The 72,089-nt window shown below is 32.6% G+C and overlaps 7 protein-coding genes across 7 annotated transcripts in view; 2 read left to right on the top strand and 5 right to left on the bottom strand.

The window, feature by feature from the left end:
• Window positions 1-2,775, top strand: part of LOC131660405 (phosphatidylinositol/phosphatidylcholine transfer protein SFH8-like) — a 5,127-nt gene extending 2,352 nt beyond the window's left edge. Inside the window, exons 7-14 of the mRNA XM_058929650.1 lie at window positions 25-74; window positions 158-257; window positions 381-479; window positions 602-715; window positions 955-1,087; window positions 1,543-1,940; window positions 2,198-2,272; window positions 2,380-2,775. Of these exons, the coding sequence (XP_058785633.1) occupies window positions 25-74; window positions 158-257; window positions 381-479; window positions 602-715; window positions 955-1,087; window positions 1,543-1,940; window positions 2,198-2,272; window positions 2,380-2,400 (990 nt within the window). The 3' untranslated portion in view covers window positions 2,401-2,775. The remainder of the gene's footprint in view (window positions 1-24; window positions 75-157; window positions 258-380; window positions 480-601; window positions 716-954; window positions 1,088-1,542; window positions 1,941-2,197; window positions 2,273-2,379) is intronic.
• Window positions 2,776-3,087: 312 nt separating this feature from the next.
• Window positions 3,088-6,924, bottom strand: LOC131660406 (phosphatidylinositol/phosphatidylcholine transfer protein SFH3-like). The gene is made up of 13 exons (XM_058929651.1): window positions 6,807-6,924; window positions 6,538-6,688; window positions 6,202-6,454; window positions 5,696-5,795; window positions 5,341-5,607; window positions 5,179-5,256; window positions 4,844-4,945; window positions 4,596-4,745; window positions 4,344-4,508; window positions 4,102-4,216; window positions 3,659-4,017; window positions 3,511-3,585; window positions 3,088-3,405 (listed from the first exon to the last, which is right to left on the bottom strand). The coding sequence occupies exons 2-13, from the start codon at window positions 6,581-6,583 to the stop codon at window positions 3,391-3,393; spliced, it is 1,725 nt and encodes a 574-aa protein (XP_058785634.1). The 5' UTR covers window positions 6,584-6,688; window positions 6,807-6,924; the 3' UTR covers window positions 3,088-3,390.
• Window positions 6,925-22,839: 15,915 nt separating this feature from the next.
• LOC131660403 (bifunctional dihydrofolate reductase-thymidylate synthase-like) lies at window positions 22,840-27,834 on the top strand. Its single transcript, XM_058929648.1, has 12 exons — window positions 22,840-23,139; window positions 23,279-23,805; window positions 23,894-24,293; window positions 24,365-24,409; window positions 24,642-24,707; window positions 24,872-24,933; window positions 25,025-25,099; window positions 25,190-25,355; window positions 25,451-25,574; window positions 26,707-26,813; window positions 26,944-27,107; window positions 27,526-27,834. The coding sequence occupies exons 2-11, from the start codon at window positions 23,369-23,371 to the stop codon at window positions 27,052-27,054; spliced, it is 1,593 nt and encodes a 530-aa protein (XP_058785631.1). The 5' UTR covers window positions 22,840-23,139; window positions 23,279-23,368; the 3' UTR covers window positions 27,055-27,107; window positions 27,526-27,834.
• Window positions 27,835-29,310: 1,476 nt separating this feature from the next.
• Window positions 29,311-31,962, bottom strand: LOC131660404 (probable caffeine synthase MTL2). Its single transcript, XM_058929649.1, has 4 exons — window positions 31,864-31,962; window positions 31,385-31,789; window positions 30,079-30,336; window positions 29,311-29,828 (listed from the first exon to the last, which is right to left on the bottom strand). Exons 1-4 carry the CDS (start codon window positions 31,936-31,938, stop codon window positions 29,472-29,474), a joined length of 1,095 nt encoding a protein of 364 aa, XP_058785632.1. The 5' UTR covers window positions 31,939-31,962; the 3' UTR covers window positions 29,311-29,471.
• Window positions 31,963-52,686: 20,724 nt separating this feature from the next.
• LOC131654988 (uncharacterized) lies at window positions 52,687-53,620 on the bottom strand. The gene is made up of 5 exons (XM_058924902.1): window positions 53,495-53,620; window positions 53,299-53,403; window positions 53,135-53,201; window positions 52,963-53,058; window positions 52,687-52,866 (listed from the first exon to the last, which is right to left on the bottom strand). The coding sequence occupies exons 1-5, from the start codon at window positions 53,617-53,619 to the stop codon at window positions 52,774-52,776; spliced, it is 486 nt and encodes a 161-aa protein (XP_058780885.1). The 5' UTR covers window position 53,620; the 3' UTR covers window positions 52,687-52,773.
• Window positions 53,621-53,751: 131 nt separating this feature from the next.
• Window positions 53,752-58,046, bottom strand: LOC131657619 (uncharacterized). Its single transcript, XM_058926995.1, has 3 exons — window positions 56,034-58,046; window positions 54,486-55,932; window positions 53,752-54,292 (listed from the first exon to the last, which is right to left on the bottom strand). Exons 1-3 carry the CDS (start codon window positions 57,793-57,795, stop codon window positions 53,752-53,754), a joined length of 3,750 nt encoding a protein of 1,249 aa, XP_058782978.1. The 5' UTR covers window positions 57,796-58,046.
• An 8,276-nt stretch (window positions 58,047-66,322) lies between these two features.
• On the bottom strand, window positions 66,323-67,496 carry LOC131654987 (uncharacterized). The gene has a single exon (XM_058924901.1). The coding sequence runs from the start codon at window positions 67,257-67,259 to the stop codon at window positions 66,549-66,551; it is 711 nt and encodes a 236-aa protein (XP_058780884.1). The 5' UTR covers window positions 67,260-67,496; the 3' UTR covers window positions 66,323-66,548.
• Window positions 67,497-72,089: the final 4,593 nt, after the last annotated feature.

Below are 72,089 nucleotides of genomic sequence, written 5' to 3'. Positions count from 1 at the left end.
GATGCTTGGCTGGAAATTACTTAGGTTCTTGGAAACAAGTATCAAAGCAAACTACTTGAAGTAATTGATCCAAGGTACTTATGGCTTCATGACGTTTTTATTTTCTATTGACAAATGTATTCTTTAACAAGCCTAACTCATTGTGCACTTTGTAAAGTGAGTTGCCAGAATTTCTAGGAGGTACCTGTTCATGTGAATATGAGGGAGGCTGCCTTAGATCTGATAAAGGGCCATGGAAAAACCCTGAAATATTGAAGGTCATAGTCTATTCTTGGTTGATTTTTTTTGACAGATCTTTATATTGTACTTTTGCAGAAGTTATACTATACCGGTCTGACTTGTAATAAGCTGACAGTTGATTGTGTTTGCACATTTTGTAGATGGTTCTCAATGGTGAACCACGGCGTGCAAGGCAAGTAGTAAAGGTTCTCAACAGTGATGGGAAGGTTATTGCATATGCAAAGCCTCGATACCCAATGGTAACTCTTTGCATGACTGATTGTTACCTTGATCAAGTGGAGCTAATTTGGTGCTTAACACATTTTTCTCAATGGTCTATTTATCATATATCACTCTTACTTATGCTACTCCTGCCTAACAGGTAAAAGGCAGCGATACATCTACTGCTGAATCAGGGTCAGAAGCGGAAGATATAGCTTCTCCAAAAGCAAGGAAGAGCTATTCACACCTTAGACTGACCCCTGTTCGCGAGGAAGTGAGTCTTGATCTGTTATACAAATTTCTATTACTTAAAATATATATTACATAATATGTAATAGCTAATCTGACAAGATATTGTGGAAAAAGGCTTTGGCTGTTGTTTGTTGCAGTCCACAATATTTAAAGATATTGTGAGATGACATGTAATCAAAGTATAACATTAAGAAACCTGTTTTGAGAATTTTTCCTGTTCTGTTTTGGTTATAATTCTCGTTCATATTGTGTTTTTATCAGTCTAAGGTGGTAGGAAAGACAAGCTTTGCAAGTAATTTGTCTGGGTATGATGAATACGTTCCAATGGTAGACAAACCTGTTGATGCTGAATGGAAGAGGCAATTATCTCTACAGAGGACTCATACCTCAAAAGGTTGGTGACTTCTTGGCATTTATTGATGCACCCTTTTGATGTATCTTCTTATTTTTCTTATTCACTAAAGTTTCACCCAATTGCACAAATAGGGTTATGATGATTGTTTCTGGACTATGCCACTATAACTTAAGGTTTAGCATTTATGGTTGTATAAATTATTTATATTATATTTTGCTATAGCGTTTTTGGGGTTGGCCACCACACAATGTTAGCCAAGATTCCAGATTGACAACTACGGATCATTCATATAGCATTCAGGTTTCATTTGCATGTAAATTTCAAAAAAGGCTTTAGATGAGGGTGTCTGTTTGAGATCAGGACAACTCCTGGACTTATATTTAAGAGTTCTAGCTTTTAGGAGATTTAGTGATTGTAAGCATTGCTTATTTTCTTGATGTGCATTATTTAATATTATTTTCTCGAGCAAAGATTAAACAGGATTTTCAATACAGGAACGCGTCCTCTTCCTGACATACAGAATACTCCAGAAGGAGTTAAAGCTCGGATTTGGGTAGCACTGACTGCCTTTTTCTTGATGGTATTTGCTCTTTTCCGTCAATTTTCTTGCCGCATGACCAACAAACTTCCTGGAATATCATCTAATGACGATCAGAGAACTTCAGAACCAACTCTCGAGACAAGAAACATGGAAGTTCTTTCTCCATCAACCCAAGAAAATACAGAGGAAATTCTCCTTCCCTCCTTGCTAAAAAGGTTAGGTGAGCTTGAAGAGAAGGTTGACACACTCCAATCTAAGCCATCTGAAATGCCATATGAGAAGGAGGAATTGTTGAATGCTGCTGTATGCCGGGTGGATGCTTTGGAAGCAGAGTTAATTGCTACTAAAAAGGTAGGACGGGTATTTTGCTTAACACCAATAAAGTGCAGTCATGGGAAACAAATTTTATGATTGCCAAGTATATGTCTAAAGCATTGAGATACATCCCTTTCTCCTCCTTTTTTCTTATTCTTTGTTTGTTTTTGATTGCATGTTGCTTTCAATGTAGTAGAATAAGTTACTGCTTTCTTGGAACCTAATTTTGTGTTTTTAAAAATTGTCTTGCCTAAGTTAGGCCCTAATATTTGATATGTCTGGATTATGAATAGGCTCTCTATGAAGCGTTAATGAGGCAAGAAGAGCTGCTTGCTTACATTGACCGCCAAGAAGAAGCCAAGTTAAGGGTAAGTAGGCATCTGTATCTTCTTAGCAAAGTTAAAATATTTAAAAAAATGGACAATTTTCAGATTTCTGATATGTTTGTTTCCATCTTTTGTTGTGTTTCATTCAGAAAAAGAAGTTTTGCTGGTGAGGTATATGGCTCATAGAAAGATACTCCACAAATATACGCCGGTGAAGAGGATGTTTCTCAGAGCGCGGTTATACTTAACTTACGGAATGTTGTACCAATGATGTAACCCTATCCACTGTTTTTCAGTGTTCTATGAGTAAAACTAAAGAGATAATTACTTCACATGTGTGTATATCCATAATAGCATATTTGCTAGTTTGTTAAACACGAGCTCTTTCAGTTTTTGTTTGTAGCCATCTTTGTGTTACCCTTGTATCTGGTTTGTTTTCCTGCGTATAATGTCCTCTGGTTTTTGTATATCTGCTTTCTGCAGAAGTAAAACTTTGCTCAATTGTTTATTCTAATGCGAAACGTACAAAGGTACTCTGTTTTTAATTGTTTTTAATCCAGCAGAGCTTTTGAGGCACCTAAAAACAAACACAGGGTTTGGTAGTAGGTAGTGTCACTGTCAAAAGCCAATATCTTTTATAGAATCTATTTGCAGGGTTTGGTCAAAAGGAATATATTGGACACTAGGCTATGACATAGATGTGTTGGCTCATTATGAATTGCTGTTTCCAAAATGATGACTGCCAAAGCAGATGTGTCAGAAATCAGAATAAATAATTTATCTGTTATTTAGACACTTTAATATCTATCTTAACTGTTCAAGTATAAAGTAAAATCAATTGCTTATATTATTAAAAATACAGGTAAGAAAGTAGCATGAATGCATGAAATATACTTGGAGAAATCCTCCTTTTTACATTAAGTTTGAAGATTGCACATAGGCAAAGGTGTTACAATTACAATGATAATGAAAACCAAATGTTACTACGAATGGGCTTGAGACTCAATGATGTAACATATACACAATTGTCAAAATATAGCAAACTTAGAAGAATAACAATACTGTATGAAGAAGATAGGTGAATTCTGCATGCATTCAAGGGGGCTGATAATATAGATAGTCTCCAACTTTACAACTCGATCACATAGCAAATGAAGTTACTAACGGAAGCAGAACTGTAATCACACACAAACCCGATTAAGTTTGTGAACAAAAGCAAGCACTCAAGGAGAGTCTATAAAAGAAGAATCTTATGAAAATGCACAACAGATGTAACGTACCAACTTCTTCTTCTTTTTCTTCTTGTCAATTTGAGCTTGAAGACCATCTTGTCTAGCAAGAGCATCATCTAGTGCCTAAAAAAACCATATACATTGGTTATTCAATGAATTTTTCAGAGAAAGTAAACAAGTATTATCAAGAGCGTACCTTTTTGGTTGCACCCAAGACTTGTTCAAGACTAGTGACCCTGGTGAGAGCATTATTCAGCATTTCTTCTTTTTCTGGAGACATGACAGGTCTAGCACTGAGAACAGCAACCTTCTCTTCAAGTTCAGCCATGCGTTTCATTATGGTCATGTAGTCATTGTTTGAAATGGCAGGTGCTTTCAACATATTGTGTTCATAATACACTGAGTTGCCACCATAAAGTGCTGCTTCTGTGATTTTCCTTGGCATGCTACTTGTCATGCGAATCATGGTTACGATTCCCATGACAAGTGCCATTATTCCACCAACAAATTGACTGCTAAGTTTACCAGAATAATTTTTATTATTGTTGGAGAAATCTGCCAGCATAAGAAACAATAATCTATTAAGCGAGTTTATGTACTAAGTTGTTTATCCAAACATGACGTGAAATGATATAATACCTTTAGAAATTGCATATTTATCATTTTGCATTGTTTTCTTCCATGATGAATCAACTCCTTTGTCAAGTACTGGAACAAAGGAATCATACTTATAAACACCGCATTTCTTTGCAACCTGCAATATTAAAAAAACTTAGCAATTGAATTAGAGATTTTGAGTTTAATTTCATAAAGTAATGAAACTTGTTCTAATCCTGTTTGAAAAGATAAGCAAACTAGGAAGGTGATTTCCTAAAACTTACAGCATAGGATTTGGGTGTATCCGTGGATAAACAATGAACATCATGTGTCTCTGGATATGCTTCTTTGAATCCCTTCTGATATGCAGTTTCATCTTGGTTGACTGTTTTCTCCTCGATTCCGGCTAAGACCGTTCTTGCGCATTTCCCAACACCATTTTGAGCCAGCTAATTTATTGAAAGAAAATTATCACTATTGTTTTTCTTTGCTGTATTAATGTTATTAATATTAACCATGTCGCAAAGCAAAACTACCTTCAAGATCTCTGGATCATTCCATGGACCCTTGTCAGATAGCATGCAACCGCCTTTATCTGCACAAGTACAGGTACCTCCCAAGAACTCTGGAAGTTCACTGGCATCAATGATTTCTAGCAACTTGCTCTGGTACTTGTTACCTAGCACCTGGTGAAAAAATCATTAACATGTTCAGTTCCTTGCATAACAAGTTAACTAAAAATGAACCATTGGTCAGATTTTGTAAACAGCCTATAAATACTTACATGGATTTTTGAGGTGGTTTTGGGATCTAGGAATGATTTAACAGTGTTCCACAAGAGCCTAAATCCAGAACCAGCATTGATGATGAACATACGGTTCAACGACTGTATGAAGAAAAAAAAAAGGTTCGATTAGGGTACAATTAGAAGTCCATTTAAACTATTACCATGCTTATGATATATACGACTATCTGTGCAAGATGGACTATAGTGCAGAGCCTCAAATTTGCCACGGTTAAATTGTGGCTAAATAGGACTCCTAATTGTTTTGCCACGATTAACCGTGACTAACTTACACAGAACCTTCAAAAACTTAAGACGATTCTGATAGTAGTTACCTCAGGATAGTTGTCACCATCAATCTTCTGAAGCTTCTGGAGGAGATCCCTTGCAGCTTTGTTCATACTTTTAAGACCCTGAGTACCAAACATTTAGTCAGCAACTATGCGAAACCTATTTCAATATGAACAAAATAGTTTTAAGTAGAATTTTGTACACACCACTCCTTGCACATCCAAGATAGTTGTGCTTTGATCAATGTGCTTCTTTGCTGCAATTGAACATGCAGGCAACTTAATAGCAAAAGTCCTCTCAAACTCCCTGACATGGTACTTGAGATAACGTTCGACCGATGTTACTTGCAGCAGCTTGTTACAATCAACCTGACCCAATCTTTCAATGTAAACAGGTCTTCCTTCTTTATCAACTCCATGGTGCCCTTGAGGATAGTATTTTAGAACTTCATCAAGCTCCTTAAATTCAAAATCCTTATAACAGAATAAACAGTTTATGGTAAGATACATAAATGGAAAAAGTTATGTAAAAGTCCATGATTTCTTTTTCACTTGATTATACCTCCATGATAGTGTCAGCACCAAACTCCTTTTTCCACTTCAGCATATCTGACCACATTTGTTTTGTTTTCTCTATGTCATACTTTCTTGCCCTCAAAAATCTAAACCATAGTACATTAAAATTATAGGCTCATTAGAACATTGAAATCAAATCAAGACATTAAATAAAGCTATTCATGCTATAATCATACATATATAATACATGTATTTGATTTTGCATATGATTTTGAAATTGGAGTCAACTCTAAAATCGGAATCCAAACATAGAAATTTACAACCAAATCATGTCTGACTAATCCAAATGTGATTCTAGGCTATGAAGCCCTGACATAGACACCACACATGACACGAACATAAACACCATACTAATTTGAAATAATGAACGTAATCACGCGTGTTGATGTCAGGCACTCACACGTGTCTGACACCAAACCCATCTTTTAGATATTCTAGGAGGGACAAATGCCGAATTGAATAAACATATGCTAATTCAGATATGATAATTACCTTAGCATCATATGAGGATCATCATGCTTTGAGGGTAAGAGCTCTTCCAAGACGAGTGTTTGGCGAAAAGCGTCAACAATGGTTAACTCTTCTGCATCAAAATTATCTTCAATAGAAATTGACATAACCCTGCTATGCTTCCTCCCCTTCTTGGTGAAGGAGTTCTTGAACTTACTAGAGGCACTCAATGCCACCTTCTTAATAGACCCAACCCTTTTCTTCTTTTCATCCTCAGAATATTCCATTTCATAACCTATCAAGAAAATCCTCAAACTCATCATCCATATTCCAATCATTACAAAACATACAAAAATCGACGAATTCAATCAAACTCACCGAGTTTAATAGGCCGGTCAACAGGCGCAGACATGAGGTCACACATGATTGAATGAATGAATATTGCAAGATAACTCGAATGATATCAAGAATCAAGCACTAGCATACATATTGAGGATTATTCATGTGCACCTATTAATTATATATATACCTTTTCAACCAACATCATCAAAAACAAAAACAACAACATGCATGTTAGAAAAACTTAGAAAAAACAATCAAGAATGAAATGAATGGAGAATGTTAAGAGAAGAGATAGGGATAGATACCTTTGACAAACAAGAATGTAGCTAGGTAGGGGTTTGAAAAGGAAGAAGAAAATGCAAATATATCAACAGAAAAATCGGGTATATTGAAAGAGTCTTGTTAGGTTTGATTTGGTGTTTGCGAAATGCATGCCACTCCGTTCATTCATAATCTTATTTCCCACGTAATCTTACCAACTCATCATGTATAAATATTTGTTACAAGTTTATTTTAAGTTGTTAAATGTTGGAAAAAAAAAACAAGTTATAATATAAAAATAGTATAAGTATTGTGTGTGATTAATTGATCTCTTCAAATTTACTGCCAACAAAAGTCAGCTGTTATATGGTGCTCAACCACTATGTATATTTAACGTGCTTTACAGGAGGGATTGAAAACATTTATTAAAGAAAAAGGGACTTGTCATCCAAAATAGCTTTGAGAATAAATCACACATGTCCAATTTTTTATCATTATTAGACTTAGTAAATGTTAATAATTTACTGAATTTTTTTCACCAAGATATTTTTTTGAAATTGTTCCTGTTAAACTAAAAAATAAATAAATAAAAAATGGAAAGAAAAGTGAATTTGAATTTGAAAAATAAGAGGAGGAAGATGAATATTTTTCGCAGAGTTTCTCTCGGCTCACAAAGTGTAGAAAATCTTATTCACTTTGCAACTGATGGCTGACGTGTTTGATTCGACCATGTGCTATTGGGTTCTTTGCCAAATTGATAGCTGACATGTTGTCGATTTTTATGGTAATTGCTCCATGTTCTTCTAGTGTACTCTCTATGACCAGATTCACCATCCATGTTGCTTGACATTCACAAATAGAAGCAACTACGTACTCTGCTTGACATGATGAAAGTGCCACTACTGGTTCTTTTCTCGAACTCCAAGCAATTGATGCACCACCTAGCATAAACACATAACCGGATGTAAATTTTTGATCCTCAACATCACTACAGAAACTTGAGTCGGTGTAACCTACTAACTTGCATTCTTTTTCTTTATCAGCTGTAGGAAACAAAATGTCATAGTCGAGAGTTCCTTTCAGATGATACCTTAGTATCTTCTTCGTCACTCTTGCTTCTTCTTACATATACTCCATGTTTAGTTGTGTACTTCATAAATTTCTTCTTCCTTAGGAAACTGTCAATCTTCTTATACCCAACTCTTAGAGATTGCTCAAGTCCATATAGGCCTTTATGCAGCATGTACACCTTTCTCGCTTTGCCATGTTTCACAAACTCAACTCGTTCTGCAACATAAACTTCTTCGTCTAAGGGGCCATTCAGGAATGCACATTTAACATTCATATGACACATGTGTCGACATCTAATATAACTTGACACAAATTTAACTATTTCGACACAACCTTCCTTCTATCGAGCAACCCGCTTCGACACAAGAAATTACAATTTAACAAAAATGTTAAAAATATTTTCTATTTTCAGAAATACATATCCGAGTGCACGATTTCTTCATTTTATCTAAATTAAATTCGGAGATGTATCTGCAAAGGTGTTTTAAGGTATTTTCGCAGATACATCTCAAATTAACTTTTTTAAAATTCAAAAAATTCATTCGGAGACGCATTGTAAGAACAATAGTTGATTCTGCATCTGACCTTTAATTTTAATAGTAATAATACATTGCTTCTCAGAGAAGAATTTTTTACCCTAATGATTTTTGTTTAGTGTGCACCTTTTGCTTACAGGTTCTGACTCTAATAGTATGGCGTGTGATGTCATCCGTTTCTAGAATTATTAAATTCTAACCATAAAGAATTACAAAGTGTGCTTTACAAAGACAATTCAAATCTAGAAGGCTCTTTTACAATGCTTCTGATAGATTTCTCATCAAATTGCTTCTAACTCTGACTCTAATAATGGAGCTTCTATAGATTATCAAGCTCTTACATTTGGTATAAGTTCTGAAGACAAAGTTCTAGAGAACAAGTTCTGAAGATTTTGAAGATTAGGCTCTGAAGACTTTGATTCACCATTTGATCCTTCTAAGCATGCTTCATCAACTTAAATTATGAGGCTTATGAAGATTATAAGATAAGATCAAAGGTTTTATGTGAGATAAATAGTACATGTTACAAATAAAAAATTCCTTCCACTACGCTTGTTTTGTGGCGCAAGGACAATACTATAGTACCATTTTTTCTCCCATCTTCTGCTGACCGTTACGAAGAATACAACTAAGAATTGCGTAATTCCATCTTCACCCTTCAACGAATATTTTGATACCTATATAAAGAATACTTGGAAGAATGGAAAACAATACTTTACATACAAGAACTTTTGAATACGCTGAAACTCTGTTCATTTGAAAAGCTATAAATGTAAGGAACTTTTGTTCATATTCTTGTTCAAGAACACTTTTGTGTTATTATTTGTATTTCATTTGTGTAATCTGTTTATTTAGAAGCATTTTGTAAACACACCTTTGTATTTTAACTTATAAGTTGATTTTGTTCCTTGAGAGATTAGCGTATAGCCATAAGTCTCAAGAAGACATTGATAGTGGGCTTTTATGGTTATAATCAGTTTGGTTATAGTGGATTAAGTCCTTGTTGACAAGGCAAAATTACCTTGGTAGATGGACTGGAGGTAGCTTGGTTAACATCGAACCATGATAAAAATATTGTGTCATTATTTTTATTCCTTGCTCCTTATTTGTTTGTCTTGGTCGTCAAAAAAAAATTTAAATCTTGAAACCCAATCCAAACCCCTTTCTTATATTTCGTTTACCTGCAATTGACATTAGAACTCCGATTCTGGTATTGATTGTTATCATACACTTCACCGTGTCAGATAAAAATCCAAAAATTCTTTGAAACAAAATGGCAGGAAATGTCCCTCCAACAACTACACCCGCTGTCAATGAAAGAGATCACTGTAGTGTCAAACTTCCAGTTTTTGATGGAGAAAAGTTTGATTACTGGAAAGACATAATAAAATGTCTCTTTCTTGGCCATGATGTAACTATATAGGATATTAGTAGTTGTTGGCTATGTTCATCCGTTGATGCTAGTGGTAACAAGTTAGAAAGAAGAGTGATGACCGACCAACAAAATAAAGATTACAAGAATCATCACAAGGCTAGAACCATTCTGTTGAATGCTATTTCTTACATTGAGTATGAAAATATTACTAATAGAGATACAACCAAGACAATATTTAACTCATTGAGAATGACTCATGAAGGGAACACTCAAGAGAAAGAAACCAAAGGGATTTCCTTGATACAAAAGTATGAAGCCTTCAAAATGGAGGATGATGAAACGATAGAGAATATGTTTTCAAGGTTTCAGAATCTTGTCGTGGGACTGAAGGTTCTGAATAAAGGATACTCGATTACAAATCATGTTAAGAAGATTATCAGAGGTCTAACTAAGAGATGGAAACCTGTGGTAACTGCGTTGAAACTGTCTAAGGATCTGAACAACACCACTTTTGAAGAATTTGTTCGCTCTTTGAGAATTCATGAGATAGAGCTTTAAGAAGATGAGCCTCAAACAAGAGGAAAATCTATGGTTCTGAAGCCTATGGGAAAGTCTGAAAAGTCCATAGCCTTTAAAGCTGAGAAGAAAAAGAATCCGAAGAAGAAGATGAGTTGTCTCTTCTATCTAGAAGGTTGAACAAACTCTGGAAGAAAAGACAAAAGTTCAGTGGTTTAAAAAGGATAGATGGTCGCTTTGAATCGACTTTTGGATAGAAGAAAATCTAGTTCTGGAAAATAAATCACGTGCTTTGAATACAAGGAGCCAGGTCACTATAAGAATGAATGTCCCAAGCTAAAAAAGGACAAGCCCAAAGAAGAAAGTCGTCGGAGGGAAGAAGAAAGGGTTGAAATGAAGAAAATTTTATTTTGAAAAATGAGAATTCTTCCCGAAAAAGCAAGACCTTAAAACTTGAGGAAGAAATTATTTCAGAAGCTTGTGTGGATTTTGATAGTGTCATAAATAAGTATGACAAATGTTTTCAGATTATTTTTTCTAGAGGCTTAGGCAGAAGCATAATGACTTCAATGATCTATGGAGTTAGCATAAACAAAATAAGAGGAATTGGTTATGATTTTGATGATGAATCTACTTCAGAAAAAGATGATAAACTAAAAACTCTTTATTCTCATTTTGTTCCCAAGGGATCACAAAATGGATTGGCGCCTAAAGAAAAACTTATTTTAAAACCCAAGGCAAAACCAAAAGACTATTTTCATTATATATATATATATATATATATATATATATATATATATATATATATATATGATTATCTTGCACCTAAACCCAAGTTTGTTAGTTTTCTTAGACACAATGATGGGTCACATTCTGTGTTCTTAACCTTCTGCTCACAAATGCAAAATGAGAAGGATGCTAAGATTGTGAAAGTCAGAAGTGGCAGAGAGTTTGAAAATAAGCATTTTGAAAAACTCTTCGAAGAGAATAGCATTTTGAAAATTGCAGGAGCTTCATCATATTAGTATATTGTTTTATTAGTGAAAAGATGTAACTCATGTGGATTAGTTTGAAGGTATTCAACAGTGCATATGATGATGTTGGTGATGACACAAATGTAAACGCCTCTGCTAGTGACTCTGCTACTCTGTCCCTTTGATTCTCTTTGTTGTTTTGTGGTTTGATTTGGTTTGTTTCAGTTGTTCTCTGTTTGTTGATTAAAAGAGTTAATTGAATTTGCATTATTATAAGATTTGGTTTGCTGAAGATTTGATTTGAGCTCTATTTGTTTATATCCCATTGACTTTTAAAATGGACCGAGTCATTTATATAAAGAGATTATCCTCATTATTTGAAGACACGCGTTAAGAGAGAATATTTACTCGGTTGAAGAATTTTGTTGAGTTGAGTTTTTTTTTGGTAGTGTATTTCTTGTGTAAAACTTTATCCTTGCCAGCCTTTCACACATAAGAGAAATATAGAGGTTTTAGGCTGTAATTGTGATATTTGTCACATCATAAAGAATTGTTTCTTATAAGCACTTGCGCGAATGTTTGAGTGAAAGTGATAGATCTACGATTTAGGGGAGTCCAAGTTAAAATTCATGGATAATATTAAAAAAAAAGACATTGAGCTAGAAGAATTCTAATGAGATTGTCATGTATTATTGACTATATGATTAGTGAATTTCATTTCCTTTAGCCTAAACCCTCAAGAGACATGTGAAATTACATTGAATTAAGTTACTAGTTTTATGTGTTATTTTTTTATTGTTCATCTTTGTTATTGGTCGAGGAGAATTTGTAACTTGTCCATTTTTGTATATAAGTAAATTGACTTGTACTTTTTAGCTCTCATGATAGTTGAACAAGGAGACTTTGGCTGATTTTGACACCACATGAATTTGATGACATTTTAACATTTTGTCTTTCAGAAATCATATCGGTGAGCAGGGGTGGACAACGGGCCGGGCTGGGCGGGTTCGGGCCCAAAACCTCCACCCAGCCCAAACCGCGGGTAGCAATAACAGACTCATTTCCGCCCAATTTCAAAGTCGGTTTACACGGGTTCGGTTTAGACGGATTCGGGTTATTACGGACAAATATTCCGGGTTAATGGACTGATCCAATATTTAAGCCCAAAAACATTTAAACTAATATAGTACTGATTTAATTCATACCAATTTAATTTACACTAATTCAATATAGTGCCTCTAGATCCAAAACTATAGCATTGAAAAATAATAATAATAAACATTTAAACACTCCATCAACTTTAGATAAGAGTTGTTCTTCTTCAACTTTGCATTATTGGTTCTTCTACCTACCTGAAAAATGAAATAATGCATTTATGTCAATAGAGAAGGTTCAATTCAATTGTACAAAAACCACTTAAAATCTCATTAAACATTACTCTGCTGGGAATATTCTACATCAATCTTAAAATATTCACAATTATGTAGATCAAAATGTAAAATAAAATAATTGGTAGGATGGTGATTTAGATTCATTATGATTTAACAGAGTTATAAATGAGTTAGATTTAAGTAAACCTCTGCTAGAAATTATATTCAATTTTTTGTGAAAACTGAGTCCCTTATTCATCATTAAATGAAATTTTGTGCAATTATTTGTTTTTTAAACAAAAACATTAATGATGCAAGTATCTACAGCCAAATCATCAACAATTAGATTTCCATAAACTTGAATAGTAGTGTCAATTCCGCATATATATTTTAACTTCATTGAACCTTTAAGACCAAAAAAATAGATCAACAACCTGCTCACAATAAGACAATAAATGAATTGAAAATTGAATTTTCAGTAGTTAGTTTGAAAAAATAAAACAAAATATATTAAACTGGTTTATGCAGGATTAATTTACTATAATCATTGCTCAGCAGAGCCCTAAATCATCAAACTGGTTTATAATTATTGCAACTGCAGGATTAAAATCATCAAATTGTTTCAGACATGTAGAGATGGATCAAATGATTTGCAAATTGATTTATCTTAATTACGAAAATTGAGTCTATTATAAATTATTTACGCAAACATACAATACAATGAAATAATATTTAAAACTCCATAACAGAGTTAAATGAATGAAATGCTTATTCAAAGTTAAACAACAACCTTGTTCACTCATAACAGAGCAATGTCATCTCATAACAGCACTAACGTGCAATCTGAAGCTAAAACCTACATAGATAGGATGAGAAAACAGTAAAAATAAAAAATAAATCATTACTCATGAGAAATCTGAAGCTGAAGCTGAATTCCTAAAGTTTTACCTCCTCAAAAGGCCACTCATCGGCACGGTCATTGGTTTCACTACTCTTGGGAGACCATAAAAACCCCTCTAGCATACCAAACAACTTTTCCATTCTATCTCCCAAGACTGCTGATTCTTACCACCCTCTTAGGCCACACATCATCTCATCCATTTTGCCTAAAAATAAGGAAAATAAATATACTTAAAAAGGGCATAATATAGATAGAATGTCTAAACTCCAACTCACCAGTATGGGTCACCAAATATATACATAAAAAATGGAGGTAGCTTCAAATCTCGGTCCTTTTATCAAACACCACAACCTACAAAAAGACATACTAAGCATTTCAAGCATAAATCACTTAGAACCGTGTAAAACTCTAACTCAGTAAAGTAAAAAAAAAAACTTATATTCTTCAAAACAATAGAAAAGAGAAAGGGAACAAGAAAAAAAACCTAACTCTTTAAAGTTCCAAACCTTGATTTTTTCTTCTTCATAACATAGTGAGGGTGATTATAGATGAAGTTGGGTCCGGAAAAATCGTTTGATTCAAAACGAAAATGAATATGAAAAAATGCCTAATTCAAAACGAAAATGAAACAGAAAAAACAAGAAATGAGTAAAGGGACGATTGTTGAATATGTTGGAATATACAAATCAAATTAAGGTTTCTTTAATGGGGAAAATGATGAATTGAAGAAGATGAAGATTTAAAAGAATGAAAAGAAATAATAGAGAGAGAGAGTAATTGAGGGTGAGATAGTGAATTGGCATTAACCACAACATAGGAGTAGTGAGCTCCTTATATAGTACAAGTTACAAAATGATTGGAATGATTTAACACACCCTAAAACAAACAGAAAAACAGTTGGGCTTCAATGTAACCGGTTACTGCAAACAGCGTAACCGGTTACACAAACGCAACATCTACAGTGAATCTGTTTCACGGGTTCGTAACCGGTTACGGTAACAGGCGTAACCGGTTACGCCAACTGAAGTGTTAAAAATAGTAGTTTCAACACACCACCTCACTTCAGTTGGTCCAAGTCCACCATGCTCAGCTTCATTCTCAACCTCTTGAACACCTCATTGGTCACACCCTTGGTCAATAAGTCAGCTACTTGATCTTCGCTTCGACAATATCCCATTCGTAACTTTCTATCGCTCACTAACTCCCTCAAATAATGAAACCGCATCTCTATGTGCTTGCTTCTTCCATGTGCAATCAGATTCTTCGCAAGGTTGATCGCAGAGACATTATCAACAAGGAGAGTAATAGCCTCACCCTCACTACTATTAAGCTCCTTCAATAGATTCATAAGCCACATGGCTTGGCAAGCACACAACGATGCCGCAATATACTCGGCCTCACAAGATGAAAGTGCTACCACCGGTTCCTTTTTCGAACACCAAGAGATTGGGGTTCTACCTAGCATAAAGATGTATCTAGCCGTTGACTTTCTATCATCCTTATCACCACACCAATTGGAATCGGTGAAACCAAGTAAATCACACTTTCGGCCCGTATCCGATGCCGGAAAGAGAATTCCACAACCAAGAGTCCCTTTAATGTATCTAAGGATCCTCTTGACAGCTGCCATATGAGATACCTTTGGTCTCTCCATGAATCTACTCGCAATACCGACACTAAATGCCAAGTCCGGTCGCGTATTGCACAAGTACCGCAATGATCCAATCAATCTTCGATATTGAGTTGGATCAACATCTTGCTCATCCTCACTTTTGGACAGCTGTAGCCTTGCCTCACATGGTGTAATGGCAACATTGCAATGTTCCATTTCACACCTCTTCAAGATCTCAAGTGCATACCTCCTTTGGTGCATGAGCAGTCCCGTTTTTGACCTTTGGAACTCTATGCCAAGGAAATATTTCATGATTCCAAGGTCCGTCATCTCAAACTCACTCATGAGCTCCTTCTTGAACCTTGATATACTCTCCTCACAGCTGCCGGTAATCAAGAGATCGTCCACATATAAGCAAAGAATTATCACTCCATCCTTAGCATTCGATCTCACATATACACCATGTTCGGACACACACCGCTTGAAATCAATGTCAACAAGGAAGCCATCTATGCGTTTGTTCCAAGCTCTTGGAGCTTGTTTCAAACCATACAAGGCTTTATGCAACTTGTAGTATCTCATCTCTTGATTCTTTACTTCAAAGCCGGGGGGCTGTCCAACATAAACTTCCTCATCAAGTGGACCGTTCAAAAACGCAGATTTGACGTCCATTTGATAAACGCTCCAATTGTTGTTGTTTGCAATACCAACAACCAATCGGATGGTCTCAAGCCTAGCCACAGGAGCAAACACCTCCTCAAAGTCTATTCCTTCACGTTGCAAAAACCCTTTCGCTACTAATCGAGCCTTATACTTGATTATCTCGCCCTTCAGATTTGCTTTCACTTTATAGACCCAACGGACACCAATTGGCTTCTTACCATGAGGTAGATCAACTAACTCCCAAGTACCATTTTTCTCGATTGATTCCAGCTCTTCTTTCATTGCACAAATCCATTTTGGATCCCTTAGAGCCTCCTCCGTATTCACCGGTTCGGATTCGGCCATAAGCGCAAAATGAACTAAATCACCTTCATTATTAACTTCGTTATCTTGGAATATCTCGCATTCTTGGAGTCTAGAAGGCAACACCCTTTGCCTTGTTGATCTTCTACGGTGTTCTTCAGTTTGAACATCATTCAGAGGCTGCGGAACTGTTTCGGGACTGACTGGATCATCAAAAAATACAGCAGCTGGAGTTCTGTTCTGCTCGTAACCGGTTACGCTTGTATGTACTGGCTGGCCGTAACCGGTTACGCTGTTCTCTGCAGAATTCTTGCCCTGTTTTTCCTGTCTGTAACCGGTTACGCCAGTTTGTACTGGCTGGCCGTAACCGGTTACGCTGAGACTGCTGCTGTTATTTTCTTCAAAAATAACATCTCGACTAATTTGAATCTTCCGATTTCTCGCATCGAACAGTTTGTAACCGCCTGTAGAGTGATATCCAACGAATATCATTTCTTCTCCTTTGTCATCCAACTTCTTTCTCAATTGTCCCGGCACATGTTTATACGCCACCGAACCGAATACACACAAATGACTTAGATTCGGTTTGAATCCACACCAAGCCTCTTCCGGTGTAAGCTTCTCAAGCTTCTTTGTAGGACAACGATTCAATAAGTATGTGGCTGTAGAGACCGCTTCTCCCCATAGTTCCTTCGGTAGACCTTTACCGCTTAACATGCTTCGAACCATGTTCATAATCGAGCGATTTTTCCTCTCGGCAATACCATTTTGCTGCGGCGTATAGGGTGGTACAACCTCACGCACTATACCCTCATCATCACAATACTTCCCAAACGCGACCGAGGTGTACTCACCTCCACCATCCGTTTTGAGAATTTTCAACTTGCGACCGCATTGCCTCTCCGCCATGGACTTAAACCTCTTGAATACATCAAACACCTCATCCTTTCTCTTGATGACGTAAGTCCACAACTTTCTACTAAAATCGTCAATGAACGTGACAAAATATCGATTGCCACCAAATGTGTCCACTTGCATAGGTCCACAAACATCGGAATACACCACCTCAAGGTGTGCATTGGTCCTATGACCCGCATCCTTGCTAAAACTTCCTTTGTGTTGCTTTCCTTTCACACATTCTTCACACAACTCAGCTGGAACGTTAATGTGTGGCAGCCCGGTAACCATACCTTCTTGTTGCAACGCTTTGAGATCACGAAAATTCAAGTGACCGAGACGATAATGCCATAACCACTCCTCTCTACTTGCAGCTGTAGCTAAGCACCTATGCTCCAATACTTTCAGCTCAACTTTGAAAGTCCTATTGGTAGCCATGGGAGCCTTTAGGATCAACACTCCACTAGCATCAACAACCCGCAAGATCTTATCTTCCAACCGTATATTGTAACCTTTTTCGAGCAATTGACCAATACTCAAAAGATTACACTTAATACCTGGAATATATAGCACATCCTTGATCATAGAATGTCCACCATCCTTTTTCTCGATCAACACATCACCGACACCTTCGGCCATGAGAGTGGAATCGTCCGCAAACTTCACTTTGTTTTTCGCCACTTGATTGATTTGCACAAACCAATCTCTTCTTCCCGTCATATGCGTTGAACATCCGGAGTCTAAGTACCACTCCTCTTTGCCTTGAGTTCCATCACGAACCGAAATCATCACATTTTGTTCCGAACTTAAAACTGTCGCTTTTTCTGCACTGCTGCAGCTGCTGTCCCGTGACTTGCAGCTGCTGTCCAGCACCTCTGTCATGTCGTCACACTCATCGGTAATCATCATTAAGAGTGTGGCTTCATCATCCACCTCTTGCCTAGCAACCTTGGCTTCATCCCCTTTAGTTTCAAGCTGTTTAGCACCACACTTTGCTTGAAAATGCCCAAGTTTCTTACATTTCCAACATTGTATTTTGCTCATGTCTCTTGGTTTTCCACCTCTCGCGTTGCTCCGATCACCATAACCGTTTGAGTTGCTGCTCTCACCCTTTTGTCCCTTCGAATGTTTAGGTTCACCATCGCCTTGCTTCCCTTTCGAAGGCCATTTCCCTTTCGAACCTTTACTCCTTTCATTGAAACGAACTTGCAAAGCTAACTCCGCCTTTGCCTTATCGCTTCCTCTCTCGTCCATTCTTTGTTCATGTGCTTCTAGGGAACTTTGAAGCTCATCCTTGCTCAGCGACGTAAGGTCCTTCGACTCTTCAATAGCAACCACAATGTTGTCGAATCTTGACGTCAACGAACGTAAGATTTTTGACACAACATTCTGCTCTAAGATCGTTTCCCCACACGACTTGATTTGATTCACTAAGCGCGTAATGGCGTCACATAATCGTTGATCGTTTCCTTCTCTTCCATTTGCGTTAACTCGAATTGCCTCTTGTGAGTTTGTAACCTCACAATCTTCGCCTTCGCAGCCCCAGCATATGCTTTCTCAAGAATTAACCAAGCTTGCTTCGCGGACTCGCAATCACCGACCTTTTCGAAATTATCACCATCGACACAAGAGTGTATCAAGAAGAGAGCTTTGTAATCTTTCTTCTTCTCTTCCCTGAAAGTGGCTTGATGTGCAGCTGTAGGTTCAGCCCCAAGTGGTGTGACACCATTGTTGACGATATCGAGAACTTCTTGATATCCAAACAAGACCTTCATTTGTTTAGACCACTTGTCGTAATTCTTCGAATCAAGAATCGGTAAATTGGATGGGATTCGATCATTGGTACTCATTGTTGCAGCGGAATCGGATCAGAACCAGTGCTCTTGATGCCAAATGTTGGAATATACAAATCAAATTAAGGTTTCTTTAATGGGGAAAATGATGAATTGAAGAAGATGAAGATTTAAAAGAATGAAAAGAAATAATAAAAGAGAGAGAGTAATTGAGGGTGAGATAGTGAATTGGCATTAACCACAACATAGGAGTAGTGAGCTCCTTATATAGTACAAGTTACAAAATGATTGGAATGATTTAAGACACCCTAAAACAAACAGAAAAACAGTTGGGCTTCAGTGTAACCGGTTACGGCAAACAGCGTAACCGGTTACGCAAATGCAACATCTACAGTGAATCTGTTTCACGGGTTCGTAACCGGTTACGGTAACAGGCGTAACCGGTTACGCCAACTGAAGTGTTAAAAACAGTAGTTTCAACAGAATAGTAATATTCGCGGGATGACCATTAACCACCATGACCGAGATGGAAAATGAGACGACGATTGTTGATTGTTGATTGCGATTGACGGTGGGGCAAAATCGCAAGTTCGTATTTAGGGTTGGACTGAAACGAGTAAAGGGACATGAAGAGAGAGAAGGAATAGAATAAATGAGATGAATCTTGCTACAATAGTATTACACTGGCAAAATAATAATTACAGACGGGCGTGTATGGTTACCCGCGGTTTCAGTTAATTGAATCGGGCCCGCCCACTTGAACCCAAACAAAACCGTGTTTTGGGCCCGCAGAACCGCAAAACCGTGTAAAACCGGCCCAATTTAGTTTTTTAGTTTCAGTTGATGCGGGTTGGACCGTTTTTCGGGTCCTTGTCCAGCCCTACCGGTGAGCATTGAAGCCAAATATTTTCACTATTTATCTGTGAGTATTTTAATGTGTTAATTCTTTATAACTTACATGCATTTTTAATAGATTTTTCTTGGTGTCCGAGAACATGTCTTCCTATTGAGTTTATTTTAATCAAAATTACTTTTATAGTGTCATACTTTTTATATTATGAGCACATAATTATTAAATTTATATAAAAAATAACAATAAAATTCGAAATTCGATCAAAAAAAAATTATTTTTTAACAAAAATGGAAAATGTAAGAAAATATATTAAAAAACTATTTGTTTTACATGAATGTCACACAAACCAAAAGAAAATACCACATTGTCACATGTTGATAAAAAAACAAAATATCACCTTTTTCACTTTGGATTCGTCCAATGCATGGACGATCATGGGATATTTTTTTTCAGTTGAAGTTCGGTCGACCTTTAACTAGCTTTTTTTTCTTTCCGTTTTTTAATTTTAAATAATTAAATAATGTTTTTTATATTATTAATTAATTATTTAAATTTAATATAATATTTAAATATTAGTTTAATTATTATTTTTATTAAAAATATGTTAAATTAAATTAAATTATTATTTTATGATAAATTAATTAATAAGAAATTTAATTAAATAAAAGAATTTAATATAATAAAATATTGTCGGTGCTTCAATGACCGATCCGTTAAAATGAGTATACCAAAAAGACATAGGTTGGACAAACGTTTAATGTAGGCTAGACAATAGATGGTCCAACACATATATTATATTAATTTTTGTTGCCTATAAATAAGAATTTTTGCTCATTTGTTTTTAGGTGAGAACAAATGAACAAAACATTCTTATTTATAGGTAAAAAAAAATTAATAAAATATATATACTCGGCTATCTATTGGCCGAACCTACACACAACGCTCATACAACCTATATGTTTTTGGTATACTCGTTTCAACGGATCGACCACTGAAGCACCGATCATATTATATTATATTAAATTAATTTATTTAATAAAATTTCTCATTAATTAATTTATTATAAAATAATAATTCAATTAAATTTTAAAATATTTTTTTATAAAGAAATAATTAAAATAATATTTAACTATTATATTAAATTTAAATAATAGTTTAAATATTTAAGGGTTAAACCCTATTTTGCCCCCTGCCATATGCAGCGAATCTAAAAAACAACCCTGTAAAAAAAAAAACACAGATTCCGTCCCTGTCATTTGTAGATTCCCCTGTTTTGCCCCCTCACTGAATTTGGTGAACAAAAATGATGATGTGGCATGCTGTGTTGGATTTTTTTTATTTTTTAATTGCTGACGTGGCTGCCAACTGGATATTTTTTTATTTTTTAATTTAAATTTTTTCTTTTAAATTAAATTTTTTTCACACCTTTTTTATTTTTTATTTTTTTTCCACGTAATAATCTTTTATTATTTATTTAATTTAATTTTATTTATTTATTTATTATTACATTGCCAACATTCAAAATATATAATTATTCTTAAAAATAATTTGTCTCATGTAAGGTTTGAACTCAAGACCCACCTCTCACAACATTCAACATTACCTTTGCCAACTGAGCTATTTAAGTTTTCTATCAACTATCTGCATCAATATGTATATCATACAAAGTTATATTTTATTTTCATAATTAATTTTCTATAAGTATTATTCAACCATATATTAAACTGAAAGTATTCTTTATATAAATAAATATAATTTTCAAATATATCATATTTAAACGTTATTTAACAAATCATATTTTAATATTTAGTATTTAAATACTGAAAATAATAAAATAATAATAAATTGAAAATGATTGAAATATAATTTCAGTTTATTAATTAAAAGTAAATCTAATAAACTAAAATATTTAGATATAATACTTTTACGTTTAATATATTAAAATCAAAAGTTATAAATAAACTGAAAATAATTTATAATAAACTGAAAATATAAATTAAAGTAAAAGTATTAAACATTAATTATTTTAATTTTATTAATTTATTATTATTAAGTATTTTAATTTAGTTTATTTAATTTAGTTTAGTTTTTTAACATTAAAAAAATGAATATAACAATATTAATTTAGTTTATTTAATTTTGTTTAGTTTTTAACGTTAAAGTGTGTTAATTAAGTTAGTTTTATATATTCAACGTTAAAATGTGTTTTTTTACTCAATTTAGTTAAGTTAGTTTTAATTTATTCACTTTAATTTATATTAATTTTAGTTTAATATATTAATTTATTTTAAAATTAACGTTAGTATATATACTAAATCAAACTCAGTTTAGTTTAATTTATTTTTAATTTGTTTAGTTTTAATTAATTTAGTTTAGTATAGTTTTAATTAATTAAGTTTAATTATAATTTAATTTAATTAATTTAGTTTTAATTAACTTAGTCTTATTTTATTAGTCTTCTTCAGTTTTAAAAAACGTTTGCATGTTATAACAAAGGCTAAGTGCATTGATATTACAACTGAAATCATTCAGCCTAATGGTTAGGTTGTTGGTGTTGAAATGTCAAGGTGGTGGGTTCAACTCTCACCATGTGCAACTTTTGAGTACATTATCATATTTTATCATTTAAACCAATAATTCATAAAAAATAAATTATCATATTTTATCATTTAAACCAATAATTCATAAAAAATAAATTAAAAAGTGTGAATATAAAATTTTAATAAAATAATTTAACAAATAATAACTTTAAAAAAAATATGAATTTTTTTAAAAAAATTAATAAAAAAATCCAGATGGCAGCCACGTCAGCAATTAAAAAAATAAAAAATCCAACACAACACGCCACATCATCATTTTTGTTGAGCAAATTCAGTGAGGGGGCAAAACAGGGGAATCTACAAATGGCAGGGACGGAATCTGTGTTTTTTTTTTTACAGGGTTGTTTTTGAGATTCGCCCCAAATGGCAGGGGGCAAAATAACGTTTAACCCAATATTTAATTAATAATATTAATAAATTAAAAAACTTTATTTAAAATAAAAAAACAAAAATAGAGCTAGTTAAGGGTGGCGAACCTCTCTGTTCGACTCTAAACAGTAAAAATGACATTTTGGTATTTTTTTTTAACACGTGGCAATGTGGTATTTTCTTTTGGTTTGTGTGGCAGTTTTGTTTAATTTCCATTCTTAAATCAATTTTGTACTGTACCTAACAAAACGCACTTGTGTACTTGTGTTGTATAACACAAACTGTAGCAAACTTTCAACAAAACCCTATCGTCGCCGTCGTACCGGCGCCAGTTTCTCGCCGTCGTACCGGCGCCAGTTTCTCGCCGTCGTCATCTCTATCGTCGCCGTCGTACCGGCGCCAGTTTCTCGCCGTCGTCATCTCTACTCGTCATCTCCGTTTCATCTCTCCGCCCACAACTATCTCAAGTCAGAACACAAATCTCCATCTTCACTCACTCTCACCTCATCTCCATTTCAAAATTTCGCGCCTCAATTTCATATCGGTTAGTTTCGTCGTTCTTCAATTTCCTCTTCTTCAATTCATGCCGAAATCTTGAATTTTTTTGGGTTTGTTCTTGTGTATTCTAGCAACTAGCAAGTTATTGTTCATACATTTCATAATATTTACTTTTCGGGTTTCAGATTGCACTGCACTTCCAAAAGAATTGGTTGTGCAGTCCCTGTTTTCATCAAAAGCAATCTTTAAAATTATCACGGTTTCGAAGTTCTGCTATGGCTGCTGATTCCTCTGTAATGTTCAACGGAAATGGAAATGGTGGTATCAACCCAATGCCTAACCTACAGAGGACTTACCAAGTGGTAGTGGCTGCCACCAAAGATATGGGCATTGGTAAGGATGGAAAGTTGCCATGGAGATTATCTACCGATCTCAAGTTTTTCAAAGAGATAACTACGACGACTAACGAATCCGGGAAGAAGAATGCCGTTGTTATGGGAAGAAAAACATGGGAGAGTATCCCTCTTCGGTTCAGGCCTCTTCCTGGTCGTCTTAATGTTGTTTTGACTCGCTCGGGTAGTTTTGATGTTAAAGCAGCGGAAGATGTTGTTGTATGTGGAAGTATGTCTACTGCATTGGAACTTTTAGCTGCTTCTCCTTACTGCACTTCAATTGAGAAAATATTTGTTATTGGGGGTGGTGAAATATTTAGGTATTTCGGTGTTTTGTCTTTCCTTGTTTCTTTTCAAGTTTAGTATTTTCTCGGTTATAGACTTACATATCGTTATTTTGGTGTATAGAGATGCTCTCAATGCACCTGAATGTGAAGCTATCCATATCACAGAAATTCACACAAGCATTGAGTGTGACACTTTTATGCCGCCAATTGATTTCACTGTATTTCGGCCATGGTACTCATCTTTTCCTAAGGTGGAAAACAACATCCGATATTCTTTCACCACTTATGTGCGTGTAAGAAGTTCTGTAGCAGAGTCCTTGAGTCAGAATACTGATTCACCTATTGATAATAAACCGGCTTCTAAAAAATTTGAGGTTCAAAACTTTTCTTTTCTTCCGAAAATAGTCTTTGAGAGGCATGAGGAGTACGGGTATCTTAATCTGGTTCAAGAAATCATATCTCAAGGTACCTCCAAAGGTGATAGGACAGGGACTGGAACCTTGTCAAAATTTGGTTGCCAGGTAAACTTTCAGTTAGTGTACTGTGGGTTGATGCAATTTATATGCTTACGTTGTATGTAATAATTCCACAGATGAGGTTCAATCTGCGCAGAGGCTTTCCTCTTCTAACAACCAAGGTATGTCAAAGATTATGGTTTAAGTTGTGTTAAGCAACTGTGTAAAATAACATTCAATTTTAATGATAACTAATTTTTTTGTTCATTGATTTCCGGTCTTTATTGAGGAAGAGTTGCTTTTGTTATTTACTTATTTGTTTGCATAGCACTCTCGGTCTTTATTGGAGAAGAGGAATATCTATTTGTATATTTTGATAAAAAAGTTAAAGTGACATCTACATTTGATTGCTAGAGAGTATTTTGGCGTGGAGTTGTTGAAGAACTTCTTTGGTTTATCAGTAGCTCAACAAATGCCAAGGTATTATATCTTTTATCGAGCTTATCCATACACATATAAAATACTCAACTTTCTTAGTCACTATGGTGTATGGAACTGGGGTATTTTATGTTATCTGAGCTTTGGTTTGACAGAGGCAGAGCGCTATTGTGAGCATGCTATATAACCCATACTTATATTCACAGGTGTTACAGGAAAAAGGCATTCATATATGGGATGATAATGCATCCAGAGAATTCCTTGATAGGTGAACATGATTGTTAATTGTTGAAACTTTTAAATACAAAACTGTACACGTCTCTTCTTGTATTTATTGAGTGGCTTTACATTTATTACAGCATTGGTTTGTCAGAGAGGGAGGAGGGTGACTTAGGACCTGTTTATGGGTTTCAGTGGAGGCACTTTGGTGCCAGGTACTTGGATTTGTTATACATTTTTTCCAGTGGGTTAATAGACTACTTATGTTGTAATATGCTCTTTATTCCCCATCTTACCTTTTATAGGTATACTAACATGCATAATGACTATACCGGCCAAGGAGTTGATCAGCTTTTAGATGTTATCAACAAGATAAAGCATAATCCTAATGATAGACGGATCATTCTCTCTGCATGGAATCCAGCAGATCTTAAATTGATGGCACTTCCACCCTGCCACATGTCTGCACAGGTATGCAACTTTATTTGGGTTTCTGTTTGAAAATTCTCTCCATACCTCTAGTCTCCTATCCTATTAATTTACACTCTAAATTTTAATTTTTGCAGTTCTATGTATCAAATGGGGAGTTATCATGTCAAATGAATCAGCGATCTGCTGATATGGGCCTGGGTGTGCCATTCAACATTGCATCTTACGCCCTCTTGACATGCATGATTGCTCATATTTGTGGTATGCAAACTTATCTAAGCATCTGCTGTAAAGTAAACTATGGTATAATATGTATACACCATCTTAAATCTTGGGGTTTTGTGGGTGTAATAAGAGATAATTTATGTTATTTTATTTGGTTATAAGTGTCTTTACTTGGTGTTGGATAAAAAAGCTACGGATAAACAAATGAAAAGCTAAAAATATGGATTCACATTGTGGAAACACAGTTTTCGCCAATGTAAAAGTAGAGATGAGAATGTTAAAATGGATGAATAATTGCATAAGACAAGGTAAGTGTTGTGGGTGCTGCATTGGATAGGATATGGTTTGAAAATGTGTTATAAGTGGATGATACCTTTTACCTTACAAGTTGATTTTCTAGGTTGATTTAGCCATAACCCCAATTTTATGATGGTATTACAGTCTATCAAAGATCCGTTGGACTACCCGCTGTCACGCCACTTGGGTCATGCTCTATATGTCCTGGGCGTGATGAGTGTTGTGGGTCCCACATTGTTTTTTTGTCTTTAAAAATTAAATTGAGGAAGGGGTAAATTATTAATAGTTGAAGACTATATTATAACTGTCCTCGAGGGGATTTGAACTCTATTGCTTATGGTTACAAGGACCCACATTGGATGTAATATGACATGAAAATGTTTATAAGTGGGATGCATTCCTCACCTTACAAGCCGGTTTTATAGCATCGAGCTATAGACAATCCAAATTTTAAGAGTAAAGTTATAAGTGCAATAATTAGTAATAAGGTCGGAGTTCCCCCATTGTAGAATAGAAGATGGTAGTCTTGTCTTTGGTGGTTTGGGGGTATGTATGGAGAAGGCTTGTAGAAAAGGGGAGCTTAAAAGGTGGAGGATAGCTTAATACATAGAGGTAGATCAAAGAAAACTATGAGCCAAACCAATTAGAGAAATTGGGGCAAATGGTCTTTGGATCTAATACTTGTCAGAAGATTTAATGAAATCAATTGACTCAGTCTTTGGTGGTTTTAGTTGTTGTTGAATTAGGTTGGGTGTTGTTGGACTTGGGATTCAAAACTTTATTGGGTTGATATCATAATATCTCTGAAGGTATCAAGAATTAATTTGAAATTGAAACCATCAATTCTTATATTATATATTTTTCTTGTCAGACCTTGTTCCAGGTGATTTTATCCATGTTCTTGGGGATGCACATGTTTATCAAACTCATGTGAGGCCTTTGCAGGAGCAGCTTCATAACCTGCCAAAACCTTTTCCAGTATGTGTAATGTTTAAGAAAATAATTTGTTTTTATGTAGTTAGGCACACTATTTTTTTTATACCATTTATTACTATAAATTTGTGCTCTGTTACTAGTTTACATGCTGACTAAACTGACTCCAATGCAGACTTTGAAAATCAATTCAATGAAGAAAGATATAGATTCTTTTGTGGCTACTGACTTCAAGCTCATTGACTATGATCCTCACCAGAAGATTGAGATGAAGATGGCTGTTTAAAATAAGGGAGATCTTAGTCCCTACTTCAGGCTGTTTCTGCTGTTTGAAATGAGGCAAGTATGCAATTTAGTTTTGTTGGGTGTTTGTTTATCATTAAGGTGATTCAGTTATTATAGAATGTGGATCGGTGCTTTCTTTCTTATGGTCCATGAGCTCAGAGCCTTGTTGAGCATGCATGCTCAAGTGCTGCATGACATAAGAAATGCCACAACTGAGTTTGCCCCATAGAGCATGGTGCTAGTTTCATTATACCTGTTAATAGCTGGTGCTATCAAATATTGAAGATGTAATGCTAGTTTCACTATACCTGTTAATTGCTGGTTTTGAAATAATCATCTATAAGTACATTATTAATTATCATGTGTTTGAAATAATTGTAGAGAATGCTTAGGCATTTGTGGTTCACTTTTTGTCTTACCTGTAACTTAATTATCATGTCAATTTTAAAACCTTGCATATTCAATGTTTCAGGCACAACAAGTGGATTTATGGAGTAACAGAAGTCATGCCAATAATTTAACAGAAATTGTGTACACCAGAACCCATCTTGAGAATGGATTTAGATGTGCAACTGATTTGGAAGCTTAGGTAATTATTATTAGGAAGTGTTTCAAGGGGAGCTATAAAGCCATTTCTATTTCTCAAAAAGTACTAACTAGTAATTCATGAGCTTTAAAGCCATTTGCCAAATGCTTTAATTTTTATGCCAGTTCATCTAAAAGAGACAAAAATGTCGCCCAAACATCTCCATTTTACATATTTGTCTGTTAATTTTTATAATTTACTAGGCTATTTAAGTTAAAATTAAGGCAAATCATCTATCGTTTGCGGGACGTGTTACTTTGGCCAAAAGTGTAATGGAAGCAATGCCTATTTACACTGATGACAAGTATAATTCCCAAGACCTTAATCAAAGAGATTCACAGTTGACAACGGAGCTTCATCTGGGGCGATACAACCATTGGTAGGAAGTATCATGCGGTAGGATGAAATACAATTACAACTCCGAAGCCTGAAGGAGGTTTAGGGCTTCAGAAGCTTGACAAAATGAACAAGACTTGCATTATGAAGTTGGGCTGGAACCTTTATCACAATCAGGATGAGCTTTGGTGTAAAGTTTTAAGAACTAAATATGGGAATAATAGTGAGCAGGAGCAAACTACCTACAAAGGTACAGATTCTCAATTATGGAAAGACATACAGAGTCTCAATTATGGAACGACATACAAAGGATGAAGGTTCACCTCATCTCGGTGGACAATTGGAGTATAGGAAATGGTAGATCGATAGGTTCACCTCATCTCGGTGGACAATTAGAGTATAGGAAATGGTAGGTCAATCGATCTGTGGAAAGATATATGGTTGGAGGATGGGAGGACTATTGGGGATTTTCAAATTTCGATTCCTACTAACTTGTAGGGAGCTAAACTGTGCGACCTTGTGGGTTCCAATAGAGAGTGGCAATTCCAATTACTGCAGGGATGGCTGCCCATGGATATTTAGAGTAGAATCAAAGCCCATTTACCTCCAAATGATTTGTATTGGGAAGATGAGTTTATAGCGGTCAGAACGAGTGCAGGCAAATTTTCTGTCAAAGCCATTCACAACACGATTCGTGATGCTGATATCACCGGTACAAACATTTTGTAGAAGAATATTTGGAAGCTTAATGTGCCAGAACGTATCTGATATTTTACGTGGTTGTTGGCTCATGATAGATTACTTACAAAACACCAAATGAGCCAAATGAGAATCGGCGGAGATGTTTGACAAATGTGCGGGGAGGAGGTGGAAATTGAATTACATGTGTTCAAAGATTGTCCCTATGCAAGTTTGGTCCAATAGAAACCCTTCGGGTACAACTAATCACTTTTTGTTGGTAGGATTACAAGACTGGGTGAATAGTGAATCTCAATCTGGAAGCGAACGACACAGAGTCTACCAACTAGCAGGATTTTTGGGTGAATCGTCTGGAAGCGAAAGACACAGAGTCTACCAACTAGCAGGATTTTTGGGACGTGGAGAAATAAAGAAACGCATGATGAAGATTTTTTCTGCCCTATAAATGCGGCGTAACATATTTCACAGTTGGTTAAAGATTATTCTGCAGCAAAAGCTCAGGTTGCAGTCTCCTAGTTTTGTTTTTGGGTTATTAGAAGATGATTTGTTTGGAGACTCTGTTCTTCAAATCATCATTTCAAAAAGAAAATCAACTTAATTTGAGATTAATATATTCAAAATATGAGAGAATAAATATTTAAATTAATAGTTGATTCCAAACTTAAAACTTAATATTTCGAAATAACAAATTATACATCACATAAACCTTTATAGATATGATAATAACACATCATTTTATTGTATTAAAATAGTAAACATTTCAAATGGATTCAACTCTTTGGTGATGAATATTACCTTCAAATACGTTTAGTAATGTGCATGACTAAATTAGGCACTTCCAATTTCTCAACTCCTTCAAGTTGAATAATCTTGTTCTTGAACCTATTGAATAATTCATCCATGATTTCTTCTCCAAACTCTGACTTCAAAATTGGTTCAGCAACAGCCCTTATAAATGTTGCAACTCCCTCAGCTCTTGTATCTCCATCCTCATCATCAATCACATCAATGGTTTTCACCCAATCTGTTGTAATTGTCTCCAAACTTTGAACATCAAAAGAACCTTCTTCTTCAATCACTTTCCTAATCTCCTCACACGTAGGACAATAAGATGGTATGTTAAATGAGTCCAATTTTTTCTTCTCCATCAATTTCTGCATGTAAAAGTAATACATATATGTATAAGCTACAAATTCACATGCAAATTAATCATTAATCATGTATATAGTATCTTGATTGTCCGCAAATCTTAGTTCAAATCGTAGAAGCCGATTTATTAGGTTGGACGCTATCACCAGAGTTTGAACCTTGATACTCTCAGTTGTATACTTGATTTTTTAAGTAGTTATTAACACTTTGCGTACAAACCAAAACAAAAATATATAATATCTTGATAAAATATACCTCTGTGGCCATGTCATTGAGTGCCATGCCAATCACAACCCATGCATTTATCAGTTCATTTAGTTCATCTCTACCAATAAGTGTTAGGACCATAGCACCACCTGGAAGCAGTTCAAACGAACGTGACCTCAAAAATAATGTGAAGTCTTGTTGAAATTGTGCATGGTATGCTTTGTGCACTGCTGGAGGACTTGTCCTTGTTAGGTAGATAGCACCTTTGTTCAATGGTTCTAAAGCATCTTGCAACACTTCTGGAGTCTGTTACCAAACCATATAGTTGTGAATTTTTAGTTTTGAAATTAAAATGCTTTCAACAAAAATAGAGTTGATTCCATATTATATAGTAGTTGATTCAATTCCTCAAAAATGGGTATGGTGAAGAATCGAGATTGAAATTGTAAAACCGGTCGAAAATCGATCGAAAATCAGTCAAGAATAAAAAAATCAGTGGTCAAGAATTGAAACATGATAAATGATTTCGTTGTAAATCAAAAAGTTGCTCAATCTATTTTTTTTTTCTTTCTTCTTCAATCATTACCATAGAAAAATTAATTTGATGAATGAAAGTGGATTTTATATAATAATTCAAAATATACAGTAGGTTATTAAAATAAAAGTCTTGAACTTATATAACTTATAGACCAATTATTTTTAATTTTGAAATTTTGCTTATCTTCATTTATAAAAGTTAAAATTAATTAGTACTTTATCATAGAATAAACTGCATTTTCTGAACACAAGAAAGGGAGGTTCACAATTTTTTACATATTTTGTGTTTTTTTTTTTGTTTATTGATAATTTTTAAATATTTTTAACAATAAAACATAAAATTTTAAAATATAGAAGGTTATAAGAAATAAATAAACTATTAAATAATTATTACAATAATTTAATTAAAATATATTTACAGTGTAACGAAGTTTTACACCGTTAATGAATCACAATTATTAAACATCTATAGTTACATATAAAATAGTATTTATAAATGATTGTGATGTCTAGACTGTATAAAATATTTTACATTGGTAGTGCATAGTAATTATTTTATACGATTTAAGAATATAATTATTCTTGTGCATTACTATTCTTTTATATATATATATATATATATATATATATATATATATATATATATATATATATATATATATATATATATATATATATATATATTATCTATTTACTTATAACCGATTTAATCGAAGTCCAGTCTCAATCTAATCGTAAAACCATGAACCCGTGAGTATAATGATTTAATGTACATGATGATAAAATCATGCAGCCCTTGTCATCAAATGTAATGTACCTTAGAAAGCCAATGAAGACTATAGGAGGAATGAAAAAAGTGAATGGAGTTGTTAGGAAAGAGTCTTCCATAAAAAGACCCTGGTGTTCCACTAAAGAAACATGGACTAAACTTGTGTCCTTTCTCTTTTTCAAGTCTTTTATAAAAATCAGGTAGTGACTTAAAAGTAGTGTTGAAGTCATTTCCATATAAGTCATTGAGAAAAAACTGAAACATGGGTGTTTCATGACTCATGTTTTGGCTCACTGCATCAATGGTGTTTATGATATTAGATGCAACGAAAAGTGCATTTGGACCTGATGAACAACCTAAGTCAGCCACTTTCAAACAGTTTGGAAAAATGTCACAATATAGTCTCATTATACTTTCTTCAAGGATATGTTTGGCAGTCAGAATCACCTTTTTCTGCATGCAAAAATTAATCAGGACTTGTTGAATTAGGGCAAGATTAGATAGATTAATTAATTATTATTTATTACCTGAAATGTTGAGTTACTTGCGTAACTTGTTTCTCCTTCACCTCCATTCATATGAAGGACTTGTTCAATTGCCATTGCTAATGAAAATAAATGTTTGTGAATGTGTTTGAGAGGGTTATTGCATTCCTTTTATAATAGTAATACGTCGTATATGTACAAAGGTTACCCAGTACAAATGTCATTGTTGTTGGTTAACAAGTTAACGTCATGGTGGCAAATTGTAAACCAAATTCTATATATAATTTCTTGTTATGGTAGCAACCAAAGTAGTACTTGATGAAATTTTCTCTTCCCTCATATATGCTTCTTAATTAAATTCATGCATCTATTTAATTTTGTGAAAAACGTTCTGGCTCACAAATGATGTGGTGAATTAGTTTTTGATGACAGGATTAGATTTTGTTGAAATTGCTGCAAAATTTTAGAATATTCTTAAATATAATATGTATGACAATGATAGAAGAGGTTAGAATTATAGTGTGTATGAATATGACAGAAAAATCTAGAATTATAAGTGTATGGAAATGATAGAAGAACCTAGAACTATTATGATATTAATCTATCATAAAACATCTTAGAAAGAACTAAAGTAATGAGAAAACATTCACCACCTTTGAGAGGTTGACGACTTGAATCTATAAATAGACAATTGGTACTTTGTAAATCATCATCCAAGAAATCAATGACATAGCTTTCTTTCAAAACAATTTTCTAAAACTATCTTCTATCAACTAATCAACTCTCAACAGTGGCATCAGAGCTACGTTCGGTCATACATTGGACGTAGTTATATTACCTAGCTACTATTCTAGAATTCTCCCAACTACAAAATATTTCTCTTGTACTATTGAACCACTCAAATAATCTTTCTAAGCTACGGATAACACCACTCAATCATCAATTATTTCTGTCCTCATTTTTAATGGTGAAAATTATGATTATGGCGTGTTAGAATGGAGACTTTTTTTCATCTCAAAATTTATAGGACATAGTAGAAGAAGGCTTCACCGCTCCTACAGATACTTCAGCTCTTAATGCAGCTTAAGAAAAGGAGTTGAAGAAAAACAAAAAAAAAAAAATTCAATGGCGTTGCTCACCTTGCAACAAGCAGTGACTGATGCAATTTTCCCAAGAATTATAGGAGCTAATACTGCCAAAGAAGCATGTAACACGTTGCAAGAGGATTTTTAAGGAAGCGATAAGGTATGTGTTGTTAAACTTCAATCTCTAAGAAGAGATTTTGAACTATTGAAGATGAATGAGTTTGAGACAGTTAAAGATTACTATTCTAAATTAAAGAAATAATTAATCAAATGAGAGCTGTTGGGGAGGATATTCATGACAAGAAAATTGTTGAGAAAATTCTAATTACTATGCCCCCAAAATTTGACCTAATCATAACAACGATTGAGGAAACCAAAGATCGATCCACTATATCAGTGACAGAGCTAGTGGGCTTTCTTGAAGCATATGAGCAAAGACTGTATAGGCATAAAGGCACACTTGAAAATGCCTTTTAGTAAAATTTCAAATTTCAGACTCAAAATAAAGAAAATGGAGGAAAGAAAAATATGGAGAAACTTTTTGAAGAAGAGAAGTTTCTAGAAATTTTCTAAAGAATGAGGTCAGATAAAAATCCTCCATGCAGTATATGCAAAAATCCATTGTTGGAGGGCTTGTCCTTGTTAGGTAAATATCACCTTTGTTCAATGGTTCTAAATTTTGGTGAGCAAGGTTGAAGATAAAAGAGAGAGAGAAGAGAGATAAAATAGATCTGTAACTAACTTCTTTCTCAAATTGTAAGACTGTGAAATATATTACAAAGGAAACTATCAATGGGCTTATATACTAACACCCAAATGTAAATGCTAACCAAATGGAACTCAAATGCTAATTAAATGCAAATGCTTAAACTATATGTTGAATTTGGATTACACTTCAACACCATCCCTTAATCCATATTCAATACTAAAATCAACAACACTAATTTCATCCCTCAAGTGGATAAAGTGTTCAATCTTGATAGCTTTGGTCAGCACATCTGCAAGTTGCTTTTGAATGTTATAGTGAACAACTTCAAGCATTCCATTTTGAACCTGGATTCACAAAAAATAGAACTTTGTGTCAATGTGCTTGCTTATCCTATGGAGTACTGAGTTCTTGGGAAGGCTTATGGCATATTTTTTGTCTATCATCAGCTTCACAGACTTGCTCACCTTGATCTTCAGATCCTACGATAAATTCATTAGACAAACAGCTTGACACGCAGAGAAAGCACATACAATGTACTCAGCTTCATAGGTTGACAAGGCAACCACATGTTATTTCTTGGAGCACCAAGATAAGGGACTTCTCAGATACTTGAAGAAATATTCAGAAGTGCTTCTTCTATAACCTTTGTCTCCACACGTACCAGAGTCTGAATAACATATGAGTTATGAATTAGATTTAACACCATAAGGGAATAAAATTCCATACCTCAGAGTCCCCTTAATATACCCTTAGTATCTTGACAACAACTTAGTAACGTGACCACTTTGGTTTTTTCATAAACCTACTCACCATTCCAATTGCATAGCATATGTCAGGTCTGGTGTTACAGAGACATCTCAATGAGCCAACCAACTATTTAAAAGTTGTAGCATCTACATCATCGTCCTCAACATCAGAATACATCTTGCGATTTATTTCAGCAAGTGTGATTGCAGACTTGCAATTTGTTAACTTAAACCTTTTCACAATTTCAAGTTCATACTTCAACTGATGCAAAATTATATCCTTCTCAGAGTACAGAATCTCCATCCCTAGTGATCACGACTTTACGTGTCTATTAGTCGGGATAACTGCAAGTGCACAGTCGTGTCGTGTAGTTTTAAAATATATCGAATCCACAGGGACTATAAATCGATCTACCGTTATCTAAAGTTATTATGCAAATCTAAGGCTAATGATATTTGAGTTGTTTATAAAGGGAAACTAAAATCTTAAATCTAGATAAAATATAAATAAGCGGATATCAATATGTAGTTCGTCTAACTTAGGTGATCCAAAGTTCCATTGGTTATGGTTCTTATTTAATTAAAAATCTCCATTAACTATGTTGTTTAAAAGTCCTCCTCTCAAACTCTCGCTCTTTTGATTTAGACTACTATCCTTACTCATAATGTATGCTCTCGCCATCCCATTAGATTTAGAAAAGCTTTTTGAAAACATCACAATTGATAAAATGCTCATTTCATGAAGATGTTATCTACTTAAATCTCCTAGTCTCAAACTCTCGCTCTGTTGACTTGGATCATGCTAGTATTCCCTAACGTACGCTCTCGCTGTCCCGCGTCGAGTTTAAAAGTACTTTTTGAAAATAAATAAATTCTAATTAGCTTTAATACGCTTTCGCCGTCCTTAAAATTAATGTTCTATGTCTACTATCCAGTTAAAGATCTCAAACTCTCGCTCCATTGATGTTAACCTTTATCAGTTCTAAAATCTCAAACTCTCGCTCTGTTGATTTTAGAACTTTAGCAAATTAAATTAGACACAAAACCAGAAACGAGTGATTTTTAATAAAACATATTTAAGCCAATTTATTTCGGATCCCTGCTGTTAAATTACTTTACATATTGATATCTAAATAAATTAGCCAGACATATTAATATGGTTAAACATGCATAAATAGATTCGGTTCATAATTTTGGCCATATTAGTTGGCATACAATATATCTTGCAAAGGAATATAATTAAAGGAGTAAATAAGAAACCTGAATAATATAAATCTGAAATAAAATCTTGAATCTTGGAGTACTTGAACTTCCACCACAGGTTGGTTGGATTGTTCTTCAAATATTATTCACCACGAATTAAAACAAGGAAATAAAAACTAAATCTAACGTAAGGTTAGATCCGTTAAAGGTTCACAACAATTTCCGGTATAGAAATTGTTGTGAGAAAAGATGAACATAATAGAAAACAATTGTTGGAAAAGTAAAATACTGGAATGAAAATAATACTAAAAACTATGGCTGGAACAAAGCATGGTCCAACCCCTTTTACATGAATATTCAGCTCTTTTTATAGTGTTATTGTGGTAACTGCTCCTTCTAGCTGGTCCCCATATTTCTCCTCAAATGTTGCATATTAATTGACTTGGTTTATGGAGTTGAACATGTGAATTTGGCAAAAACGGATCTTCAAAAGTGGAGACGGGTGTCTCCTATGACAAATTAAACGGAGACTTGCACCTAAAATACAGGAGACGAGCGTCCCCAACTGAGACGTGGCCCCCTATTTTGTAGGAGACGGGCGTCTCCCCTTCACAAATCACATTATATATAAAAATTGACGTTGTCACAACTTCATATATATATATATATATATATATATATATATATATATATATATATATATATATATATATATATATATATATATATATATATATATATATATATATATATATATATATATATATATATATATATATATATATATATATATAAACCATGGGGCCCACTTCTATATATATATATATATTTATATATATTTATCCATTTCTTCTCCTTTTTACTCCTTTTCTTCACGGAGCCTCGAAAACATTAAATTCCTGAAACACATTAAAATACCACCGTAATTCCAACATAAAACAACATAATTAAAATAAAATAGGAAATAATCTATGTAAATCAAGTCAAATATGTGATACATTTTCGCGTTATAACCTAGAAAATAAACCATGGTTCGTAGATCAGTCATCTCCAACCCAATCATCAGTACCTTCTTCAACTTGACTATCTCGTTTGATTAGCTCCCTGCTAGCAATCTATCATCAATATAGAGACACACCAAAATCATATTGCTTTCAGAGATATTCTAAACATAAAACTCATATTCCATTTCACCTTTTCTGAATCCTTGAAGCATGAAAAATGAACCAATTTTCAGATTCCAAGCTCTAAGAGCTTGTTTCAGTCCATACAAGGCTTTATGCAATTTATACACTATCCCTTCCCGATTATTTTTCACAAATCCAGGAGGTTGTGACACATTAACTTCCTATTGTAAAGAATCATTCAAAAATTATATTTCACATCTAAATGCATCAGAGGCCAATTACTATTTACAGCTATAACAATCACCAATCTGATTGTTTCAAGTATAGCTACAGAAGAAAACACTTCAAAATAGTCTAAACCATGTTTATATAGAAATACTCTAATTAATAACCTTGCTATGTGTTTGCCAATTATCCATTTGGCTTTAGCTTTATCTTGAAAACCCATGTGACACTAATGGCTTTCTTGTTCTTTGGAAGCTCAGTTAATTTCCAAGTCTTATTTCTTTCTATATCCTCTCAAGTTATTCTTTCATGGCCTTCAGTCAAACTTTCTTCTTGATAACTTCTTCAGTATTAACTGGTTCAAATTCTATTAACATGGAACATTAAATGACTTTCCCTTCAAAGTCTATCTCAGTATCTTGAAACATGTCAAGCTTTGCAAATCTTCTTGGTATTTGTTTGATTCTTTGTGGCCTCTGAATTTTTTCGGAATCTTCTTCAGATGCTAGAACAGTATCAGATGCTGGACCATCTTCAGAAGTTCCACCTTCAGAGGTATGACCACCGTCAGAGGTTAGATTACCACCAGAGTTCGGATCATCATTAGAAATATGGATCAGAATGAAATTCACCTTCAGATTCAAACTTTCCTGCAGAGTCTTCTTCGGAATGTAACACGTCTTCTTACTCAACTTCAACTTCAGAGTCACCTTCAGACTCTAAATCATCTTCAGGGGCAAAATCCCCTTTAGTCAGGTGTCAACAATGCACCAAAATTGGATTGAGACTTGCTCTAGTCCCATACTTTTGCTTCCTTCATAATGACATCTCTACTGACTTCAGCTTTGTTAGTGACTGGACAATAAAGCTTATAAGCACATGTACTGTGGTACTTAATCATCAACATTACTTTACTTCTATCATCCAGCTTATTTCTAGTAGCACCTAGAACATGTTTGTAACAAACAAGACCAAATACTCTAAAATGAATCACACTTTGCTTATCTCTAATCTATTTCTTAAAAGTAACATTTTTCTCCAGCTTCTTGGTTGGACACATGTTGAGCACATATGTTACAGTGGCAACATCTTCACCCCATAAGGTGTGAGGGAGCTTATTTTCTTTCAGCATGCTCCTTGTCATATCAAGAAAATTCATATTTCTTCTTTTAGTGAGACCATTGTGTTGAGCAGTGTATGGAGAAGTAACCTCATGCTCAATTTCATTATCCTCACAGTACTTCTTGAACTCTATGGAGTTATACCCACCTCCACCATCAGTTCTGAGAACTTTCAGCTTCTGACCACTTTGTTTTTTAGCCTTCACTTTGATTTTTGAAACTCAGCAAACACCTCATGCTTAAACTTGATGAGTGTTACCCATGTCATTCTTGTGAACTCATCCATAAAAGACATAGAGTACTTTTTTCCTCCAAGTGAAGGTACTTCGAATGACCCACATACATTAGAATGCACCACTCTTAAACCATGCTTTTCTCTTGGAACCTGTTTTGATGCAAATGGCAATCTAGGATGTTTTCCTTTCATGCATATCTCTCACCACATCACCACCTCATAATTTCTATTAAAAAGAAAATTAATTTAAAATAAATTTAAAATTTTGCTCAAAAATAATGACATGTGTCAGTTCTTACATTTCTTCTCCAATTTATTTCGTAATAAATAGCATTACTCTTATGACAATCACTATAATTACATTAATATTTTTCTATATTAATACAATTAAGACAACATGTATCATGACTATATTAAAATATGTCATGCAAGGGCGTCACAATTTTTTGGAGGCCCTGTGTAGGTTAGTCATGGTTCAACCATGACAAAATAATTAGAGGCCCTATTTAACCTCATTTTAATAGTGGCAACAATTTATGAGGCCCTATTTAATAATAGTTTAACTTTAAAAATTTTGAGGCCCTGTGCGGTAGCCCGCTTTGCACGCCCTCAAAGACGGCCCTGATGTCATGATGAATAATTTTTAAATATAATTCAATTTTAACATTTTTTTTCTTTTTTGTTTTGAAAAAATTAAAAAATATATATTCGAGAAAAAAATTGCAGTACCATAAACCAACTACTAAAAATATTAAAATATAAAAATATAAAATTTATAAAAAATATAAGAAAAAATCAATACCATAAACCAACTACTTAATTTAAAGTCAGAAACAAAGTATTTTTCTTTAATTTTTTTAGTCAAAATCAAGAATTAAACTTGATATAACAATAAGTTGTTATCATATCATTCTATCATATATTTTTTATATCATCTATAATTTTATTTATATTCACTATTATATATGAACTCTTATAATTCTCACCTCTTAAGCATTATAGTATGTATGTTTTATAAATTTAGTAAAAATTAATTTAAGATTATCTACTTTATCATAAAAAATTGATTACCTAAATTTTATTTATAACTTATTTTGATATTATGTTAAATATATATATATATATATATATATATATATATATATATATATATATATATATATATATATATATATATATATATATATATATATATATATATATATATATATATATATATATATATATATATATATATATATATATGGTCATGCTAACATGTGACCTTAGGGCACATGTTAAGAATACTATAATTAGAAAAAACAAGTGCAATAAAGTCAAATTTAAAATTTCAAAACATTAAATGCACGCATTTCAAACAAATATTTCTACAAATAGTATATTAACTTGTGCCTTTGGGGCACACGTTAGCTTTTCCCATATATATATATATATATATATATATATATATATATATATATATATATATATATATATATATATATATATATATATATATATATATATATATATATATATATATATATATATATATATATATATATATATATATATATATATATATATATATATATATATATATATAGGACGTATCATATGAGAATGACATTTTTATGTAAGAATATATATATATATATATATATATATATATATATATATATATATATATTCTAAAATTTAAAATCTAATGATTCAGATTCATTCTCATTTAAATTACCCATTCTTAATATATATATATATATATATATATATATATATATATATATATATATATATATATATATATATATATATAGGGCATATCATATGAGAATGCCATATTTATATGAGAGTGTGAGAATGAATCTGAACCGTTGAATTTTAAAATAAATGGTGGAGATCATAGGTGAATCTTTTTTTTTCTCTCTTCTACATTTTGAAATAAATGATGTAGTAGAGAAAAAAAGATTCACCATAATCTCCACCATTTATTTTAAAATCCAATGGTTCAGATTCATTCTCATATAAATATGTCATTCTCATATGATATATATATTGACTCCAAGAGTAAGTGTTCAACACTTACTCCAAATCATAACCATTGATTTTCATTAGTCTAACGGTTTTAATTGATCATTTAATTTAATTATTTTTGAAAACCGTTGGATTAATGATAATCAATAGTTATGATACACTTACTCTTGGAGTCAATATAACCCTCCTCTATATATATGTGTGTGTGTGTGTGTGCGCGCGTGCGTGTGTGTGTGCGCGCGCGTGTGTGTGTTTGTGTTGAACACTTACTCCAAATCTTAACCATTGATTATCATTAATCTAACGGCTTTAATTAAATTTTTATATTGAAAAATATTTCCAAAATAAATGATCAATTAAAACTGTTAGATTAATGAAAATCAATGGTTAAGATTTGGAGTAAGTGTTCAACACTTACTCTTGGAGTAAATATATATATATATATATATATATATATATATATATATATATATATATATATATATATATATATATATATATATATATATATATAGGGATAGGATCAAATGACACCAAATCTCGATGGTTAAAATAATTGATCAAACGGTGATGCTAAATAGCCTATTTTTTGGAGAAAAATATGCTATGTATTTTTTTATTATTATTTTATTCATTTAGCATCATCATTTATCAATTATTTTAACGATCGAGATTTAGTGTCAAATTAAACTTTGACACCTTGGTGTCATTTGATCCTATCCCATATATATATTAACTGAATATTGCTGATAAAATATTTCATGATATTGATAAAAATATTACTGAATCTATTTCTTTGCTTGCTAATTTTTTTTAATTTTAAGCAATTCAAATTATTTTAATGTTTTTGTTTGGATGGAGTATTATAATTATTATTATTATTATTTACTCATTTTTATAAAATTTATAAATTTTTAGCTAAATGTTGACTTTAAAAAATATGGACTAATTTATAAATTTTGAAAATTTAAAAGACTTTTTTTATAAAATTTGAAATTTATTAAAGATTAATTTGCAGTTTTTGGAGGTCAAATTAATAAAGTTAAAATTATAGGTACCAACTTGAAAAATTGGAAAGATTGATAATAACCAATTTCACATCATATTGTACAGAGTGAAAAGAGGATTATCAAATTCTTTACTTTAAGGTCTCTTTTGAAATTTCTTAAATTTACTTAGACAAGATATTTGATAGATTTCTATTATTTAGAACTTATCATATTTCTTTAATCCAAACAATGGATTTTGAAAAAATCATTTTAAATTCACTCAAAAAATTGATTTCACTCATTAAAATTCACCATTCAAATACAGTCGTAAGTTTCATATATTGATATTGTGCTCTCATTCAAATACACTCGCAAGTTTCCTACATTGATATTGTGCTCTCATTTGCATTTTTTTATAATTATTGTAAATACCATTTCACCTAAATCTAATCTCAACCGCTTTATTTTGAAACCAACATAACAATTTCCTTACTCTAAAGACTAATTAAATGTGTACCCTATCATAGTATATGTTTTTCAATCAATTTTAGATCTTACACATACATAATTTTTGTACTACAAAATTCGCGACAAATAACTTAAAGAACAATGATACTAGACATCATTGATAATTGTTTTATTTTTTCATGTAATGAGATTCATAGATAAACAAAGGAAGAAATCATAAACATAAAACAACAAGACATATATTGATATAAAAAAAAGATTTATTCTAGCTTGATGCGAGAAGAAAGATATTAAGATTCAGTGAATGGAAATGAGACAACAGTCAATATCATAGGACTTGAGGCCACTAGAGGAGACATCAAAATCCCTCCAATCACCTCATGTGTGATGGTTGATAGGCTGACTTCAAGTTCTCCTGCACTTTCAAGTGTCGATGAAGGGGTGATTGTCCCAGAGATTGAGATTATATTAAAACTTCCTTGATGGGTTACAATTCTCCCAGTGGGTTGACGAAGCGTGACTTGCTCCACCACTCCTCTTCCATTATGGACACAAATTGATCTCCCTCGACGCTTAGCTAATTCAAAGAGAGCATTTGACAAATCGACCCCGACATCGATCTCAATGATGTGGGTCTTGTGTGCACTGGACACGTTGCAACGACTGACAATGAAGGAAGACATTAAATGGTCGTTTACTGTGGTAGTATTGGTGATTGTCTTTTGAGGTGAAGATTTGGGGTCTTAAATAGCAAAATCTCTTGAAATAAAAACAACGGCGCAATAAATTATGTTGGCCAAAGACATAGTTTATTATGTTACTTTCTATATATTTACATCGCCCACAGAATTCATTCATTTATTCTTAAACCACTATCATAATCTTTTTTTCATTATATTTACCTACTCCTTTTGGCCATTATTATAATTCACTCTCTCAAACAAATCAACTAAGTAAATGCATTTGTTTATTACAAGTTAATTTTATTTAGTTAATTAATATACTAGTTTATTCAATAAAAGATATAAAATTGATAATATCACGATAAATGATTTTTTTATCAAATATTTAAGATATGGTTTAAATAGTTAAATCGTTCATGTAAGTTAGCGAGTTTTTGGTTTCTTCACCTCTGTATCTTTTTTTAAAATAATATCTTGAATGTTAAAATCATTTTGGTATTTGTTCTTAAAGTTAAAATCCGCATGAAAAAAAAATTTAACATTCAGAAATTACTTTAAGAAAAACAAAAATACATGAACAAAAAGCAAAAGTTCACTAACATATTTAGACAATTTACCTATTTAACTTTTAATATATCTGTTTTTGAATTATCTACCATTTGTATTTGGATGATATAACACATGTTTATTTTAGTTTAGCCAATATGTAAACATTGTGCAAAAGAGCTTTATCTCATGTAATGGTACTTAACTCGAGTTAAAGTAGATTTATTAAAGGGAGAAACATGATATATTTTTAATTTTTTTGTTATAAAACGAGAAGATTTAGGATGCCCAGACTTGGTTAGCTTATTTAATAATACCTTCGTTCCATTATATAAGATAAAATTTATTTTTTAGGTTCACTGAATAATCAATGTATCTGGTATGTATATTGACTAGATACATTAAATATTCAGTGAATCTAGAAAAATGAATTGTCTCTTATATAAAGGAACGGAGGTAGTATTAAATATTGAGGGAGTTTTATATGAGCCAACTCATATGGTAAAAAGGTGCAAATATATTTGACTTATTTAAGAGTAAATTTGAACACACAATTTCACATAATTGTTGGAGCACAATAGAACAAGATGAAGATGGAAAAAGAGAAAGAAAAATTATAACCATTTTTACTCAATTAGAAAACGGTTACAAGAATGATTCTACATGCTACCATTATAAAGAAAAATACGATATATACTAAACCCATATTAGGCCAATCTAATTAAAGTTCAACTCAAGGCCCAAACAAAATAAAAGCTAACACACTCTGAATGGGCAATTACACTTTAGCATTATCCCTTAATTCACATTCAGAGCTAAAATCAAAAACATCAATATCATTCCTCAAATTGATAAAATGCTCATTCTTGACAGCCTTCTCCACTACATCTGCAGGTTGCTTCTGGGTGCTATAGTGCACAACTTCTAGCACTCCATTCTGGACTTGATTCCTCTGAAAATGGAAGTTTGTCAATGTGCTTGCTTCTTCCATGCAACACTGGGTTCTTAGCAAGGCTTATGGCAGATTTGCTGTCAATCATCAACTTCATAGACTTGCTTATCTTATCTTCAGATCCTGCAATAAATTCATCAGCAAAATAGCTTGACACGCAAATAAAGCACCTACAATGTATTCAGCTTCACAAGTTGCAACGCAACCACTGGTTGCTTCTTAGAGCACCAAGTAATGGGACTTCCTAGATATTTGAAAAAATATCCTGAAGTGCTTATTCTGTCAATTCTATCACAACACAGTCAGATTCTAAGTAGCACATCAATTATGACTCACTTTCAGCACCAGAAGGGAACAAAATTCCGAACTTCAGAGTCCCTTTAATATACCTCAGAATCCTAACTGCAGCTTGGTATTGTGACCACTTTGGTCTATTTATAAACCTACACATCATACTTCAGCTAATGCAAAATGATACACTTCTAATAGTACAAAATCGCCATCCCTAGAAAATATACCATATTTTCCATATTATTCATCTCAAACACATCCCTATCCATACACTGATGGATGTAGAACAACCCTTTTTTTATCCTTCTTCTTCGTGTCTCGTTGTATATTTCTTTGCACTTCTGTTGCATCTGCATTAACAGGCATGTAATGATCTTTGACAAGATCAAACACATCTTAAGTGCCAAACAACACATGCATTTGAATCACCACCAATTCCAATTATTTCCATCAAACACCTGAAGTTCTGTATTCAAACCAACGTTTCCACCATTCATCTTCGATATTGTGTAAGAAATCACTCAGATCTCACCAAACACTCGTGTTTCCCAATCCTTCGAAATCAAGAAATTTGATTCTGATACGATTTCGATCTTCAATTCACTATGAATTGTATGAATCCAAAATCAAAACAATCATACACCTTATGTACAATCGTGTTTCCCTTCCCGTGGATCTGAACCAGAGCTCTAGATACTAATTTTTAGAGCACAACTAAATAAGATGATAAAGATGAATATGGAAGAAGAGAGAGAAACATCGTAACCAACTTTTACTCAATTAGAAAATGGTTACAAGAATGATTCTATACAATTATAAATTAAAATGCAATATATACTAAACTCATATCGTGTCTAACAAATTAAAGCCCAACTCAAGGTCCAAACAAACTAAATGCTAACACACTATGAATGTGCAATTACACTTCAACAATAACCACAATTTGTATGGTAAAAGATGTAGATATATTTAATTTACATAAAGGGAATATTCAAACTTGAAATTTCTCACATTTTTGTATTTATTAGTAGGGAAGTTAACGAGACAGTGTAGTGGCGAGGATGCTTTGCATCCCCGTCCATGTACTTGAATCTATTCCTATCTCTGTCTAGATCTCTGCCACAAAGGGTTCCATCTCTTGTTCTTGTCCTTGGGTATCTCCATAGAATTCCCCGTATAAACCTATAAACATAAAAAATTAAAACAAAGTAATAGTAATATTTTTAAAACTAACAAAATAATTAAGGAACCAATCATCTTTGATAAATCTATTATTTTAGCAATACTTAATCCATTCTCATACATTAAATTTTCAAACTTAAAATAGCTATTTAAATCTCTCTCGTTTACTAACATTCCATATATGCTCTAAATTGTCTTTTTATAAATTTCTATATAAAATAAATTTAAAGGTAATATTAATTAAGGATATTGTGAGAATTGGATCAAACTCTATTGGGTCAAATAATAGCTCTTTTGGTTCGACAGGATTTATGCATGCCTTTGAAGTATGTTTACATGCGGGTGTCAAAGACCTACATAATGTATTTGAAGTGTGTTCTAGTATGTGAGTGTCGAAATGATATGGTTGTTAATATTTTGAATTGGATCTGTTTGTTATGTTCAATTATTTAAGTTAGCTTGTACCCTAAGTTAGCTTGTAATGAGTATTTGTGAAAAAAGCCCATTAGTTTAGTATGTTAGGTTTATTATAAATATCATACTAGCCTCTCATTATTGCATACTGCAAATCCTAATTTAGAGTGAGAGAGTTATTTGTTACTCTTGTAACACTTTTAATCTTGATTGAAAGAGAAAGTAAAGAATAGCAGTTATAACCAATTCTCTGTGTTCTTATTGCTCCCCTATTTTTTCTTACCTTTGTGGGTTTCTTGCCGAAAGAAACTTATTATATTTTATCCCTGGCATCGATTTTTGCAACAAATATAATGATAATTTAGACAGAAAGGAGACTCAACGAGGCGGAAGATATGTTTTTCGTCCCTTTTCACGAAGTGCCTTTGGAGAAAAAGTTCCCATCCCTATTTTTCAAAAGAAACTTCTTCATCTTTAGAGCCCTGAATAAAGCAATCCCTCAGCATCATATTAGTAACTGTAAATTGAAATTCATATTTACTATATGTGAATCTGCCACTAAATTGTTTACCGAAAAAATTATCGGTAGAATTTTTTATATACACATTTGCTAGAATTTAATTTTAACTGAATAATTTAAATTGTCATATTCCCTAATTTATTCACTAGTCAAGGGTAGGAAGGTATCATTATAATTTTTTGAATAAAATATTACAAAAAAGAATTATGATTTTTATTTCAAATATTAATAGTATGTTTGCTTCTTTTAAAAAAATTAAATTATATAGTATTACATATTTTTGCATAAAAATATTTGAAAATAATTCTTTTAAAATAAATTCTAATGAAAGATTAGTTTAAATAGTTTTTATAAAATGTTATTTTAGATATTTCATAATTTTATTATAAGTTGTTTTGAATATCATAATTTCAAATAATTACTTAAAATTGAAACTATTTTGAATAGTTTTTATAAAAATTATTTTTGAAATATATCTTTTTTAAAAGTCATGTGATTTGTTAATATTTTAATATTTAATAGTGTGTGTGTGAGTATATATATATATATATATATATATATATATATATATATATATATATATATATATATATATATATATATATATATATATATATATATATATATATATATATATATATATATATATTACAAAAATTAGTCTTTTAATTTATGAAAAATTAAAAAAAATTATAGTATTTCAAATTTTCAATAAAAATTATTTTTTTAAATACAAAGATCAAATCTAATTTGTTGGGTGAGAATATGGAATAAGAAAACAGTCTAGAGGGGGTGAATAAACTTAAAACAAAAAGTCAAATGATTCTTTTCAGAAATGAATTATATGAGGTTTTTAGAGTTTGCATGCGCGAAAGATTTTGAGGGAAAATATGAGAATTATACATTTATTGAAACTTGATTACGTCAACACTTAATGACTTCACAAATATCAAAGAGGATCTTATGATGATACACGAAGGTATTCAGTTGATACCAATTGTATACTTCACGAGAAGTGATTATATAATGATTCAATTTCAGTGAATTCTAAACTCAACAAGTTTCTCATATTGTAATCACCATTAAAGCTCGATTAGGTTCCAAATCTAACAAAATCTAACCTTAATTAATCAATCGCAACCAACTAGATAAACGATAAACTACTCTATGAATTTAAAATCCTAAGCATGTAATATCCTAAAAAATTAAATGTGTGTGTGTGAGAGAGAGAGAGAAACAGAGAGAGAGAGAGAGAGAGAGAGAGAGAGAAAGAGAGAGAGAGAGAGAGAGAGAGAGAGAGAGAGAGAGAGAGAGAGAGAGAGAGAAGACATCAAGACTTATAGTGCTTCGACTTTCATTCCCATTTTGCCTACATGCATTCATCAATAGTTTTCCATTGAAATCTACATTGTTCCTTTTTATTTTGACAAATATTGCAAGAGTTCATACAATCACTAGTCCATGATAATATTGAATAAAATAAATCTTCTATATGGATCTTGACTTGTATATAACTAAATGTCAAACTCTTTTGTGTAATCTTTACTAGATTCATGCTTCTGAGTCTTCCAATATCACCAGTATGCTCCAAGCCTTTGTGTGTAGCAACCAACCCATTGATCCTACCTATTCTTTGAGGGATAAATTGTCTGAATATTTGAGAAGAAAAAATAAATTTGATTTCAAGGGTTTTGAATTTTTTTAAAATGAGAGGTAGTTGATTTCACATAAATTACAAAATGATTATGAGATTCACACGTGAAAAGAGGTTCTAGGAGAGTTGACAAGCTACTTTGGGTACTAAGCTGAAGTTCAGTAATGCTTATCATCCTCAGACGGATGGTCAAACATATAGGATTATTACGTCTAAGGAGGATTTGCTGAAAGTTTATGGCTAGAACGAGGAGGTGCTCAGGATAGTTACTTGTCGTTGATTGATTTGACCTATAACAATAGTTTCCATTCTAGTAATGGGATGACACTATATGAGGAGTTGTATGGTAGGAGGTGTAGAACTTGTTTGTGTTGGTATGAGTCAGGCGAGAGTGTTGTGGTTGGACCTGAAATTGTTCAGCCGATGACGATTGAAAAGATCAAAATGATCCAAGAGAAAATGAAAGCCTCACAGAGTCGTCAGAAAATTTATCATGACAAAAGGAGGAAAACACTTGAGTTTCAGGAGGGAGATCATGTGTTTTTTTGAGTTATGCCTATAACTAGTTTTGATCGAGCCTTGAATTATCGAAAGCTCACGCCACATTTTGTTAGTCCATACCAGATCATGGAGAGGATGTGAGGAGTAACCTATCGAATTGCTTTGCCACCTCCGCTTGTGAATCTTCATGATGTGTTTCATGTGTCTTGGTTGAGAAGGTAAATTCTGGATCCTTCTCATGTGATCCAAGTGGATAATGTTCCAGTGAGAGATAACCTGACTATAGAGGTATCACTCATACGGATAGAGGACCGGGAAGTGAAGCAGTTGCATGGTAAAGAGATTTCCTTGGCGAAGGTAGTGTGGGGAGGAACAACTGATGGGAGCATGACTTGGGAGTGTGAGGAGCATATGAGAGAGTCGTATCCGACTTTGTTCTCCTCAGGTAATTTTCGGGGGAAAAGTTTTCTCAAGTGGGGGAGAGTTGTAACACCCCAATTTAGATTATCTTATTTAATTAAATTATTTATGAATTTTTGTGTGTTTATTTAATTATTATGCAATAATAATTAAATTAATTAGGGTGGTAGGGATGTGCGACCTTGAGAGGAGAGTGTGGAGAATAATTAGAGGTTGGTAGATTTATTTAGAATTATTTGATTAATTAAAATAATGTTTTGGTTTTATTAATTAAATAAAAGGCTTAATTGCACTTTTGGTCCCCCTATTATCCATTTTTTTCATTTTTGATCCCCCTATTTCAAAATCCGAAATTTTGATCCCTGAACTATGATTTTTCGAGGATTTTAGTCCCTCAACAAATCTCAGGCCAATTTTTAATGACATGGTGCATAATCTCCTTACGTGTCACATGCCAACTCATTTAATTTATTTCATATATATTTTAATGTTTTTTAAATTTACATATTACATTTTGTTTTTAGCATAATAAAGTAACCAATTATTTTCATTTTCCAAATTCCTTTAACTGTAACCTAATTACAATTCCTATTCATCTCTTCATTTCAATTCACTTTCAGTTCATGTTACGTTTCCCAGAAGCTCATTCGCCGCCATAGCTGTTTCACAGGTTCTTTGTCCTTCGTCTTCATCTCATGTTTTTCGTCTTCATCATTGATTCCATCTTCATCGCCGCCATAATCACTCTTCTTAAATCGGACTGGTTTGTTGAGGCAAAGGAAAATCTTGTTTCGGACATGGTTGGAGAAGAAGATAAAAGAAGAAGAAGAATAAGTTGTGGATCTGATAGAACACAAACAACCAGTAAAGAACGTGATGAGTTTGTTGAGCTGAGGAAGGAGGCCTTGATTTTATTGAGAAGATGAAGGAGGCGTTGTGTTTGGCAAATGTTAGGTTTTAATATCATTCTTTTTTATATATAATGCCATTTGATTAATAAATATGAAAATAAGTTAAAATATCATAAAGTTATATATGAAATTACAAAAAGAATTGGATTTAATTTTTAAATGAGTTGGCATTGACACGTCAACAAAATGAGTGTCATGTCATCAAAAATTGGCCTCAGATTTGCAGAGGGACTAAAATCCTCAAAAAATCATAGTTTAGGGACCAAAAATCCGGATTTTAAAATAGGGGGATAAAAAATTAAAAAAATAGATAAAAAAATAGAAGAAGATCTTCAAGAGAGAAATTTCATTGCTTGCTAGGAAAATCAAGCTAAGGAGGAGATGTGCTTCTCTAATGGGTGTTAAAGCATGAGGGATAAATGGAGGGACCCTTAACCTTCTTAGGATTAGGTGTTTTGATTCATAATTTTGAATTGTAATGCTATGATAGTTGTTATATGATGATTGTTGTATTTTCTCATGAGTCAATATTTGAATGATGATTTTTGGTGTTCATATATATGATTGTGTGACTGAAATCATGTTTGATTTACCTTGAATTAGAGATGATGAACATGATGATAGTGTTGTAATATTTTGTTAATTCATGAACCCATTGAGTAATAGATGAGTTTGGGGTGTTATAATAGTAGGAAATTGGATTAAATTGATATATTTTTGTAAAATAAGTTATTGACATATAAGGTAATGTTTGGATAGCTTAAAAATTATTTTTTTGTTGCAAAAACAACAGTTGGGGTCGACCCATACGTGTTTGGAGTCGACTCCAAACTAATAGAAAAGGAATTCTTTTAAAACTGCACAGTATGAGTAGACCCATAAGTTCTAGGAGCTGACCCATACATGCCAGGAATCGAACCATATAGAGCTCTTGGAGTGGCTTCTATTAGTTTGTCGTTTTATTAGTAGGGTCTTGCTCTGATTATGTTACGTTGGACTAAGAACGTTTGCTTTCATTTGTTTTGTTTTGTTGAAGTTACTATTTATGTTTTGTTGAGATCTCCAAGTTGTTGTGAGTTGAATAATACAACTTTTGTTATGTTATGAAAGTTGAGGTTTATGAGACTAAATATTATGAGTTGCAGTATTGTGTTTAATTGATTTAATTATGATTTCGCTGCAATGATACTCTAAGTGAATGTGAGCATACAATAACAAATTCTAAATCATTATGTTATAACCCGTGTTACAGAACATGGTATGTTTGATTGTGCAATACATCCTGAATGGTTGCATTTTATTTAATTAAATTTCATACTAAATTATATGTGGGGTTTAGAGTGTCACACTTTATATCTATGTAACTATTATATATCTTAATCAATTAACATATTAAACTAATATCAGAGAACACAAAACACTATAGAGATGTCAAGTATATAAAAACATCATAAACAATGAGTCAATTCAGAGTCGTTTCAAGTTTTTGAAGACCCTCTATAAATTAGTTATAGTTTATTATGGAAAAATAAATAGAGGTCCTATTTAATTAAGATTTAACCTAACAAATAATTTATGAGACCCTATTTACATATAATTTAACCCTAAAAAATTTGAGACTCTATGCAGTAACTCCCCTTACACGCTCTCAAAGACGGTCCTAAGTCAATTCTACATTTTACATTCCTGCAATTTGATTCGTCCTTGTTCATAACTTTACATCTCTGTAACTACTATATAATATATCTTGATCAATTAACATGTTAAACTAATATTCCACAACACAAAACACTAAAGTTGTCAAATATAAAAAAAAAAAAAAAAAAAAAAAAAAAAAACATAAACAATTACTCAATCCACAATCTGCATTCATGCAATTTCTTAATGCAAAATAAGCAAAACTAAACTAAACATCTTGGAAAATATTATAAAACGACATTATTTGCTCTCACCATGAGTTATCACATGTGTTAGAAAAAACTAGGATGCTAAAAGCTAATATGAACTACTAAGAAGCAATAGGCCTTGAAGCTTGGGATACTTGATGGTATTGTACTTCTCATTAGTATATTGAGAAATTTCAGAAAATGTTGATTGTATTTTAATCATCATCCTTTCCTTTGAGTGAGAATACAAATTTCACAATCCTTTTCAAAACCCACGAGGAAGGTGCATCAAAGAGGGATAAGAAGGAAGGTCACAATAATGCTACCGTGACTACACTAGTACAGAAAATAGTTTTTACATCGGGCGAAAATGACTTTTTACATCGGTCCTAGGCCCGATGTAAACACAGGCGATGTAAAAAGTCTGAGACATTTTACATCGGGTCAGAGCCCGATGTGAAAGTCATCATACTACATCGGTTGATTTCATAGGTCTGATGTGAAAAACAATAAAAAAAATTTATTAAAAAAAAAAATACACAACCTTTTACATCGGTTTCTAAACGTGGCCGATGTAATAGACTGCTTTTCACATCGGTTTAGGGAAAATGTCTGATGTGAAAAATATTGAAATTTTTTATTTGAAAAACATAAGCCACATTTTACGTCGGATATAATTTTACACCGATGTAATAGACTGCTTTTTACATCGGTTTTCGTAAAGCCCGATGTAAAATGTCTTATGTTTTTTACCACATAATGGCTGTTTTTCCTATTTTCCTGTTTTAACCTGTAATTTTTTCTGTACCTAATTTTCAATATAAGATTCATATACCACACAGACCAAAGAGGTCGTTATATATTTTATACTCACAGCACACAGACCAAATAGCTAAGATGCATATATATGTTCGTCAAAATATACAAAAATATTAATCTAGAATAAACAAGTGTTCAGAATGATAAGAAAGGTTTACACACGATTTTCTACTACAAGATAATTATCTCAAAGAAACATAAAGTACTTTCGCGCACTTGAAAAACCAACACGCATCCACGAGAAACATAAAGTTATCCTTTATATAACTCAAAGAAACATTTTGCCCAACGGAGTCGCAAATCATACAAATCTTCTTGTGTCAATTCTGTAGGATCATTAAATACCTACAATACGTAAATAACAATATAGAGTTATTCTTTGAAAATTCCTATTAAGTTGCAAAACGCAAAGTAAATAACAAATTAGAGTTATTTTATTACCTGCATCCAAGATTCAGTTATATTGGCAGAGACAATATCCAACATATTTTTCATCACATAGTATCCACAATCAGTATTGTTATGTTGTTTCCTTGACTACAAAATGAAAGACATAATTAATGAATAATTATCATAAAATTAAATATAGAATTATAATTTACATCACACTTACATCGGGCTTAAGCCATGTAATAGCCTTTTTTCTATTGCCATTTGAAATTTGATGAACCTCAAAAGCACTGATTCAAATAAAAATCCATATTCAGCCACATATTCAGCCACATATATATGATATATACTATATTATAACAAAATTCACATAAAAGATAAACTTACGTTGAAATAATTTTCTTCGTGTTTTTATCAACATCCCAATTAAGTGAACAAAAGAAGACCACAGTATTCTCTCTTGGACACAAGACAAATAATTGCCAATGTTCTCTGTACATGTGTATGGAAATACAAAAAGTCAAATAAAATATCTATGTTATCAAAATTAAAAAATAGAAAACAGAATTTCATAAAAACTTACGCATGAACAAGTGGTAGTAAGTAGCAAACTTTGTTTTGCGACATCAACTTTTCTTGTACGTATTTCCTAACATCTACTAAAGATTTCGGCACATCATCATTATATATACACCTAGCAGGATCCATAATTCCATACACTTCTGATGTGGAATTATCAATACATAGACGATGAATATACCTGAATAATTTTAAAATAAACATTAGATTCAAAGTGATGGAGATATAACCTATTGAAAGTAATAAAAGAAGAAAATGTACTCACGTGCTCCAAACTTGTAGAGTAGACACGTCAAGGCAATGAAAACCCATCAACAACTCTCTGATACACTTAGCTGACATATAAAAATGAATGACAGAGTTACAATGACTTAAATCCATTTCCAAGTGGTTGTCAGCCATTTTCAGAACCATGAGTAACAATCTCTGAACATCGTCAACTTCAACCTCTTTGGTGCTTCCTTTTGCAGCTGAACAACTTCCTTTTCCGCTTGCTTCGACTAATTCCATTTTTTCAACGCATTTAGCATTATCAGTACTTTGCGACAAACCCATAGACTTAAGTGTCTCCATAAAAGATTGTTCCAACGCCTTGCACTTTTGATCAAAATCAGCTCTAAGTTTTGCTTCCAATTTTGATGAAAGTTGTTCAAGTTGTTCATTCACATCTATGTGTTGTCCTTGACGTGAATAAGACCGTCCAAAGTAAGTGCTTTGTTTATGGTGTTTTCCAACACCACGAACACGGCCGCCATGCTCAGATGTTCCAAGGGCTGCTGTTAGGATTACCGGATGAAGAGGACTTCTCGGTTGAATCAGCCATGTATCTGTTTAAACAAAAATAAAATAATTAGAAATCAAATTAAACATAAGATAAAAACAAATAGACATAAAATTAAGCACGAGATAAAAACGATTAAACATAAAATTAGGCATAAAATTAAAACAATTAGAAATCAAATAAATGTCGAATTAACTTATAAAAAACACCTTACTAGTTCTCCCATATCCCTTCTTCATGATCTATGCGAATAGCATGCACATCATCCTCTACATCTTCTTCAATGAAGGTAGGCACATTTGTTGAGAGAGGAGGAGTTTCGGAAATATCAAGATTCGCATCTTGATTTTCATCACTATCATGCACCTTTCCTTGTAGAACAACTGACCACCTTTTATTACAAGGATCTGTGACATAAAAAACTTGTTTTGCTTGAGATGCCATGATGAAAGGTTCGTCCGCATAAGCTAACTTGCTAAGATCAACCAATGTAACTCCAAATTCATCAATTCTTACACCACTATTGATATCAACCCATTTGCATTTAAATACAGGAACTTTAAACACAACATAATCAACTTCCCAAATCTCTTCAATCACCCCAAAGTAGGGTGTAGATGCCATAACCGGGTTTTTATCTTTAGCACTAGAGAAGTGCATGGACTCGGCCACAATCATAACCCCACTATTTTGTGTGGTACTACGGTCATCCTTTGCCTTTGTATAAAAGGAAGTTTTATTAATATCATATCCACTCCAAGTTATTATGTTGCATTTAGGCTCATAGGACAACCACTTAATTATTTTTGAAGCACTATCATCACCATCAATTTTTTCTTTAAACCACTTAGAGAAACTCTTATTATGCTCTTTTAACAACCCTCTTTCACTCATCTTGGGGTACTTTTTCTTTATGATGCTTTTGTGAGCATATAAGTAAGGTTGAACTTCATCCGTGTTATTCAATATATACAAATGCGCTTGAACAACCACATCAATACTTAAGCTCTTGATCTTTAAACCTTGTGTACCCACACCCTCACATCTTCCATCATGACGAGACTTGGGAACCCCTACAGCATTCACTTCCGACAAATAGTTAGAACAAAACTCAATTGCTTCTTCTGCAATGTACCTCTCAATAATCGATGCTTCCGGACGGTGTGGGTTCTTGGTATACCCTTTTAGGATCTTCATGTATCGCTCTATTGGATACATCCACCGTAAAAAAATTGGACCACATAATCTAATCTCCCTTACTAGATGAACAATCAAGTGAACCATAATGTCAAAAAATGAAGGAGGAAAAAACATCTCTAATTGGCACAAGATAACTGCAGCCTCATTTTCCAAATCTTCTAACTTTAATGGATCAATGGCTTTGCAACAAATTGCATTGAAAAACAGGCACAACCTAGTTATAGTCTTCCTAACATTGTTAGGCAATATCCCACGAATAGCCACTGGTAGTAGTTGTTGCATTAAGACATGACAGTCATGAGATTTTAAGCCAACTAATTTGAGATCTTTAAGCGATACAAGCCTCTTGACATTTGATGAGTAACCATGTGGCACTTTGATACTTTCTAAACACTCACAAAAACTTGTTTTCTCTTTTTTCGACAAAGTGTAGCAGGCAGGAGGCAAATACGTCTTGTTACCTACATAATGTTATCATCAAGAATTTCAACAATTAAGTTATGAACATGATATTTTAACATCAAAAGGTAATGATAGCTTAATTTGAACACATAGTTGGTACCTATATATTGTGGAGTTAGCTCTTCTCGTATACCCATCACGCCTAAATCTAGACGAGCATTAATACCATCCTTTGTCTTGCCTTGAATGTTGAGAAGTGTTCCGATTACACTATCACATACATTTTTCTCCACGTGCATCACATCAATACAATGTCTTACCTCAAGACTAGACCAATATGGAAGATCGAAGAAAACCGACCTCTTTTTCCATATATTTTTCGCAATAGGCCGCTTTTGGTACTTTCCAAAAACAGAAGTAATGCCCTGTTGTCGTTGATAAACTTCCTCTCCAGTTAAGGGCTTTGGAGCAACACCATACTCTTGTTCCCCATTGAAAGCTTTCCGCAATCTACGATATGGATGATAACGATTTAGAAATTTTCGATGCCCGAGATAAACAGTCTTCTTTCCTTTTTCAAGCTGATGGTAACACGTGTCTTTTTCACATATAGGACACGCTTTATGCCCTTTAACTTTATACCCAGACAAATTGCCATATGCCGGAAAATCGTTGATGGTGCAAAACAACATGGCACGCATATTGAACTGTTCACCAGAATGCGCATCGAAAACATCCACCCCTTCCTCCCACAACACTTTTAAATCATCGATCAGTGGACTTAGATAAACATCTATGTCGTTTCCTGGTTGTTTTGGGCCCGAAATCATCATGGATAACATCACGTATTTACGCTTCATGCACAACCTAGGAGATAGGTTGTAAATCATCAGAAGAACTGGCCAAGAAGTATGGTTAGTATTTAGATTACCAAACGGATTCATTCCATCAGTAGAAAGTCCAAGTCTAAGGTTTCTCGACTCTTTGCCAAAATTTGGAAACAAAGAATCTATTTTCTTCCATTGCAAAGAATCAGCTACATGGCGGATTTGTCCATCACATTTTCTTTCTTCTGCATGCCATCTAAGATTCTTTGCATCGTTTGCATTAGCGAATAATCTCTTGAACCTTGAAATTATTGGTAGGTACCATACCACTTTCGCGGGAGGACCCTTTTTGACCTCGTCATCATCACTAGATTCACCATGTCTCTTTTTGTAGCGTGACGCCTTGCACTTCGGACAATGGTTATAGTTTACATACTCTTTTCTGTATAATATGCAATCATTAGGACATGCATGTATCTTTTCATACTCCAAACCCATCGGACACAATATTTTCTTCGCCTCGTAATAACGACTTGGCAGTACGTTACCTTCTGGAAGCATTTGCGTCAACAGTTCAAGCAATTCGGTAAAACTTTTGTCTGTCCACCCGTTAATTGCCTTCAGATTAAACAATTTTAACACGGCCGACAAACGTGTAAAATTTGTGCATCCCGGGTACAAAGGTGTATCCTTGTCATTGCATAAACTATCATACGCATGTGCCCTCTTAAACGAATCTTGTCCAATATCACACATCATGTCTTCCAGACGATCATCCATTTCTACACTAACATTATCTCTTTGGGACACATTTGAATTTTCTACCACTTCACCGTGCCATATCCATTTTGTATAGTTTTGACAAATCCCTTCACAAATTAGATGATCCATGATTTTTTCCTTACTAAGTTTTGGTTCTTTATTTGCACAACGAACACATGGACAGAAAAATAGCGTAGGGTGACTATCTTCAGCATTACTTTTAGGAGGAGGAAGATCTTTTTTAGCATTACTTTCAGCAAACTCTAGAAATTCCATCACCCCATGTTCGTACTCATCACTTAATCGATTAGCTCTCATCCAACTACGATCCATACCTACAACGTAAACTTAATTAATACTTAGAATAAATTCTAAGTATAGTTTTTATATAATATCAAATAATTGTTATAGCATATGTTATGAGGTACGACACTTTAGGCTCACTAAAGTATTCTTTTAATTAATACTTAGAATCAATTCTAAGTATAGTTTTTATATAAAAAATAACAACGAGAGAAAAGTAATTTTACACATGATTTCAAATACTAGTATATGGGAGGGAGTACTAGTATACTTCAAGATAAGGTTCAAATACTAGTATATGGGAGGGAGTAATAGTATACTACAAGTATATATTTCAAATAATGCAAGATAAGGTTCAAATTAATATGAGTTTCATTTGCTGTAGAGAAACAATATTCCTAGCAATTTACAAGATTCTTTCCCACTAATGTTTACACTCAATCTTTTATGATACCAAATACAAACTGTAAAAGTAATAAAAAACAAGGAATGTAGGATTTTCAATTAAAAGTTGGACCACATGTTATTGCTATACACCCACATGTTATTCCACACTCAATCTTTCCCACTATTGTTGTAATTATTTTTTGAAAATTTATAACTAATTTAGTGTTGGATAATAACTTTGATTGGAAAACTTAAACAAATATAATAAAATGAATTTTATTGTTATTTATTCAAAACTAACTTATACAAATTAAACACATTCAACAACAAACAAACCATAATATTTTATTGTTATTTATTCAAAACTAACTTCTTCAAACTTTTTTTGTTCTAATTTGTTTCTGAATTTCAGAAAAATAGATACTTTTTGTGATGAAGGTACTTTGTAAATTATGTTTTCATTTTAAAATTAGATCAGAATTACTTGCAATCCAATTAAAAGCACACTATAGCTTACGTGATACTTTTACTTAGGCTAAATAACAAATAAAAACAACACAAATCAGTAGTTTCTAGAACTAAACAAATCCATTTCACCATAAGAAAACAAAAAAGATGTGAAAACTTACAAGACAATCTTTTGATGCTTCCACTTCTTTTAACAAAGTAGAATGATTCTTAATCAAGGAGAACTTACAAAAGTGGTAACTGTTTATCTTGATTGTAACTGATGGAATTCTGAAAAGACGGATGCAGATAAAAAAAAGTAAGATGACAAGTAATAATATCTCAGTAGCTATTATCACATAATACATTGTCCTTTCCAAACAAAAAAGAGAGTTTGTAAAGTTGAAGAAGCAAATAGTAAAGAGAGAAACTCTTGAAAATTCTAGATGACACAATTTTCAATGAAGACAATAGATAACACTTCATTCTCACTAATGACACTAACCATGCTTAAGAGAACTCATTCACATGTATACCATACTATAGATGTTGTTTTGAGAGTGTTAAAACAATTTAAAGCCTTTAACAATAAGCCACCCCTAAGTATTCCAACGTGTAGGGCTAACTTTACATGTGTACATGAAAAACAAAGAACAATTGATGTAACACATCATGAGTTTTTTAAGCAATGATGACATACATTAAGATAACAAGATCTTAATGGCATATAGCAATCTAATGAAAACATCATGTTGCCTTATTTCTTAATCCATGTGGCGACAGAGCTTTATCCGATGAATAATGTGTGGTATAGAAAAGGTAAATCTTGACTTGGACTAGAGAGGACAACTCCATAGATCAGAATGATGTTTATCCGATGAATAACAAGTGGTATAGAAATATACAACCATGTGACAATTAAAAGCTAAACAAACAAACTGCTTCTATGATCAACTTATTTACGTTTTCCTCTCCAAACTTTTTGAACTATTTCAGAGCAATGGTGTGAGATGCGAGGGTAAAATCAATAAAGCATTTCATTAAGGTTTGTATCAATAAAGCTTAGAGTAGAGTGGATAGGTAGAAGATGGAAACCTTCTATAAAAATATTCAAAAGATGAACGATGTTGACAAGCAATTAACTACAGAAACTATTTTTGAAATCTAGTATAATAATTGATTCAACGATTTTAATACAGAGTAACAACTAGATCCACTTCGTTACAGTTTCAAACATATAACAAAAACTACATACTAACAAATATCAATCTAATGGTTTCTAAAATCAGTTACAGTAACATAACACCCAAGCACATGTTTCCGTTTAAAATGTGCACAGTACCATTGTATTTAAACATTTCTTACTACTTCCTGTGGAAACAAAGCACTTAAATCACGTTCTTTAAAGTAGTAGGGAAGTAATTTTATGATATTCAATTTATATTGCAATAACAATTAAAATTTCAGAAAGTATCACTTGTAGAAGAGAAGAACCTGTAGAAGAAGGCTTTCAACCGTCGGATTTGGTGAGAGTGAGTTGTGACGGCCGGCGAAGTATGGAGGAGTTTCGGAGAAGAATGGTGGTCGGGAGAAGAAACACGGTCGGAGAACGGAGGAGTTTGGAGGAAGGCGAACGGAGGAGTGGGCGGTTGCGAAAGGAGGAGTTGGGCGAACGGAGGAGTTGGGCGAACGGAGGAGTGGGCTCGAAGAAGAATAAACGATTTGCAACAGAGAAAGGATTTGAAACAGTAAAGTATTAGGGTTTTGTGGAAAAAATTCTTTTAACCTTTCCCATCGGTTTTTAGGTTGCACTGATGTAAAGGCCCACTTTTCAATCTTTCCCATTGGTTCCTATGCTGGCCCGATGTAAACGCCACATAAAATCATTTATAAAAAATTTCTTTTTCGAAAAAATTATGTAACATTTCCCATCGGTTTTAGACTGGTCCGATGTAAAATCTCTTATAAAAAATTTTCCTTTTGAAAAATTTTTGTAACATTTCCCATTGGTTTTAGACTGGCCCGATGTAAAAGCGCACTATGCTACTTTTTCCATCGGTTAATATATATAACCGATGTAAAATCCGTTATAAAAAAATTTCGTTTTATTTACAATTATGCCACCGCCTATTTTTTTCTTATATTTTTTATATCATTGGAAATAAATACCTGATGTAAAATTGTATGACAAATATTTTTCACATCATATATTTTAATATCTGATGTAAAATCCTTTATGGAAATGTCATGTTTTTAGTAGTGCTATTAAGTTTGGGAAGGGAGAAGAAAAATAATCATAATATAGTTTTTCTCTTGTGTATATTATAGTGTTATTAAGTCCCTAATTGCACACACTTGTTATTTTATACTAATAATTAAATTAAAAGTAAGATGCACAAGGCAAAAGCTAAATAGAAAATTTAGACCTAGTGGTAGACAAAGTTAGGTTTTGGTGCTTAAAAACAATACATATTGAAACATTAATTAGTGCCTAAAAAGTTAAAATAATAATGTATTTTGGCATGTTGTGTTAGTGCCAATCACATAGAATGGCTTTTGAGTTGTGCTAGACTGCTAGTACCGGTCCAGATTCCTAATAGGAATGCGTTTACTTTTTTTTCCCTACATAACAACCCCAGTTAAGTACACTTTTCTTAATAATTATATTATGAAAATTATATAATTAATCAACTTGGGCCTTTTTAAGCAAAAGTTGGGAATTCACTCTTTGAAATTAAACGAGGGTTAAATATATCTGAAAATCCTATGAAATACTATCATTCAATTTTAGTTCATAATTTTTTTTTCTTAATTGTAACTTTGGTTCCTTTATTTTAGCTTTTTTTTCAATTTTAGTCCCTCAATTTTTAAAAACACGATTTTGATATCTCTTTTGAGTTTTTTTGTTAAAAAAAGACAAAAATATGAACTAATTTTACAGAAAAAAATAAAATAGGGGGACAAAAATTGCACATAAAACTTAAAAAAGGGACTAAGATAGTAATTTTAAAAATAGAGGAATCAAAATCAAGAAAAAGACAAAATAGAAGGATTAAAGTTACAATTAAACCATTTTTTTTAACAATAATTTTTATAATATTTTCAATCCACATTTTTAGTCTCTTCCGTTAACTTTTCTTAACGAAAGTTGACATGGCATGCCACATGAAAAATTTGGTGGTTGGGCATTCACGTGGAAATGTTTGTGTGGCAATGTTTGTGTGGCAAATCTGTTGATATGACATGTCACGTGGTAATTTTGACCATTTTATATTTTTAAAATTAATTGATTAAATAGTGAAGATAAGTTCGTCGCTAAGATGAACATCATACTTAAACTCATAAATGGTGGTTAATTCATAGCTAATTTGCACCTAATTGATAGCAAACTCAGTCTTTTTAATTTTTAATTTTTTGCATACTAAAAAAGAGATGTTTGTAATGACCTAGACTTAGATTTTTTTTTCTTCTTAATTTTGTGTATGCAAGTTTATCATTTTATAAGAATATCTGCCACAAAAATCAGAGTAGTTTTTTTTACGTGTGATGAATTAAATATGAATTTTTAAGTGTCAATTTTCTATGAAACAAAAATAATGAAAATTTTGTCGTATGATCAAATCTTGAGCTAATATTTTGGAGGAATTTCCCACATAACACAGAAATAAAATTCAAAGTTTTCTGACATTTCTAGCAAGCCTCAATTTATTTTGATTTTTTTACCGAAACACATATAAATGAATGTTTCATAAGACAGAAACAACATGAACATATGCGTACACATCTCATTTGATCTAAGTTTTTTCCATAAATTTCTTTGACAACAAATAAAGAAGAATTATAAATTTTCTAACAGTATGATGATAAATCTATTGTAATTTTCCGAGTGTCAAGTGTTCAAAAGGTAGAAATGATAGGAAACATAGACCTACGCATTGCAATTTTATCTCACTTTTTAAATGGATTTTTATTACAAAAAATAGAGATGGAATGCAAATTTTAATAGCATTTCGATAATACCTTAATTTATTTTTATTTATTTCCTCATAAAAACAATTCATTTATACGTGTTTTGGTCGAAAAATCAAAATAAATCGAGGCTTCTTAGAAATGCTTTGAAACTTTGCAAATCCATTATGTAATTTATGTGATAAATCCATATAAAAAAATATCATCTCAAAATTTAATTATAGACGAAATTTTTTATTGTTTTTATCTTATGATAAATTGGCGCTTAAAAAATTCATATTTAATCCATCTCATGTAAAAAAACCTCCAATTTTTATTGGTGAGTTTCTTATAAAATGATAAATCTCATGCAAAAAAAAAAAAATCTAAATCTAGGTCATTACAAGCATCTCTTTAGTGTGAAAGAGATGTTAAAAGAATCAATAAATTTTGGATTTAGAACTTGAGCTTTTGTCATATTATACCAATCTCTTGGAACCAATGAAGGATACAAATCTTTGTATAGGATTGCTAAGGAAAGAGAAAAAAAGACATGAGATTTTGATCAAGTGAAGTGTGTTAAAGATGAAGAATGAAAATTTTTGGTTCATGAAAAAGATATAACACATATGAATCTAAATTGCTTGATATTTAATGAAGTACATGATATCTCATATGAATCTAAATTGCTTAATATTACAAATGAGGATAAAAAATATAATTAATATCATTATACTAAAAAACACGAGGTAAAAAACGCATTAAAAGGGATGAGTAATATTAAGGCGGTTGGGCTAGACAACATACCTATTGAAGTGTGGATAAATCTGTAAGATAAAGGAATTTAGAGGCTCACCAAACTATTTAACAAAATTACAAGGTCTAACAAAATATTGGATGAATAGAAAAGGAGTAATTTAGTTCCAATCTATAAGATTAAATGGACATGCAAAATTGTGCAAACTATAAGAGGATTAAACTTATGAGTCATACAATGAATTTATGGGAAATAGTGATTGAAAAGATACTGAGAAACGAGATTCAAGTTACTCATAATCAATTTATTTTTATTCCTGAGAGGTGATCATGGAAGCGGTCTATTTATTACGATGTGTGGTGGAGCAATATCATATGGATCAACAAGACTTGCACTCAATTTTTATTAACTTGGAGAATGCGTATGATAGAGTGTTTAGAGAGATTTTATGGAAAGACCTTGAGAAGAAAGGTTATAGGTTTGAATATATTCAAGTTATTCATGATATATATATGAGGAGTTATCGGCTAGTGTGCATACACAAGATAGAGATACAAACGATTTTATCATAACAATAGGATTACACCAAGGTTCAACCCTATACCCCTACCTTTTTACTTTATTTTTGGAAGTACTCACGAAACAAATCCAAGAGCTAACACTGAGATGTGTGCTTTATATAAATGATATAGTTCTACTTGGAGGGTTGAACGAAGATTTAAATGAGAGGTTGGAGACCTTAAAACAAGCCTTTAAAATATATGGCTCTTGCCTAAGTAGAAGTAAGGTGGGGTTGGGTATATAGAGTGTAAGTTTAGCAAAAGAAAAAGTGTTTCTAACCTATAGATGAAAGTTGGAGACCATATTGTACCACAAGTCACATGATTTAAATATCTTATGTTCATAATAAAAATAATTGAGAAATAGACGGAGATATAAACTATCTAATTTGAGCTGAGTGGTTAGAATGGAGGAATGCCTTAGGGGTTTTGTTGGGAAAACTATAACAATAATAATCAAGTATTTTTTATAGGTTCATACACATCAATCATTCTTTGAATTTAATTTTGATGTTAAATCCATCAAGAGTAAATATGTGTGGAACAAAGAATAATGATAATCAAAATAAATGGCATCAAGCGGCCAAAATAACCTATAATCAGTGTAAACAAATACACGTTGAGCAAAAGAAAGATAAAAAAGAACACAAAGAATTTTGTTTTCCCAATTCGATCAAATTGATCTACTCTAGGAAAGGGAGAAACTAGTTGATTCACTATATTTCCAAGAATTTTTAGAAGATATGACAAAAGAGTTACAGTAAAATAGTATCACAAGTTCCCAATAAGAAACCCTCATTTCTACCAAGTGTTTCTCAATCTCTCAAACTCTATATATATATATATATATATATATATATATATATATATATATATATATATATATATATATATATATATATATATATATATATATATATATATATATATATGAATCATGTAACTCCAAGGTGATTACAAGTGTTTATCAATTCTCTTAGATGCCTCCAAAGATTTCCTAATTCCAATAACACGACTATAAACATTTCTACCACTATTTCTTTAATTTCTCCTTAGAATTGTCACTTCTTTCCTTTGCCTTTCATACTACATTATGAAGTTTGTTCTGTTAAGCATGATAAATACACACATTTATAACTACTGAAACTAAAAAGATCCATAGCGGATCCAAAACACGACTCATCAACAACAAAATCCAACAACCGAAATGACCAGAGTTGATACTCATCAATTACATAAACCAGACTTGATGCTCGAGGAATGCCCGACGCCCAAACCTAGTTCAATCATCTCCAAACGACCTCTTTCGCACTATAGAATACAAGTGTCGGATCCGTCCCTGTTTGGCGTGTCTATCATTGCCACCACAATTAGGACGTCCTTCGTCGACCTTTCCACTACTTTTCAATTTTTTGCAACTTTGGTTTCTAAATGTCTCAAAATACGATTTTAGTCTCTCCATCACTTAAGCTTTTAAGACAATTCTACAATTCTCCACCTTGACTTTAGACTCTGGTGATGTCAATTTATCCATCAAACACCGTATTGCTTTTTACTATGTTAAAGTCATTATTCATCAACCTTGATCAAGTTCAAGTCACACTTGAACCATGATTTTTCTACTTGCACCCATTTGCTTCCTACCATATTTTTCTGCCCAAGTAATCTAACACTCCCAAAAGTATGTCTTCAATCATATTTGACTCCTCCTACTTTCGAATGTCTTCCAGAAATTTTTTTATGAGTTTTGAAATTCTTTAGCCATATTCAAAGCATATCTACCAAGGTCATCACAATTGTATTTTTCTTATGATACAATCTTGCTCATATCCATATCATGAGTCAAACGATAATTAGAGGCCTCTATAAAAATTCCCTCATAATTACTAGTATTTGTAGCAGGAACCTCCACCTCAAATTGATTCTTCCCCACCATAGTTTATGAGATCATCATCTTTAGGTCTTTACTCTTCCTCTCAATCCAAGACTCACTAATAGTAATACATCTTGGAGGGGTAAACTTTGACCCTCCAAATTTCAATTAAAATGGCTCATATAATCCTTCCTACCTCTTAGATAGCTATTGAAGACACAATTCACAACCTTACAATTAAGTTGAATTAGCTTGATTTAATCAATAAGTAAAGTTTTGACGACCTTTAAAACATAGTAGTCTACAAGTTTCGTACTCCAAACTCCCATAAATTTTTGGAAGTCACTTCTTGTGTATGAACATTTGTCGACCAAGTAAGTTGCTTTGACACCAACCTTATCTCAAAAACCCAATAAAAAATCAACTATCAAATACATTTTTATCCTTTGCCTCTTACAAAACTCATTAAAATGCTCATAAACAACCTTAAAATCATCTAGGTTACCTTCATTTTAAATCTCATACATCACACTTATTCAACATCAAATAACACAAGTATATCTTTAAAAAGGAAACTCAATTAAATAAATAAGCACAAGTTTTTATCATCCAAGAAGTTATTTACACACTTCCTTTTGATCTTAATGTACATGATGATACAAAATACATCACATATTTCTTTGTTCATTAAAAAGAACAAAAACCAGAAAAAGGTTCTATCTTCTTAGTTTACAAATTACAATCCAATCCAATCCAATTCCCAATACAAATTCCATAGAAATTAGCTACGAATAAAACCTCTGTTTTTCTCTCATCGTAGCTTCTGTTGTCGTGCAATGAATGCTTCCACAGTGCGACGAAATTCATCATTGCTCATTCCATCTTCAGGATACAAACTCAAATTCTTCACCATCATTTTCTTCTCTTTCTCAACTTGAATGCTTCCATTCTTTCTTTTCTCATTCTCACTCTCACACCTTAGCAACACTTTCTGTTCCTTCTCATTATCACTATCCACACCCCTCACCAACTCAATTTCCGATTGACACCTCCTATACTCCTTCACTTCCAAATCCATCCCTTGTTCATCTTTCTCAGAAACTTTCACCACGCTTCGAGTCTTTACGTTACTCTCCACTTTCACACCTAGTTTTCTCTGATCACAACCTTGAATTCTCTGATACACGTTACTATTCTGAAGAAACTCGAGATACAAATCATGCTCCGAACTTTTCGTTTTCGAAGAATCATTTGAAAAATGACCTGATTGAGCCACAAGCGTGATGATAATAACATTCCCAATCATAAAAACAAATCCAGGACTAACCGCGAACCCTCGAAAATACTCGCTATAATTCTTCAAAGCCAATGGTAGTTGCTGAAACGAGAGCCTAGAAATCAAAACCAGCACAACGCACATCTCTACATACCTCAACAAATCCGTAATCTTTCGTAGATTACTATGTTTCTGAACTTTGTTGAATCTCTCTGGTTTGTGTTTGTGCAAAGTGACAGAACCCATTTTTCAAACAGAAGCTGTTCTGTTTTTTTGTTTTACTATGTTGTGGTTTTAGATAAAAGGGACTGAGAATTTGTGCTCGTGAACAATGTATATGAAAGCAGAATCTAGAGAAACTGCAATGGTGTTTGGGATCAGAAGCATGGAAATTGTTTGAAGTGTGAATATGAATGTGAGAAGAGAGAATAGAATGTATGTTGTTTGAGGTTTGGTTATATTTTTCGGAAATGAGTGGTGATGTTTTGGTATAATTTATAGATGTGAAAGAAAGCATGAGAAAAATAAGTGTTTGTAAAATAAATTATTTTGAGACACCGCGAATCTAGTTCCTTTTACTTTTTCTTGGTATTCTATTTTTTTCTTTTTTTTTTCTTGCTTTTTAGTTTAAATAATGTATTTTCTTTTTCTTTTTAAATAATGCTTTTTCTTTTTCTTATTTTATTTGAAAATTATGCCTACTCTCTCCTCCTATTTTAAATATATTTTTTTTTTTTTGTTTTTCTTATATTTATTGTTGATATTTATTTGATCTAATTGAGTTGGCAACAAAGACCGATTGGAAAAAACGGTAGTCGTCCTCCATAAAATTTGAGTTTTTTTAAATTTTTACTACTCTTTCATTTATGATAATTTTTTGGTACTATTAGTCAATTGGACCTCCTTCAAGGTGGTAAGGCATTCCTTACCATAAAAAAATCATCTTTGAAATGATTAAAGAATATGGGTAATGAATTTAACAATGGAGTGTTATCCTTATCATCAAGTTTCACTTTATTATTTTAAAAGACGTCAATAATTTTGTGAAATTCCATCAATTGCTCTAAAATAGATTTTTTTTCTCCACCATTCCAAATAAATATAGTTGTTTTAGATATTATCTATGAGTCAATGACTTGATCATATATAATGATTTAATTTTTACCCATATATTCTCCCTTTCGAATTTCGATAATATCAATATTATCTTAAATATAAGATTATGGAACTCCTAGACTTTTCCTTCCTCTCGATCTTCTCTACTTATGTCATTCTTGTTGGCATCAATGTCTCACCTTTAACATTTTTATGCACTTTTGTTGAATCAAAATTATATGCACTTCACTTTCCACAATTCAATAATTGTTGTGCCAAAACACTTCGTGATATCTCGTCTAAAAACCAAACTTTTTGTTGTAAACTTGACTCATTTCTCCACAATGAACGTCACTTGTTACGAAATAAAAGATTAAGCACACAAAAAATATGATGTGTGAGAAAAAAACAATGACAACCATATTAAACAAACTCAAACAATAATCAACCTATCAACTAAGAGTATGAAATAAACAAATAAACAAGAATTATTTCATAAATTGTTTATCCTGCTCGATTCAAATTGATCTACTATAAGAAGAGAGCAGTTATGTGATCCGCTACTAATTAAGAGTCTCACCAAAATATTACTAATAAGTTTAAAAAATTAGTTAATTTATAAGATAACTTTCTAATATCTATTTATTTGTGACTCAGTATCTTTTATTCTCAATACATGAATTATTTCATCCTAAAATATTTAAAAGTGTGTCTGTAATCTTAAATCACAACTAAAGATCATCCAATATTTAGAATTATGTCACTTTAAAATTTCTCTTGTCTCTCTAACTTTTTTTAAAAAAAAAAAACAAAATTTCTTTTAAAATTACTAAAAAAAAATATTTAAATTTTATTGCGACTTCTCACATGACCTTCATCTGCTTGTAAAAATGACATAAAAATTCTTAAATCTTATTTAGACTTCATGGATGCGCGTAGCACATGATCTTGTCTGCGTCGATTATGAACCCAATTGCCTTGTGCTTGAGACAATTACAAAAAAAGAAAAATACCTCACATATAAAATAGAACCTATAATATTTTTTTCATCTTTAGAAAAAAATATATAACATACACAATAAAGTATTTAGATGAATGGTAAAATAAAATAAGTTTATTCCCCATAAAAAAAAACTACTCAATTTATTTGAACTCGTTTAATTCCATATCATCCATTACCTTTAAATTTCATTTCATATTCTTACTCATACCACTCAACATGACATCTAAAATTTTATTTGCTTTTTTAGGTTCCAAAATCTGTTTGCCTTTCTGTCATCCATATAATATCCAGTACATTAAATTATTAAATAAAAATACTTTAACATCATTTGGTTTATCATGCATAAATGAATAAATAAATAAATAAAATAAGTTCTTTTCATCATCTCAAATGAAATTTTTTGAATATAAAAAGAATATAATATTATAGTAATCTGGCAGTAGGCTATTGGAGAGTGCATGACAGTTGGTCAACATAGAAACCACAAAGATTTGCATTCCATTTCTTACTCTCTAAGAAAAATGTATATGCCACACAACACACACTTTCTTTGCTTAATTGCTTTCTTCTTCCCTTTTTTGTCAACCCTCAAAAAGTTCCATGGTCCATCAACAACAATAATGGAGGAGGATGCTACTTTTTGCCTCATACAACAATTGATACATGCATGCACAAATTCTATTGGCTATTATGTTAAGTTACTCATTAAATAAAGTTTGGTTATAGTAAACTAATACATGCACTGTACTTGCATGATATAAAAATCTTTGAACTATTTCATGTGATAATGACATATAGTTTTCTGAGTTTTATTATGGATTAATATATGATTCCAGAATGATCTATAGATTCGATACCATCCACTTGATTACTTAAACTAGAAGGAGCACTAGCAATGTAGTGACTTGGAGGGTCCAGTATTTCCATTCTTAAAGGTTTGCTTTTTCAATGTTTGGTAGGTAAAGTAGCTATACAATACCAAATTGATTGATATCTTATGTTAAAGCTAAATATCATATGATTGAAGAAGGTGAATTCTTTCAATCTTTTGGGACTAAAATTGATTTGCCATTACACTTATGATACTTTTTATTTTTCTTTATACAGAAAATCAAGTAGGAATTAATACAGCATTAAGGGTTTAATCAAATTTTGATCCCAAAACCTAAATAATTTGAGGCATTCCTTTACTAAGTTAATAAATAAGTGTTAATAATTTAATAATTTATAACTAAATTAAATTTTTTTAATCTTATTTTTTATTTATAATTTTGAAACATAAAACTTAGGTTTGACCATTGAGCCAACCCTAATTAATAATTATGTATGAACATTTTCTGAATGAGATATAAAATATATTAATAAATAAAGAAAATAAAGTTACAATAAAAAATTACAAAGCACAATAAGTACGTAGAAACGTGATAAAAAAGATATAAGATGCACGACAAAAAAAGGAAACTTCAAAAGGAATTGGTCATTCAAAAACAAAACTACAACTACTCGAGAACCGCCATACTATTGTCAAACTAGAGTTCAAACCAGCCAAATATTCATCTATCAACATATCAGATTTTAATAAAAGAGGTATTGAAGACCACCACCATACTTTGAATCCAGACAAACAGTTAATCCACTATAGGAAAAGAGATTTCTATTACTGAGAATCTTATAAGGAAGTTAATGAATCTCCAAGGATTGGGTAGAGTAACTTGCGCTATTCCTGGAAGAACTGACTGGGAAGCAGTTTACCCAAAAATCTTTACAGCTGGTAAAGGATCACCAAACACCAAGGATCTGAAGCCTCCATAAAGAGTTTGGGCAAAGATCATTCTGGGATCAATCAACCACAGAAAAGCATCTGTGTCTGCAACCTACATAAATCAAGACCAGCAGTTCCTTCTGTACTGCATTGGGAAGGGAATAAGGATTGATTTACCTCATATTCTGTTCCATCATTTGTGGAACCATGTGAAGGATTCAAGAGAGGCAGAAAGAATCAAATACCCCAAGGTCAAGAGGAACACCATTCCTATGGGAAGGCTGATATCAGACATTCTGACAGAGAGTGGTCTGATGAGAGTGGTCTGATAGATGCTCTGAAAGAAGCTGGCGCTGCTCAAGATCTGACAGCTGTTTGTGGGAGTACTCTTAATGCCCATAGTCTGAGGAAAATGAAGCTGATTGAAAAGGTCCTTTCTCCTCCAACAGTGGTCAGTGATATTCTGTCTAGAAGAAATCCTATAGATGACTTCCAGCTGTTCTTCAAGGAAGAACATCCAGACTCTGTCCTCTTCTATATGGAGTCTTGCCTTAAAGATGGCTCAGAATTTGATCCAGCGTGGCTACATGGCAGAAATCTCCCTTCTCTGGATGCCTTAAAGGAGAAGGAGAAGAAGAAGAAGAAGAAGAAGAAGAAGGAGGAGAAGAAGAAGAGAAAGTCTACTGGAGATGGTCCTTCAAAGCCTCTGAAGAAGAAGAAGAAGAAGAAAAGTTCAGGTATCTCTATATCTAGCTCTGTACCTCCTTCTGTTAATATTTTTGAAAATGTATCAACATCAGACCCTCTCTATCTCTCTCTCAAAATCCCTAAATCATCTGCAGAATTTAAGAAGTTGATAGATGATATAGATAGTGTTGATGATTCTATTATTGAATCTGATTCTGTACCAGAACTTCCCCTCACCAAAATCAACCATCTTCTGAAACTCCCTCTTCATCCACCACCTCAAAAGGAAAACGACCCATTCATTCTGAACCACAAATTCTGAACTCTCCACCTCTCACTATTATCTTTCCAAACATACCCTCTGAAAACATCTTCTCCACTTCTCAACCTCAATCCTCTGCTCCCCAACCTCAACCAACATCCTTTATCCCTCAACCAATCTCACCAATATCTGACCCTCCACCAACAGTTGACATTCCTGTTTTCTGTAATTTCTCTGAATCTTCATCCTCTGAATCCTCTCTCCTTC

This window comes from Vicia villosa, linkage group LG3 (assembly GCF_029867415.1).
Source record: "Vicia villosa cultivar HV-30 ecotype Madison, WI linkage group LG3, Vvil1.0, whole genome shotgun sequence".
NCBI classification, from domain to species: Eukaryota; Viridiplantae; Streptophyta; class Magnoliopsida; order Fabales; family Fabaceae; genus Vicia; species Vicia villosa.
The sequence above is the reverse complement of the archived record's forward strand: the minus strand, read 5'-3'. Positions and strand labels throughout refer to the sequence as shown.

Excerpts from the sequence above, each read along its gene's own strand:
- LOC131660406 (XM_058929651.1), bottom strand. The coding sequence starts at position 6,583 with ATGTGTGACCTCATGTCTGCGCCTGTTGACCGGCCTATTAAACTCG. Across the intron at positions 4,946-5,178 it reads ATGGTGACAACTATCCTGAG|TCGTTGAACCGTATGTTCAT; the intron begins GTAACTACTATC and ends TTCTTCATACAG. Across the intron at positions 4,746-4,843 it reads AAACCACCTCAAAAATCCAT|GTGCTAGGTAACAAGTACCA; the intron begins GTAAGTATTTAT and ends TTTTTTCACCAG.
- LOC131660403 (XM_058929648.1), top strand. The coding sequence starts at position 23,369 with ATGGCTGCTGATTCCTCTGTAATGTTCAACGGAAATGGAAATGGTGGT. Across the intron at positions 24,410-24,641 it reads TTCCTCTTCTAACAACCAAG|AGAGTATTTTGGCGTGGAGT; the intron begins GTATGTCAAAGA and ends TTTGATTGCTAG. Across the intron at positions 25,356-25,450 it reads CCTGCCACATGTCTGCACAG|TTCTATGTATCAAATGGGGA; the intron begins GTATGCAACTTT and ends TAATTTTTGCAG.
- LOC131660404 (XM_058929649.1), bottom strand. The coding sequence starts at position 31,938 with ATGGCAATTGAACAAGTCCTTCATATGAATGGAGGTGAAGGAGAAACA. Across the intron at positions 31,790-31,863 it reads CAAGTAACTCAACATTTCAG|AAAAAGGTGATTCTGACTGC; the intron begins GTAATAAATAAT and ends TTTTGCATGCAG. Across the intron at positions 29,829-30,078 it reads TCAATGACATGGCCACAGAG|AAATTGATGGAGAAGAAAAA; the intron begins GTATATTTTATC and ends TTTTACATGCAG.
- LOC131654988 (XM_058924902.1), bottom strand. The coding sequence starts at position 53,619 with ATGGATCCTGCTAGGTGTATATATAATGATGATGTGCCGAAATCTTTA. Across the intron at positions 53,404-53,494 it reads TTACTACCACTTGTTCATGC|AGAACATTGGCAATTATTTG; the intron begins GTAAGTTTTTAT and ends ACACATGTACAG. Across the intron at positions 52,867-52,962 it reads TAACTGAATCTTGGATGCAG|GTATTTAATGATCCTACAGA; the intron begins GTAATAAAATAA and ends TACGTATTGTAG.
- LOC131657619 (XM_058926995.1), bottom strand. The coding sequence starts at position 57,795 with ATGGATCGTAGTTGGATGAGAGCTAATCGATTAAGTGATGAGTACGAA. Across the intron at positions 55,933-56,033 it reads GCTAACTCCACAATATATAG|GTAACAAGACGTATTTGCCT; the intron begins GTACCAACTATG and ends AACATTATGTAG. Across the intron at positions 54,293-54,485 it reads GAAGGGATATGGGAGAACTA|TCCTCTTCATCCGGTAATCC; the intron begins GTAAGGTGTTTT and ends TCAACCGAGAAG.
- LOC131654987 (XM_058924901.1), bottom strand. The coding sequence starts at position 67,259 with ATGGGTTCTGTCACTTTGCACAAACACAAACCAGAGAGATTCAACAAA.